Source organism: Cololabis saira, chromosome 11, assembly GCF_033807715.1.
Source record: "Cololabis saira isolate AMF1-May2022 chromosome 11, fColSai1.1, whole genome shotgun sequence".
NCBI lineage: Eukaryota > Metazoa > Chordata > Actinopteri > Beloniformes > Belonidae > Cololabis > Cololabis saira.
The window spans coordinates 9909311-9981399 of NC_084597.1; the positions used below are offsets into that span (position 1 = coordinate 9909311).

Sequence of the window (72089 nt, forward strand, 5' to 3'; positions counted from 1 at the left end):
ACCGAACAGGATGTCGGCCATTTTGAATAAATTGTGTCATTTTGGCGAAATTTATGCCATTCCTTCGGCAGTTAATTCAGCCCGAACCGTAACGTGCACCCAGGTGTGTTATACATCAAAATGTGCGTCTACATCCTGCAACACCACGCATTACTTTTCTCGGTCAAAAGTGTTACCGTGGCGACGCTAGACGCCAAAAGGCGCGCCCCCCCTTCATGTGATTGGTCCATATTTGATAGTTCTCCAAAAGTCACCAAATTTTGCATGCAAGCCAGACTTGGCGATAAATTTGATATTTCATGGGTTGCATTAATGGGCGTGGCCTAACGGCTCAACAGCGCCCCCTAGAATACTTTTATCTGCCATAACTTTTGAATGGTTTGACATAGGAAGTTGTGGGTGGTGTCATGGGACTCTGTAATGAATCCTTAAGCTTCGTTGGCCTTAATTAGCCCCGCCCCTTCTTCTGATTGGTTGTCCCTTTTTTCTGCTATAACTTTTTAATGGTTTGACTCCCGCTTCCTGATTCAAACGTCTGCCGGCCCCGCCCCCCGACCAATCAGGGGCGAGTAGGGTGATGACGGCCCCGCCCCCCGACCAATCAGTGGCGAGTAGGGTGATGACGGCCCCGCCCCCCGACCGATCAGCTGTTGTAATGTGGTGACGTCAGAAATAGTCCCGTGCTCAGCCCGGTTAGAACCTCGATAGAATGGTTACAGAAAGAGTAATAAATGAAATTGTAGTGTTTTACTAATATTTATACCTTACAAATATTTAAAAATTAGGAAAAAAAGTTCCACACATTTTATTGCTATGTTGGTCTCTCCTAAGCCAGTAAGTCAAAACGAAAGGTATGGCTGAGACATAGCTCACCCAGAGCATATCGGTCTTTGGTGCCAGAGGTCGGGAGTTCGAGCCTGGCTAGATGCTGAAAATTTTGTCAGCAATTTTTTTTTTTTTTTACATCAAAATGTGCGTTTCTGTCCTGCGACGACGCACATTACTTTTCTCTTTCAAAAGTGTTACCGTGGCGACGCTAGACGCGAAAAAGCGCGCCTTCCCTTCATCTGATCGGTCCATATTTGATAGTTCTCCAAAAGTCACCAAATTTTGCATGCAGGCCAGGCCTGGTGATAAATTTGATATTTCATGGTTTGCATTAATGGGCGTTGCCTAACGGCTCAACAGCGCCCCCTAGAATACTTTTCTCTGCCATAACTTTTGAAAGGTTTGACATAAAGAGTTGTGGGTGGTGTCATGGGACTCAGTATTGAGTCCTTGACCATAATTGGTGAAAATTAGCCCCGCCCCTTCTTCTGATTGGTCGTCCCGATTTTCTGCTATAACTTTTGAATGGTTTGACATAGAGAGTCGTGGGTGGTGTCATCAGATTCTGTATGGAGTCCTTGACCTTCATTGGCCTGAATTAGCTCCGCCCCTTCTTCTGATTGGTTGTCCCTTTTTTCTGCTATATCTTTTGAATGGTTTGACATAGGAAGTCGTGGATGGTGTCATTTCTGATATGCTTATGGGGGCGGTGGCAGTGAGTGCGAGGGCCCGTTCATCGCTGCTTGCAGCTTTAATTTTGACTTTAAGACTTCCCGCTTACTTTTGGCCCCATTTTCAAAGCTAGCATTTATTCAAGTTTGGAATGACTCAAATAATCCCAAACCTTTGCATGGCAGTGTTTTCAAAGTCAAAGTCGAAGTCAAAGTAGCTTTATTATCGTTTCTTCACATGTCAGACATACAAGGAATCGAGAGGACGTTTCCCACTTCCCTCGGTGAAACATATAAATCATATATCTCTCCTTTTGTGAAAAGTGTTGCTGCAATCAATGAACTTTAGTGCAACATTGTACAACAATATTAACATTAAATTCAATTCAATTGTATTTATATAGCGTCTATGACAATACAAGTTGTCTCCAGGCGCTTTCCTGAGACCCAGAGCATGCCCTGAGTAAATAAGGTCCGAGCGTTATGATTGCTTTTGGTGATGATGTCAGAGAAGTAGGACTTCCTTGCATTCCTCAGGTATAAATTATAAGAGTGGAGTTTCTCTTCATAGATTCAGTTCAATTTTATTGAGGTGTCTCTAGGCGCTTTCCAGAGACCCAGAGCATGCCCCGAGCAAGTGTTACATAAACAATGGCAGGTAAAAACTCACCCTATATGTCACGATTCAGACAGACGACCAGAGGACGACAATTGCGTCACACAAGAAGGTTTATTAATCCTTCAGGGGAAAGGGAAGTTGGGAGTGAATGAGGGCTTCAGGGGGTCCAGGGGGTCCCGGGGTTCAGGGGGTCCACGGTGTTCAGGGGGTCTGTGTGTGTGTGTTCCCCCGGCAGCGATCACGGGAGCTGGAGGATCCGGGCAGTCCTGGGGGAAACACACACACACACAACAGAACAGGTGAAAACGGAGCAGTAGTGCAGTCGAGGGCAAAGCAGAAATCGTAGTCGGGGGCAGAAGGCAGGTCAACATTACCGGGGCAGGAGATCAGAGTTGGGGTGGAATCCAAGTCCGGGTCACAGATGGGAGTCAGAGAGACAAGCAGACAGGCAGGGTTCCGGTGCAGGTTTGCAGACGATCTGACAAGGGAGAGCTGAAAGACAGGGCTTTAAATACTGGGAGAGGTTAAGTGGAGAATGCAATACAGCTGTGCAGGTAAATCAGAGCAGAGTGGGGGCAGGTGGAGCTAATTGGATAGAGGGTCAACGGGTGGAGTGACAGGGCTCATGACAGAACCCCCCCCTCAAGGGACGGCCCCAGAAGTCCCAAGAGCAACACCACACCGGGCGGGAGGAGGGGAGCCGGCGGAGGGCTAGAACTCCTCAGAGCGGTCCGAGAGAAGGTCCTCATCCTCGGAGGGAGCTGGAGGGTTGAGGTCGGGAGACGGGACAGGTTCCGAGGCCGGGTCAGGGTCAGGCACAGGACAGGGGGCAGAGCGGGCAGGACGGCCAGGGACCCCCCTGGAGCGGCCCCTACGGAGCACTGGGTGCAGGACAGGGTCAGGCACAGGCACAGGACGGGAAGCCGGGCGGCTAGGATGGTTAGGGACCCCACTGGGGCGCCCCCTCCGGATTGCAGGTTGGTCCGGATGCTGTTGGTGGAAGGCGGTGATGAGGGTCCGATCCACAATCCGACCAGCCGACACCCAGATCCTCTCCTCAGGGCCGTAGCCCTCCCAGTCGACTAGGTACTGGAGACCCCTACCCCTCCGTCTGGACCGAAGCAGGCGGCGGACGGTGTATACCAGGCCACCATCGACGAGCCGTGGAGGAGGAGGGGGAGGCGCAGCAGGAACCAGTGGACTCTCACGAATGGGCTTAATCTTGGACACATGGAAAGTGGGGTGCACCCTCATGGAAGTAGGCAGCCGGAGCCGGACAGCAGTCGGACTGATCACCCTTTCGATGGGAAACGGGCCGATGAACCGAGGCGCCAGCTTTCGCGATTCCACCCTGAGTGGCAGGTCCTTGGATGACAACCACACCCTTTGGCCCACCTGGTAGGTGGGAGCAGGAGTTCTCCGACGGTTGGCCCCGGTAGTGTAGCTGGCAACGGATTTGAGGAGTGTGGCCCGGGCTTGTGACCAGGTGCGGCGACAGCGACGGGCAAAAGCAAGAGCAGATGGGCAAGTAACCTCCTCCTCCTGGCTGGCAAATAGAGGAGGCTGGTATCCATAGACACATTGGAAGGGGGACATACCGATGGCAGAGCAGGTCAGTGCATTGTGTGCGTACTCCACCCATGTCAATTGTTGCGACCAGGAATGGGGGTTGCGGGATGTCATGCATCGCAGTGCCTTCTCGAGCTCCTGATTAGTCCGCTCTGACTGCCCATTGGATTGGGGATGGAAGCCGGAGGTCAGACTGACTGTGGCTCCCAGCAGGTGGCAGAACCCCTTCCAAAAAGCAGAGGAGAATTGTGGGCCACGGTCAGAAACTACATCCTTGGGTAGTCCGTGGATACGGAAGACGTGTTCCAGGACCACCTGGGCGGTCTCCTTGGCGGTCGGGAGCTTGGGGAGGGGAACGAAGTGTGCCATCTTGCTGAATCTGTCCACTATGGTGAGAATGACAGTCATGCCACCGGAAGGGGGCAGCCCCGTGACAAAGTCAAGGGAGATGTGAGACCAGGGACGTGTGGGCACAGGCAGAGGCTGCAGCAATCCGGCTGGGGGCTGGCAGGACGACTTGTGTTGGTTGCAGATGGGACAGGCTTGGACGAATTCCCGTACATCCTGTCTTAGAGAGGGCCACCAGAACCTCTGGACGAGCAGGTTGTAAGTGCGGGTGGAGCCAGGGTGACAAGCTAGGCGGGAGTCGTGTCCCCACTGAATGACCTGGGACCTCAGGTTTTCGGGGACAAAGAGGCGGCCCGCTGGACAAGTGCTGGGACCTGGCTGGTTACGGAGGGCTTCCAGCACCTGTTCTTCGACATCCCAGGTCAGAGGTGCTACGACGCAGGGACTGGGCAGAATTGACACCGGATCCCTGGAGGGGGTGTCACCTTTCTGGAATTGGCGGGAGAGGGCGTCTGGCTTGGTGTTGCGTGATCCAGGCCGGTATGACGTGAAGTTGAACCTTGTGAAGAACAGGGCCCAGCGGGACTGCCTGGGGTTCAACCGCTTGGCCGTGCGGATGTACTCCAAGTTTTTGTGATCAGTCCAAACTAGGAATGGAACGGTGGACCCCTCCAGCCAGTGACGCCACTCCTCCAGGGCAAGCTTTACAGCTAGCAGCTCTCGGTTCCCTATGTCGTAATTGCACTCCGCGGGGGACAACCGATGTGAGAAAAACGCACAGGGATGGAGCTTCTTATCCTCCGCAGCCCATTGAGAAATCACAGCACCGACTCCCACATCAGAGGCATCCACCTCCACAATGAATTGCCGGTCCCCATCAGGCATCTGGAGGATGGGAGCAGAGGTGAATCTAGACCTGAGGGTACTGAAGGCTTTGTCAGCTGCTGGGGTCCAGGCAGGGGTTAATTTGTGCCGGATCCTGCCGGAACAAGATCCGGCACCTCTCGATTTTGGCCTCCCTGCGTTCCGGGACTTATTTGGGCAGATCCGGCACCTCTCGTATATATATAAAACAATAATGATATAAAAAAGTTTTTTTTTAATGTATAAAAAATAATAATATGCATAAATTCATTTACAGAACAAATCCCAAGCATTTCATTTCAGTTTATAAAGATTTAACGTCATTTGAAAGAGTCGGAGATTTGTTGATGCAATGAAAAGATGGGCCAGCAAACAACGCCCCCGACCAAAAAAACATTGGAAATTTGCTGGATCCGGGGAGCAAGCAGCGAGCAACGCAAACATGTCAAAAAGACAGTTGAATTTACTGTCTTTTTCAAAAAGAAGGAAGAGTTGCGTGATTCTTCAAAACGAATCAGCAAGCGGCGATGAGTGCAGCTGCAGCACAATCAATGTGCTCCTTGCGCCGCGGACACATACACATGAATGGATTTGTGTCGGTTGCTGTGGATTATGTTCTCACTACAAATAAAAAAACGGGCTGAAGCCCCCCCAAATTTGATCTCAGCCCCCCCAAAATTAAGAGGACATTTTTCCCTTTCCAACGATACCAATATTGTGTTTGTACAATTTAAAACGGCGTTATTTTGGGGCTGATGCAGCCACATCTCTCTGCCTGCCGTCACTGCACTGTGTCCAGCAATGTCCCGCCCACAGCACCATCTGATTGGTTACACACAGAGACAGGCACGGGAAACAGCCAATCAGCGGTGGAGGCTGTGCATGCTGTGCTCACACACAAACAGAGGAGCGGAGAATATTAGTTATTAATTATTCAGTTATTAATATTAGTTTAGCCGGGTAGAGAAGCTCCGGAGAGGATATGTTTCCAAGGTAAGTTAAGGCAGCAGACACCCTATTATTGTTATTCTAGCTTTCCAAAGTGCACCAGATTGATGCATTTAAATGCATTATGCTCAAAAAATTTCGCGGAACCCCCCCCCCCCCCCGGTACCCCCTCGATGTTCCGGGACCTCTTCATGGACAAATTAAGCACTGGGTCCAGGTGAAGGGTTGCTTGGTGCTGGTTAAAGCAGTGAGGGGAGCGGCAACAGTACTGTAGTTCCGGATAAACTTTCTATAGAAGTTAGCAAACCCCAGGAACTGTTGCAGCTTCTTTCTGTTCTCCGGAACTGGCCATGAACTGACACCTTGGCTGGATCCATTTGGATACTCCCTTCTGCCACGATGTACCCCAGGAAGGCTATGGTCTTGACGTGAAACTCACATTTCTCCGCCTTGACGTAGAGGGAATTCTCCAGGAGACGACGAAGGACTTGCTGGACGTGGCGGGTGTGGTCAGACAGGTCTCTGGAGAAGATTAAGATGTCGTCCAGGTAAACGAAGACAAAGATGTTTAACATGTCCCGTAGCACGTCGTTCACAAGAGCCTGGAACACAGCAGGAGCATTGGTGAGGCCAAAAGGCATAACCAGATACTCGTAGTGGCCTGTTGGTGTATTGAATGCGGTCTTCCATTCATCCCCCTCCCGGATCCGCACTAGGTGGTAAGCGTTTCTGAGATCCAACTTGGTAAAGACAGTGGCTCCCTGGAGCAACTCGAAGGCAGAAGTGAGCAGAGGCAGAGGGTAACGGTTCTTCACCGTGATGTCGTTGATACCCCTGTAATCGATGCAGGGGCGAAGGGATCCATCTTTCTTCCCCACAAAGAAGAAGCCAGCACCAGCAGGGGATGAAGATGGGCGGATTAATCCTGCAGACAGAGAGGCATTGATGTAGTCTTCCATGGACTGTCTTTCAGGAGCAGACAACGAAAAGAGGCGGCCCCTGGGAGGAGCTGTTCCAGGGAGGAGGTCGATGGCACAGTCGTACGGCCGGTGAGGGGGCAGTGATGTGGCTCGTGCTTTGTTAAACACTTCTTTGAGACTGTGGTAGCATTTCGGGACATTGGAAAGGTCTGGAGCGGAGTTGGTGGGAACTGGCCGGGGGGGTAATGTGGCAGCCAGCAGGCAGGTTCGATGGCAGTCTTCTCCCCACTCCCTGATCACCCCGGTCACCCAGTCGAGCTGAGGGTTGTGCCGGCGAAGCCATGGGTAACCCAGGATGAGGGGCTGGCCAGGAGAGTGGAGCAGGTGAAACTGGATGGTTTCTTGATGGTTTCCGGACAGGTTCATCGAGACAGGGGCCGTGACATGAGTGACTGACCCGAGTAGGTGTCCGTCCAGCGCCCGGGCAGGAATAGGGGGTGTCAAACGGTGGTTCTCCAGTCCCAGTTGGCGTGCCAGCATGATGTCCATTATGTTGGCTTCGGCGCCAGAATCCACCAGAGCAGCCAGGGTGTGAGTTGAGCCAGAGAGACGGAGGTGAACTTGCAGCAGGGGTTTGCGGTCGGAGGACTGGATGGTCGTTGAGCTCAGCCGGACTCCCCCTATGTCCGGTGAGCTTTGGCTTTTACTGGGCAGGTTGCAACCCGATGTCCTTCACCTCCACAATAGAGGCAGAGGTTTGAGGTGAAGCGGCGCTGGCGTTCTGCTGGAGTGAGAGTGGCTCGCCCAATGTCCATGGGCTCAGGCTGGTCAAGCTGGCTTGGTTTTGTAGCAAGGAATCACGGGGGCCCAGTCGAATTTCTCCGAATGCCGGTGGTTGGTGGATCTTGGCGGCCCCTCTCACGACGGCGGGTCTGTATCCTTCTGTCAATCCGGACAGCCAGTGAGATGGCTTCATCCAGGGTGGATGGCAACTCATGAGAGACCAACTCGTCCTTCATATAGTCGGCCAGGCTATGGAAGAATGCGTCCCTCAACGATGGTGTGTTCCAAGAGCTTCGTCTTGCCAGGGTTCGGAAGTCGATGGAATGGTCTGCGACTGAGCGCCTGCCCTGCCGAATACTGAACAGTTCACGGGACGCCTCTGCGGTTGGTGAATCCAGGTCACACCTTCAGCATCTCCGCAGCAAACAGGTCGAAGGTTGCACATGCGGGGGTTTGACGTTCGAACTCGGCTGTTCCCCAGAGTCGAGCTCGGTCCGTCAAGTGAGTGATGGCATACCCAACTCTAGCCCCCTCAGTGGCAAAGGTCCTTGGCTGCAGGGAGAACTGAAGTCGGCAGCTAGTCAGGAATGGCCGGACCTGGGTTGGATCACTGTTGAAACGCTCTGGGTTTCCAATCCTGGGTTCTGGAGCATGAGCAGCGGCTGCAGCGACCGGGGCAGATGACTCGGGAGCCGGGCTGGTGGACAGAGTGGCTGGAGCTGGGCCGGCTAGAGCAGATGGGGGGGTAAGGTTGTTGAGGAGTTGGATGACCATGGCGAGTTGTTGTTGCTGCTGCTCGAGCCGCTGGTGCTGTTGGTGGCCGACCTGAAGCAGGGAGGCAATATCGCCACTCATGCGGCTTACCCCTCTCTCGGCGTGTTCCAGACGTTGCATGGCGTTGCAGGTTTGCAGACGATCTGACAAGGGAGAGCTGAAAGACAGGGCTTTAAATACTGGGAGAGGTTAAGTGGAGAATGCAATACAGCTGTGCAGGTAAATCAGAGCAGAGTGGGGGCAGGTGGAGCTAATTGGATAGAGGGTCAACGGGTGGAGTGACAGGGCTAATGACACTATAAGAGAAAAGCCTTAAGCCAAAAGGTGGCTAGAGCAACTCCCTTTAAGAGGGTAGAAACCTGGACCAGGACCTGGATCATAAAGGGGGACCCTCCTGCTGAACACCAGCCGGGTAGAGCAGGAAAAGAGAAATAGGAAAGAGAGAATACAGAACAGAGAGGAGAGGCCCAGCTATATTGTTAAAGGTACAAAAAAGGAAGATACATTAATATTAATTATCTTTTAGCAGGAGAACTAAGAGGTCTGAGTAAATATAACTGATAAATCGGTTAGTTGGTGGACTACAGAGCATTATATAAACAGTGGTGGAGCGTTGAGAAGACGATCAAACTTGTTTGCTGGTCTGGAGCATTCAGATCTGTGTTAACATAACACCAAGGAGTAAAAAACGTTCATCAATGATGTTTGAGGAATAACTACAGATTGCCATCACTCTGGGAAGAGTTATAATGCTATTCCCACACAATTACAAGATTATTCATGAGTGGGGGGGTTGCTTATGTATACCTAAAGGTCAGACTTTCAAAGCTTAGATAAAATGCAAATAAACTAAGAGATACATCTCAGACTCTGTAAGCTTAGTCAGTTTGCTAGAAGTCAAATCTCAAGCCCTGAACAAGCAGGGGTGGTTTAAAAGGGTTGCCAGGAGAAATCATCTTCTTTTCAAAGATAACATGCTTGTTCAGCTCATGTTTGCAAATTTGCATCAGAGCCAACACAAAAAAAGATTTCTGGAACAATTTACTTTGCAGAGACAAGAACAAAGTTTGGGAACAATGCACAGCTCCACAGCGTTTGAGTAAAAACACATCTTATCAAGTGTCAAAACTGTCTTTGCAGTTATTGAGTCAGTTATAAAGTACATCATATTCTGAATATTGTATTTGAATATTCTCGAGTTGACAGTTAAAGAGGGACTGAAACTGGGTCATTCAAAAGTTTCAATCACTCTCCCAATACAGGAGAAATAACATATCCTAATGTGTTAACAGCCTAAGCACATTGGATTTGTTTATTATTGAAGACTGAGAAGATCTGATCCCATTTTGTGGAAAATTAATGAAGAAAACCAGTTACTTCCAAGGATTTCACATTCTTTTTATTTGCACTATTTTGTTCATTTCATTTTAGAAATTCTCTCAAATAACCTTCAAAGGAGGAGCAGTGGTGGTGGCCTCCAAAAAATAAAGTGTCTGTCTTTTGAAAGTCGGGAATTCCCGGTTTTCAAATGAGTCTAAAGGGAGACTTTACTCGTTCAGGAGAAAAATGTGAAAGGAGCATTTTTAAATTCAAACTCTCACGGAGCCTCGTGCTGCACAGTGAACCTCGACCCAGTGGATTTTAAGAAAAGTCACGCCTGTTCCACAAAATGACTCATTTGAAATATTTAATTAAAAAAACAACTCTTCAAGGATATGTTTGATCAAAAAAAGGAAAACACGAATCCTTTATTTGAGCGTTGGTATTCAACTCACTATCAGCTCAGATGTTTTGACAAAGACACAACCTTAATAATTTGTTTGGGGTTGCTACTGTAGGTTTCAAAAGGGGGGGCTGTCCAGCCCAGCAGCTTCATGTCTATCTACAAGCTATATCTTCCATTAACTTCAAATTATGCTGCACTCGCTGTACCTTAGACCAGTGTCTCCCAACCTGGGGTCCGGGCCCCCCCTGGGGGGGCGCCCGAGATCTCTGGAGGGGCGCGAAACTTTGTCTGCTTTGAGGATATGCAGTTGTAAAAATTACATTTACGCATGTTAAATAAATAAAAAATCATAACACACCTAATGAAATACTGTAATCCAAGTCTGTATAAACCCACGTAGTATTTTAAAATGACCAAAATATATTTCCAAGTTATTTAGCAGGATCAAAACTTAATAACTTAATATCATTATTCAACATTTAATCATACCACTACTCCGACAGGTTGTTAAAGGAAAAATGTTTAAAAAAATTTGCTCTCATATTAAAAGAGACATTTTTCAGAAATTATTTTATGTCCTTGCAATTATTTTCTGTGCGTATTCTATACATTGGTGACACAAAATGAAGGTGAGAAAGACAAAGTCATATGTATACAGGGTAAACCAAAGATAAATGTATCACAAAAACATAATTAATGCTCATTTTTTCAATTAAAGATTTGTAACGAATCACTTTACTCTTTTGGTGCTAGAACGTACGGGTCGGGGGGCCCGGCCGGTCTTAGACACAAGTAGGGGGGGCTCCAAGGAAAAAAGGTTGGGAACAACTGCCTTAGAGGGCAGTCAAACAAAAAAAAGCAACATGGGATTACATTGTTTTAAAAAAATTAAGACTAAGAAAAAAACGAACAAAAGAAATAGATAATAGCTTTCTACCAGCCCTGTGTCTAATGATTTATCTTGACGGGAAATCCGATCTCTTGTGTAGTTCTTCAATTTTCATTTCCTGTTAGAAGAATGTCATGGTAAAATGTTTTTATATGGTGCATTTAAAAACAACCAAGGTTGTCTAAAGTGCTTAAAGGGCAATAAATAAATAAATAAATGAATAAATAAATAAATAAATAAATAAATAAATAAATAAATAAATAAATAAAGCAATATTAATAATGCACATCAAAACAAAAGAAGTAAAAACAAAAATTCTAAAAATGTCAAGATGACTAAATCCTGTACTGAAGGTCAATGAGTAATTCAGTCCATGTAGAACATCTTAAACAGGTTTATATTAATATCTACATTTCTGTTGGAAGAACATTTGTTTGATTCATTTCTGAATACAATAATATTAAATATTCATAAGTTTATGTAATTGTGAAGGAGAGTAATGAGTCGGGAGACAGTTTCAAAAGGATTTACAACTCCAGCCATAGTCCAGCTGGTCACGTCAATAAAATAAGATTTTAACAAATAGACTTTTATCCAAACCAATGCCTGAGATACGGAGAATACAGATGTTTTGCTGAATGCAGACTGTGGCCTCCCTTCAGCCACTAGGGGGCACTAATGCAAGGTTAGCCTTAACAACCAGTATTTGTAGAGAAATACAATGACTTGTCATTTGCAGCTATTGAAACAAGGACATTTAAAAACTTCACTATGAAGCGCTTGAGTTATGCCTCAGATAAACACTGTTTGTGTTCTTTTGTAAAAGGTACAAGTTTAGAATTGCCAGGTTTTTTTTACCCTGCAACTGAGCACTGCACTTTACTTCCACAGAATGTGCATTTAATTGATAGGATTTAATGCTAATTTCAACCAGATCCTGCCTCTCAGCTGGAAAAGACTAAACAAATCACATGAGCATATCTGTTTTGATAACAGGACTCAAGCAGAGCATTTGTTTGTTTTTTAACTTTATTTTTATTGAAGCAGAACATTTGTGTTAGCGTAGGTATTAGCATTGAGCCACCCCACAACTGTATTTCCTTGTGTTTAACGCTACAAGATATGTTAGACGTTTAGTTTAGACTTGAAAAATGGGGGATGATATGTCTCCTCTAAAACTGTCTTGATATAATTCTACACGTACAACTGTAACTGTGCCCTTTTTATTATGTCTGGATCATGAACATACAAATAGCTTTTTGCTCTCGTCACCTTCAAAGCCTTTAAAAGTACTTGAAACAGAAAAGCAACAGGAACACTGCTGTTGTTGTTGACTATACATATTTGAAGCAGAAAGTCTGAGGCTTGTGAAGAAGATCAAAAGGTTTGACTACAAAATGTTTTATCACAATAGCAACGCATTTCACTTATCACATCATGGTAGATAATATGAATCATCACCTTGACTCCTTTATGAGTAAACTAATATTTTCCTGCCAAGATAGGATTTTCATAGCATCGCTTCTCTAGTTTCTCTTTGTGTTTTCTAAGTTTTTTGAGCAGCCACGTTCAGAGGTGTCAAGTAACAAAGTACAAATACTTTGTTACCTTACTTAAGTAGAAATTTTGGTTATCCATACTTCATTGGAGTAATTATTTTTCAGACGACTTTTTACTTTTACTCCTTACATTTTCACGCAATTATCTGTACTTTTTACTCCTTACATTTTAAAAACAGCCTCGTTACTCTATTTCATTTCGGCCTTTAAAAAAAACTATCCAGTTAAATTGCTCCATCCGGATAGAGTGAATTTGGTTGTGGTTGTTTCAGATGTTCTTGTCCAGTTTTGTTCTTACATCCGTTCCCTCAGATTCCTGCAACTAAACTTGGATGTACATTCCAATAAAGTTTAGGATAAATGATAACATTCCTCTGAAGTTTGACTTTTTGCACCATTACAATACTTATAGGCAACTAGTCATCATATCTCCTGCTCTCTGAAACACATGTTAATGCTCAATAGTACACATATATGGTTCTTTAATATATTTGCATTATACTAAGATGCATTCATTTCAATGGCTTTTGTCCTTAATGGTTTTTTTCCCCCCTTACATTACTTTTACTTTTACACATTAAGTAGTTTTGAAACCAGTACTTTTATACTTTTACTTGAGTAAAAAACTTGTTTGATACTTCAACTTCTACAGGAGTATTTTTAAACTCTAGTATCTATACTTCTACCTGAGTAATGAATGTGAATACTTTTGACACCTCTGGCCACGTTTGAGCAGGCTCTGACATCGGAGAGGAGAATCGTCCTCTGGAAAGCAGGATGAACGTGTAACTACAATTTCACTGCTGTGAAACAATAACAGCTTCAGGGAACAGGGAGTCCCAGAAATCCCCTGTATGATACCCGGATAGCTGCTGGCTACAGTCGAAGGCCAGAGAGACCAGCCGATGCCCCCGAAAGGCTGAGTTGGAAGACTGCCAACGGGCTCCCAGACTGATGTCAGATAAAACCTGTTAGTGCTTGTCAACTCTGAAAAGTCGTAGCCTGAGGCCACTCGGGCCGTTTTATTCATGTTTTTTGACGCTCTTGTTGGGGTGCTACAATTCCAGGTGGAAGTGAGCAACCATGGAGCCTATGCTATTCTGCTATTGTCACACATTTAGAAACATTATAATTATTAATTATGTTTTACATTTTTTTTTAAACAAAACCTTAGTATAAGATATTTGTCTTCTTAAGATAACTTTTCAAAATTTTCAAATGCAAAAAGAAAACAAAAGCTGCCATCATGTTATGTCATCGAGAAAATAAAAAACGTCTTTGATGACTCACCATATGTGTCTGATTAATATATCTTTGGCCATTTCTTTTCTATACACTGGATTATTTTCAGCTATAACTTGAAGACAAAAATGCAAATTTTATAATGAGCTTCAACTTGTGCAGAAGAAGACAACTTGCATAGCTCCTCAGTCTTTTTTTTCTTAAACAAAAAACATCGTCACCTTAGCAAGCTCTGAATGTATAAAAAGGTCAAACAACTACGGTAATATAAAAAAAAACCAAATGTGGATCATATTTTTAAATTTAGAGTCTGGTGGGGCAATAATGGACATACTGAAGGAGTAGTAGTCAAACAGACTTCTAGGGTGCACTTAAAGAGCTCATTTGCAAAAAAAAAGTCTCACTCTTGCATGATACCAATCTTTTAAAATCAATCTTTTAAAAAAAAAAGACAAAGGGATATGGAATCTAGCTTCTCCAAAGTTTAGCATATACACAATATATTTCATATAAACACCATATCTTTTAACTACAAGTGAGATGGGAATTATGACCTTATATCGTGTAACCCTTTTCATTTTAAAGCCACTTTATGTGACAATACCACTTCTGACCACAAGAGGGCAGAAAACCCAGCCCCTGACAAAAGAGAGACAAAAAAGTACATCTTGTGGGAGAAAGTGGTACTACAAGACATACCAGACCCTCCCGACCATTAGTGCAGTATTGTCAGTAGCCCCGGCGAATACCCCGTGTTTAATGCACGGCTCTAACGTGTCGTGTACCCCTTTGACATTGACCGATCCGCGGTGGCATGTCGAGCTGCCACACAAATAACTCGCCTCCGAGTTATTATAGTCTAAAAAAAGGTTTTATTTGTTATTATTTTATAAAATAAGGAAGCAGCTGATGAGCATAACAGCAGCAGCATTACGTCACAGGTACAGTAGGATATATATTAGCTCAGCCGAGGAGCCGAGGATGCCATAAATCAGCGTATATCCGGAACCACCAAAAAACACTCATCCCAATGTTCAACCATCCTCGTGTTGAAAATTGTCTGACGTCATATAAATCCTGCTGATGACAATAGGTAATTCTACACACACGTTAAGCACGCGTTCATCATCCAGCGATATTAGTGGGATCCAATCTAAAAACGCGAAACTGGTTCTTTTACCACACTGGAGATTTATACGGCCCCATGTGGTCAGGAGTGGTGCGTTGTTGTTGTGACTTTAAAGACTCCGACATCTGTACACGAGACCTTAAAAAATAGATGTGTTGGCAAATACAGCATAAAGAAGTATTTTATTAAACAGTGAGTCACCAGCATATTTTAACATTTAACTAATGTTTTCACTTTTATGTAGAGGTGCATTTGCAGGATTTCTGTTGCCAAACACAGTACAACTACATTATCCAATGGCCTTTTAGCTAAGAGAAAATACTGTTACATAATAGTGTAGAGATAAAACAGCTTTTCTATCTTTATTAAGATACAAAAATGACAATCATAAGCAAGTAGGTTCCCAGAGGCCATACATTTTCAGAGATTAAAAGAATAGATTCTTATTTATGTCAACAAAAGGTTTTGGCAGAGTGTATAGTGATACTTTTCTTTGTTAATTATTAACGAAACTTTTAAATTCAAGAAATGGATTTCATGTGTGGTGAGTTTGCGCTTTCTTCAGCTGAGGCTCATCTCTAAAGCCAAGGCCTTTCTCCCTCTTCATGACTTGGAGAAAGTAATACATGCTTTAATAACATCCTGTCTGGACTTTTGCAAGGCCCCGTGTGTTGGTATGGACCAAACCTCCCTTCGACCTTTAACCGGTAACAAGAGGCACCACATCTCAACAGTGCTGTGTTCTCTAAGCCGGCTTCCTGTTCAATTTAGGATCAATTTTGAAATGTTAGTATTGGTTTTCAAGGCTATGAACAATCCGGCACCTTCATATTAGACTAAGGGCCTGATTTACTAAAGGTTTGCGTGTGTAAAAACGTGTGCAAACTTGACATCACCCGCAAACCAATGTGCAAGCTGATCTATTAACAGCGTGCAAAGAGGACTGCGCCTCTCAAATGAGCAAAATAGCACACGCTGTTCATTTAGTACTTTTGCCCTGATGAATAATCAATATGGGGCGTACCCGCCAGAAAGCGCTAAATACTGGGAGGGGAAAATGCAAATAGGTTAATTTACCACACGCAATGAGATTTACCAAGCCTGAAAGTTATTGCGGGGATTGTGATTGCGTCTGTATTTAATATGTTCGAAAGGAAGGTGCTAATCTGCCCAGCATTACGCACCGATGGCTGCTGTTATTGTGGCAAGGAGGCGACATCGCCAAAATCAAAGAATACGCAGAGAGAGAGTCTTTATTCTGCTGCATGCTATTTTAAAAATAGTTGCACAAGTTTTATTAAAGGCCACTTTTTCTTTAGTTCTTCGCCTTATATCTTGCCACCTTCTTTTAACCTCATCTGCCGTTCTTTTTGTCTTACCAACTGCATTTATTCTATCGCAGATTTTCTCCCATATTGCGTTTCTTTTGGTAATGTTTAAATTTCTTTGCTGTAGTTCATGAATGTGTTTATTTGCCTCTTCCACTAATATCTCTAACTCCAACTCGTCAAATTTCCTTTTGCGCTTGCGACTATCCTGCTTTCCATCCAGACTCTCCATGGCGCAAACCATAAGACACGCAACACCTCATTTAAATACTGCGGTTTGCACTTGTTATCAATTGCGCAAGCATTCTTAGTTGATCACCCGCAAAACACACAACAACAGCACGTGCAAACTTTTTCAGTGCACACGCAATTTAGTCCTCTTTATTTAGGATCTTAGTAAATCAGGCCCTAAGTTGCTTAATGTGCTTAATGTGCTGTACTCCAGCCAGATCATTAAGGTCATCTGATCAGCTGCTGTTAGAGGTGTCCAGAAAAAGACCAAAGTTCCACTAAAGTCCATTTACTTCCTGTGTAATAGAGAGTTGACCTTGACCTTGACCTTGACCTTGACGGGATGTCTTGTTCATCATTTTTTCCTCACCTTTAACTTCTCCCTTTGAGGCACCTGAAAAATGTACTCAAAATTAGAGATAAGAATAACACGACAATGTGAAATGTTACAAACATTTGTCCATTCAAATTTTGGATATTTGATAGTTGTGTTCATGGTTTTACAAAAACACAAAGGGTGTGAGAAGAAACTCTGCTTATTGTAATTTGATAGTTGTCAGACAAAGCACTTTCTTGGGTGGTTAATGCACACATTTCCGATTGAAACAGGCTAAATTAGAAAAACTGGAGTCACAACACCATGTGACAAAACAACTGTATCAAACTTCTACAACATCTTTTCAAACTTCGATTCACATATTGAATGCTTGATGGTTTAATGAGAAGTCAGCAAACAACTAAATACAACCCTTTGCCTATATTTCTTTAAAGAGGGGTACACACAATCCTACTATTTGAACTCTGCAGTAAACAGGAATAAATGTGAGCAACATGTGGACATCATTTTTCAAAAAGTATATTAAAGTAACTCCACATTTGAACCTTTAGATAAACTTTAATGTTCATCATGGCACCGCAGACTCAACAGCCGGCCCAGTTAGAAAAAAATGGTCGGATGCCTTCTTAAGCAGCACGATTCTCAACCCTGGCCATGAAATGGGGAATAAGTAAGTCCTCCTGGTGTTTCTTCAAGACACTTTCAAAGAAAATCTGTCCTCAGAATTGACACATATATGTTTTTACCCTTTTACAAAGAAAAGCAAACTTAAATTCAAATTTGGATTGACATTCCAACTCCAAAAGTGTGTGTTTCCAAAATGTGGGCATTGTAATTTCTCTCAAAAATTGTAAATTCTCATACAGAAATGAAAACCAACAAGCACCCTGGTGGTTTACACCTTTTGTAGAATTAAAAAATCAACATAAATCTATACAAACTGGTGAGATTCAGTCGAGGAGATGAAGGTAGGGGGTCTTTTCTAAACCAGTTACTGCGACATTTACATGGAAAACAAATAAAGATGATGATGATAATTAGGAGGTTATAAAGAAGCCAAAAGAGTAGAATGTGAAGTGAAAGCTGTATCAAACAAGCAACTACTGTTTCATGGTGACAAGAAGAAATACTTGACCTCAACTAAGCTTAAAATCACATTAATATTCAGAGTCTTTGATTGTTATTGATTATAATTGACTGGCTCTGAGTGTTGCAACACTGAAAAAGGAACCTGCAGTTTCATCATCAGTGCAAGTGTTAGCCTCTCATTGCTGCAGCTATTAAAGTGTAAAAGTTTCACCAGTTCAGCATCGACGTTCGAAAATTAGAGAAGATGCAAGGTCCTGCTTCCTCATAAAAAAACTAACATGACTAACATGAGTAAATGTTCAGATGTGCAGCTTCAAATCAAGGCAACTAACTGAGAGAAATGTCTGCACTCCAAACACAAATGGATACGATTTAATAACTGTGATATAATAATATATGATATGTTATTGTATAATATAATAATTGTGAATAACTGTAAGTTCTGACTATGTTCTTGAGGAGATAAAAAAAGGTACTCATCGATAAAGTCACAAGATAATAAGTCATAGCAATGTTCACGAGGACTGAGCAGCTTTGTGTTCCTCAAATATCTAAATGAAACATCAATTTGAAATGTCACTTCTAATTAGCTAATGTTTTTAACAGCGTAAAGGCTACTCTAGAAATAAACTAGACATAAGTGGGGTTTATGGAGATTAGCTTGCCTTTAAAATACAATAATAACCAATGAAACATTAGCAGTAACACTAATAATGCAATGTTTTTTTTTCCTTTCTGATGTTGTCAGACCAACAGGGGAGACCTGACTTAACATGATGAAATATATTAGACATGTGAAAGATAAATTATAAGAGACGGCAACTTCAAAACACGTAGTGGAATCGAGAGAGCTCAGAAGAGAACTGTAATGTTGCTCATCAAGCTTTCTCTGTGTAGTAGGCTATTAGATGTTGACGTAATATATAAATAAAGAACTGAGTTTTATGCACAGATACTTATATAGCTTGATATGTTTTATCAAGATTCTGAATTATGTGTGTCATGTCAGATTCTTCCTATTTGACCGCAATGATAATTTGAGCGGCAGCTGCCCCCCCTCCCACTGCTCCTGCTCACTCTGGCCTCACTGATGAAACTGAAGTTAACAGAGCACATCTCACTATTTCACACTCAACTGCTGAGTGAGTTGGAGGATATTTTGACACTTACCTCGATGGTTCTACAGGCGTTTCTTCAGTGTAAGTAAATCTGATCTTGTAACAAAGCAGACATGTGTCTTTTCATGTTTCATGTGTCATTTAAAACTGAATTTTTAGGCTCCATCACAGCTGTGAAACATCAAAACTTTATGAATGTCAGATAAGATGTCTCTCTCTCTCTCTCTCTCTGGGTCAGGTGGCTCTTGGTTGAGCTGCTGTGACATCGACGGTAGCATTCCACAGATCCCGATTTTCGGCCATTCTTGTAACTGCCCCTAGGCTCTCTCCCGTCCATTTGGTAAGGTCAACTTCCCAGGTTCTTGCCGGTCTCCCTCTGGGTCTCTTCCCTGCCGTGATGCCCTGCATGATGGTTTTCTCTAGGCTGTCATGTCTGATGGTGTGGCCGAAGTGCTTCATCTTTCTCCTCCTTATCTGCTTCATCAGCATTGGGTTTGTTCTTAGTTGTTCTAGAACCCAGTCGTTGGTCTTGTGCTCCCTCCATGACACACGCAGCAGGCGTCGATATGTCCACATTTCAAAGGCTTCGATTTTCTGTGTTGCTTTCTTTGAGAAAGACCAAAATTCACTGCCATAAGTGGCAACTGCGAAAGCTGTGGCCCTGACTATGCGCAGTTTTAGGCTTTTGCTGACTTCTTGGCTCTTCCATATTGGTGTAAGCTTCTCCACTGTGCTCCAGGCCATGCACAGTCTTCTACTGATTTCTGTCATGCAGTTAGCTTCCGTTGTGATGGTGGATCCTAAATAGACGAAGCTCTTCACCTCTTCCAGTTCTTCTCCATTGAGCGTGAAATTGCTGAAATCTGTTCGGTTCTTGTCCAGCACCATGATCTTGGTCTTCTTCATGTTCAGGAGTAGCCCTTTTTCTTCGTTGCACGTGTTGCACGTGTTGCACGTGTTGCACGTGGGTCAGTAGTTCCATGAGGTCTTTTTGCTTTCGCATAGCAGTGTTGTGTCGTCTGCGTATCTCAGGTTGTTAATCAGTCTTCCTCCAATCTTTATTCCGGTGCTTGTGTTTTCCGTGGCTTCCCTCATGATGTTTTCCGAATAGATGTTAAATAGAGCTGGTGATAAGATGTCATAGAGATAAAATGAAAGTTCTCAATGCCATTTAAATGAAACAATAAAGACACTTTATTTAAACAACACCTTTAAAATCACTTTCAAAGCAGTGCCATTCCACATATTGGATGGGGAGTGGTAGCCTAGTGGTTACAGAAGTGGACTGGAGTCTGGAGGACCAGGTTCAACCCAAAATGCAACCCAGGTCAACCACCCTGGGCCCCTGAGCAAGGCCCTCAACCCCAACCGCTCCCCGGGCGCCGTTCATATGGCAGTCCACTGCTCTCTAGTCTCTAGAGATGGGTTAAATGCAGAGACCTTGCAAATTTCCCCTCTGTGGGACTATTAAAGGATTTTCTTATCTTATCTTATAAAGAGAGCAATGAAGATGCAGCCTATCAGGGCCATGGCCGAGGCTGAGAGAACCACCACAATCACGCTGCCGGCCGCGTTGACCAGAGCGCCGAGACCTGCACCCACGATGATCTGAGCCAGCTGGACCATACAGGTGAGCGCCGCGCAGTCCATGCCGGTGCCCCGAGGGCTTTTATTGCTTCCTTGCAGCTTCAGTTGTTCCTGGAAGCACAGCGGGTAGTAAGATTAGTGATTAGTGAAGAGGCGGACCAGGCAAATGGGAGAGCAATCAGAAAAGAAAATGAACGGCATCATCACTGATTTTTAAATTTTTATTTTATTGACTTTTGCTTTTCTGCATTGGTCATCAATATGATTTTCTTTAATAAATATGTTTTGCTCATTTACTCTGCAGGGTGGAATTGGCAGATTTATCCATCAGATAAGAGTCCTGTGTCATTAAATAGAAATTCTAGTACACACTAGTTTTTATTTATTAATAGCTATAAATATTACACATCTAAAAGCAAGCACCTTGTTTTGTACCGCAACTTTATCAGATTTGCTTTATTTAAACTTTTTTTTTTCACAGAATCCGATGCAAGAACACAACATGAATAGGCTCCATCATGAGTTGACCCCAGTTTTAATCTCTAACAACTATTGTTGATGCAGATAATGGTTATTCAATTTAATTGAATGTTATTTACATATCGTCTATTATAACACAAGCTGTCTCTGGGCGCTTTCCGGAGACCCAGAACATTTATTACATAAACACTGGCAGGTTAAAAACTCCCTTAGTGGGAGAAAAACCTTAAGCCAAACAGTGGCAAGAAAAACTCCCATTTAGGAGGAAAGAAACCTGGACCAGGACCTGGATCATAAGGGGGGGCCTCCAGCTGGAGGACAGCTGGACAGAGCAGGAAAAGACAAAACAGACAGAGAGAATGAAGAACAGAGAAAGCAGACAGCAGACACTGAGGCGGTCAGAGGGTGGGACTGCAGGTCAGCATGCAGCTCCTGAAGCTCTGGCCTGCAAACATACACAAAAGAGACAAGGAGGGGGGGCACCGCTCATTGGATCATGTTGGTGTCCCCCTGCAGCGTAGCTCTATAGCAACATCTCTGGGATGAAGCTCTGTTTGAGACCAGCTGCTCTAGTCTGGTCCTGCAGCTGCAGCTATGACTACTGGCCCTAACACACTAGAGTTTACACTAACTATAGGCTTTACTAAACAGAAAGGTTTGAAGTTTGGTTTCAAAGGTGATGTCAGCCTCCTTAACCCAGATTGGAAGTTGGTTCCATAGTAATTGTGCCTGATAGCAGAAGACTTGCCCTCCAAATCTACATTTGGATAGTCTAGGAACTACAAGTAAACCTGCACTCTGAGAACGGAGAGCTCTGTTAGGAACATAAGGCACTATCAGGTCTTGCAAATATTATGGGGCTAAGCCGTTTTGGGCTTTATTCAAAAACTCAGAGATTTTCGCTAATAGATCATGTAATAGCTAAATCTGAATATATCTGTTGTTTTACAGCCAGAAGCTGATTGGATTGGTGCAGGAAGAACAACGTTTTGCAGAGTAGAGAAACATCCTGAGATAAATGACAAAATCCAAAAGCAAAGAAGAGATTCTCCTTGTACACGTTCTCTAGCTGGCTTACATTTTTTCTAATTAAAAATATCTCGGCTGTGAAAAATCATGGACAGCTTAGTACCTCTTCCTCGCACTGATATTCTGCTACCAAGTTGTACGGGATTGTGTAGAGCGTGCTGGACATGACGCCGAACACGCTGCAAAGGATGAGTGTGGTGATGACATTTGGGAAGAGTCCAATCAGGCTGGTGCCCAGGCCGAACACGAAGTAGCCCATAAAGTATAATCCCTTCAGGCCGATGTATGGCAGGAGGAAGCGTTGTACATCTGAAAACACACAAACACATGCGTCACGGATTGCTACAATTACTCAAGAATCAACAAAGCCACATGAGGTGTGTTGATTCTGGGGAGATGGTGGGATTAAGTGATAATTGCTTTGGTTTTTATGGTCCTCAGTGCCTTAGATTTGACACAGTTGATGGTTGATTCGACAGGCTATCTTTAATTTCTAAGGAGCAATGAAAACAAAAACATACATCAAAAATCTTTTTCTCAGCATCCAGTCTATAAATAGAGTCGATTTCACAGTCAGGCCACAGCAAGCCTTCATTATTTGGCTGAAGTCGACTTTGAATGAAGTACATTACCACCCTCTACCCCCCCTGCAGTTGTTATTTTACACGGATATTTCTATCGCAGAACTACTTTTGGACTCAAGTACAAATAAAAGCTTGGCTCAGCGTGCCTCTGGAAACACATCGTTGGTGCACAGCCTCCTAATGAGCAGCTGCAACCTGCAAACCCAATTCAGATCACGGCGGAAGCAATCTCCAACTGTTATCTGTTGCCCTTCACAACCTTGTCAAACTATTGTGTGTCAGGATGTTTGTGGATAATGACTGCAGTGATAATAATTGTGGTAAACATACTCAGACTTTGCCACGCAGACACCTAAACAGACTCACTTACATGAATAGAGAGCCGAGGACACCGCATTGATACACAGCCCCCAGCAGCCAATTTCTACCCCCCTCTCATATGTGGCATAGGCTGTTGAGTTGTGGTCTGCATAAGGATTTCCTTTGTAGACAATCTGCAAAATAGAGGGATGAGAGTGAAGAGGAGAGTGTTTAACACACACCACCCTACTTGGGAGAGAATAAGTGAGGCGACACAACTTTATTAACATAAACATATGGGTAACTTTCTATGATAAAGGTACTACTTCTTATCAACAAATGTCCCACCAGTCTTATTCTTGATAACAATGCCTACAGTTTGGTTGTCAGACCAGTGGATCCGTGCTTAATGAACCGAGGCATTGAATGAAGTGTCAGGGTTTGATTTGCCTCCTTTGACACTACAGAACATTCATCATTATTGCATGTCAAGAGATGACAGCCCTCCTCCCTCACCCACAGTCTGCACCCACGCAAACACAGATTAATGACTTTGAATGCTTGTGCAGGTATAGGGTGATGTTCTTCACCTCTTCTTAATGATGCTGCGCTCACCTTTTCACCTCGCCTTGTGTGACATTGACTCATATTCACGTCTTGATTGTATTATTGTCTAACTGGTTGATTGCTTCTTTGACGAATCGTTTTAGTCAGAAAATGTGACATCTTAGAGCCCCAAAGTGATGTCAAACTTCATATTTAAAAAAAGAAAAAAAAAAAAAAGAAAAAGATATCTATATTATAGAAGAGTGTAATGTTTGCCGGATCGTCAAACATTCTTTCTTCCTCATATCTGAACTGTTATTTAGAACCATGTTGGTGTCCTTTTGCATTGTGTGTGAATATACTTTCAATATCTTTCTAGCGTTTCATTGTGTGAATGAGACCCCTGCAGCTTATGCAACAATCCTGGTTGGCCTTGTTTAGTAACGTGCAATTTCGTGCTCCACTCTGATCACTCTGGAGAGAACCAAGAGAAGGCCAGGTCAGAGGAAGTTGAAGTGCTTGGAGTTTTAAACTGTTTTGTGGGAACTATTGAGAAAAAATGTGATGTGAGTGTCTGCGTATTGGACTGCAGAAGGATAAATGCTGGACTGGCATTTACCCGCCGAGTAAATATCTAGTTATCAGCAGCCGGCTTGTGTTGCCGCTGTGATTTCTTGTTTTGAAGTGGCAATAAAGTTGTCCACTTTCTTATTTTGCCTTCGTCCTTTCTATTTGATTTTCTCACGTTGTTTTGTTTTTCTTTGTTCTTTTGTGTGTCTGCAGGGATGTCTCTGTACTAAGGGCCAGTCCCAATTCCCCCCCTAGCCCTACTTTTCAGCCCTACCCCTAGATTTTGCGCGTTCCTGTGAGGGTAGTGGTGTCCCAATTCCTCTTTGCATGTAGGGCTAGTGGGCATAATGAGGGGTAGGGGGTATGAATCTAGCCCTTGAGAGCGAGGGATTTCAGATGTTGACTCTCCGACCGAGGGCTAGAGAAAATTTCCCAGAATGCTTTACGTCATCATTTGTAGACGGAATCAAACAAAAAAACATGGTGGACATTTCTCTTTTTTTTCTCAAATATTATGAGTTAGTTTCTGCATAAAGATGCGTTTTGATTACATTTCTAGCGAGAAATATATATTTTACTTTCATAATATTCATTCAGTGAATGTACATAATCACTCGCTTGCCCTTTGTTGCGAAGTTTTTTCAGATCTCGCCAGAATAAAGGCTGATTTATGGTTCCGCGTTACACCAACGCAGAGCCTACGGCGTAGGTTACGCCGTAGGCTCTGCATCGATTTAATGCGGAACCAGCTGCTTCTCCCGACCCGGCGGCTCTTCTCATCCCCCGAAAAACATCGGAGCAAATTTCTTATCAGGCGTTATTTGGATAAACTGAGCCCAGGTTGGAGATCTTAACGGTTACTTTTACGCCTGAAAAAATATTAAAACTTAATAAAGTGGCATATTAACAGCGCTACAGCGGAAATTAAAACACCTTTTAGCTCTCGGCTTCCTGATATGGTGTGATGTATGTGCAAACGTAACTATGCAGTCGCTTGCGTACCCGAACGTAAACCACGCAGTGACGTGGCAAGTGGTGTCCCAATCCCTAGGGAAGATTACAAAGCCCTACCCCTTGTGGCTTAATTTTGAGGGTGAAGTGGTAGTGGGATTTACTGTATTTCATTTAATTAATTGCATTTTAAAAACATCTAGGATGCCTTTTCAAACTGAACATGAGAGGTTTAATTGCCTGAATTATCCAAATGAAGTAAAACTATAAATTTAAATTAATTAAAATACAAAATTAGCCACTAACAGACTTTTCACTTATTAACGTCAGTTGGGATTCAAATGTACGGTTTCTGATTTGCACCCCTGTAGTTTCATTCATTTACTCCTCCAGCCTCCAGCACCTTTGTTTGGTTTCAGCCTCCTTTGATAGCTGTAACACAGCTCTGAACCACTCACTTCCCAGGTACAGAAAGTGCAGCAGAGTGTGAAGTTGGAGATAAAAAATGACAAGGCACAATAATTCCCCTCTGATCGGGCTGTCACATCTCACATCCTGCATATATGAGCGGCTCAAAGATCGACGCATTTTCATGCTTCAAATTAAGGGAGAAGACTAGGTTTTACCCAGTTTTTGATTTGTGTGTCAGTTCAGACACCCAAATACAGATCCCACTAAAATATAAAGCTGCCACCTGTAACGCATAGTTCAGGATGAAAACTAGGAGCAAAGCGGCATCCTCCCTGGATCTCTTCAAAGCAATTTCCTCTTGCATTCATTCTTTATGTAAAGCTAACCTAATTTGCTGTTTCCTGTAACATTCAACATGCAGCCATGCAATCCCCTCATTTAATTATCTGCAAGAAATGTAATTATATCATGCAATGGCAAATTATTTTATAGTAAGCAAACACACATGTTGTTCTGTTACTTGTGGTAATAACAAATTAGTGCAACGTATAAATTATGCTGCATAACAATAATCATATTACACAAAGCATGTAAAGTTAAATTTCTTTAAATTTCTGCATCAATCTGATTATCTTATCAGTTTATGTACTGTTTAACTCGTTCCAACTTTAATAAACATCACTCCCAATCCCTCTGCCACATTTTCTAGTCCAGCCTTCTGCTTAATGGAGAAAAAAAAGACAACAAATTGACATTGCACATGAACAAAGATTAAAGTGACATTTTCAAATATCCTGTTCGATCCAACTATAAGGCTCCGAAAGAAAGAAAAAAATATCAACAAATATTGATCGAGTAAAATCAATGAACGAAGCATTAAGTCATGTGAGCCATTGGTTTCTAAAGAGCAGTTTCAAGCCCATGGTTCTTCTTTAGGGCACAGCCATGTTGCTCGGGAAGCCAACAGTAACAGGCACCACTGTATGTAGGGTTGCCACCTTTCAGAAATAGAAATAAGGGACGCCCTGATTTCAGCAGCGCAGGAGCCAAAAAAAAGCCCCAAAACTTCTAAACTGAATAAAAATGTGTTTATTTTATATGAAAAAACAAAATGCTTTGATTTAAAGTTTAAAGTGCTTTAATAGCATTGAACTTGCATGACTGTACAGACAGACAACCATACTAGTAACTGAAATAGCCTCCTATGCTCTGTATGTCCACATCAGCCCAGATGTAATATAGCCTACAGGTGAAGAATATGGTGTAAAAGTTAATTTATTTCAATAATTCAACTAGAATATGGTGTAAAAGTTAATTTATTTCAATACTTCAACTAGAATATGGTGTAAAAGTTAATTTATTTCAATAATTCAACTAGAATATGGTGTAAAAGTTAACTTATTTCAATAATTCAACTAGAATATGGTGTAAAAGTTAACTTATTTCAATAATTCAACTAGAATATGGTGTAAAAGTTAATTTATTTCAATAATTCAACTAGAATATGGTGTAAAGGTTAATTTATTTCAATAATTCAACTAGAATATGGTGTAAAAGTTAATTTATTTCAATAATTCAACTAGAATATGGTGTAAAAGTTAATTTATTTCAATAATTCAACTAGAATATGGTGTAAAAGTTAATTTATTTCAATAATTCAACTAGAATATGGTGTAAAAGTTAACTTATTTCAATAATTCAACTAGAATATGGTGTAAAAGTTAATGAAAATACGGTACAAATCGTGTCCCGTATTAGTTCAATACGGGACGCAACATTTTTTTCTCAAATAAAGGACAATTCCGTATTTTACGGGACGGGTGGCAACCCTAACTGTATGTCATTTAATATTAGCTTTGCCTACCAGCTCTTTTAGCACATTCGCAACTAAATATCTCCAGAGCTGCTGGCAGACATTTACGGCAGAATATAGGCTACTGTTGAACATCCTTGTCTGTACAAGCACCTGGCGGCTTCGCTAAGCGCAGTAGCATGATGATAACAGCTAGCAATTGGCTGCGCCAACTGTTAGTCCATTTGACTTCCACTCTCGTCTGTTTGTCTGCATTTATTTAGGTTATCTATATGGCTTTCTTCTGTTTTTCTACTAAATGATTTGGAAATAATTTCTTGGATTCCTGTGTGGGTGGTTTTTTTGTTTTGTTTAAATAAAGGACTTTACACAATATCTCTGTATCTCCTGCATTTGAGTTCTCTCAACTCACCTCATGACATTTAGCTTTTAAAGTTTTAACACAATTTGTTTTTTTTTGTTGTTGTTTTGCTTAGTTTTTTTGCAAAGACTCAAACAACCCACGAAAAGACAAAAATCAATACCTGTCCCATGAAATCAGTAAAGAAGAGCATGTTGCAAAGAAATGCTGCCCATCCGAAGAGGTGACTGATGCACAGGATTCTGTAGTGGCTTGGCATGTTAACAATGGCCTTTATCAGTGACTTTAATGTCATCTTCTTCTGGTCCTGCAGGTAAACACATAAATATAAAATCGATACCAATCTTCACAGTTTTGGCAGGAAAAATGTCTTGTCACTGCATTCATTGGTCTCCTGACAGCAGTTCAAAAGATTAGACATTAACCAAAGCAAACATTAATGCACTGTAAATACCTTAATTTGAATTAATGAGTTGTTCGACATAAACAAGGAGATAAATTGATGGACGGAGGACGATAACATAAAATAAAGCTATGCAAAAAATGCTAATGGGGTGACAGGCAGAGTCAATACGATTAATCATCTTGTTTAAATGCAGCGCTCTGCTGGGAAAGCCCTGGTCATGGCTGAGTGTCGTTCCAAACCAGGGCAACCAGCAAGACCGACGTGAAAGGATATTTGGTTTTGCTGTTGGGGCTCATTGCTGCACACTAATCCTCCAAACTCCTTATTTATAAAGAACATGATTCAAAAGTACGAATGCAAATATCAGACAACTTTGAGATGAAGAATATGAGCATGACATGTGAAAGGAAATGGAAAAATTGACAAGACAGCTTGAGTGTATTTGATCTATTCACCTGTTCACATGAATACACTTTTACTTCCTGCGTACCTGCTGTAATTGTGTGCGTGTGTGATGTACAAAGCAGAGCATTGTTCACAAATCAGGTCGTGGGGAAACATACCTTCACAACTGGGACAGAGGTCTGTTTGTTATTCTAAGGAAATACACGTTTTCTTTTGTATTAAAACACAGCTCCACTAAAGGTTTCAGTAAGGGTCGTTTGGTGGGCTCTACAATATTTTCATGGGTTCTGAGCCCATGAACATCTATATTAGTTATAGGCTATTAAAAAAAAGTAGACACACCATCACCATGCCGTGAGAAGTCTGACTAGATAGGAATGAATGTTAACCACTTCTCAGAAGGAGAAACAAGGGGGAACACTTGAATTGCGCCAAAATATACCACACTCTAAGAGTGAATGGCTGGAAAACAGAGTCTAAAGGCTGAAATATGCTTCTGCGTCAAACCAACGCAGAGCACACGCCGCAGCCGTGACGCCGTGCTGAACCCTTCAGACCTCTCCGTCACTCCATTTGGTCGCGGTGCAGTACCCCCCGCGACCGCTAGTTAGCAATCTTTTTCTGAATGGTTTATCCGACTTTTTCCGGTCACAGTAAATCAAAGAAATAAGGACAACTATTGTGCAAAAAACCAAAACAAAAAAAATCACATATAAACGAAGAAAAGAGCCCTGGAAGTTCACTACTGCTTCAAACCGGAAACCGGAAATGCTTCGCTTTCAAACGAACCAATCACAGCCCTCTCGGTCTGCGTGTGGTCTGCGTCTCCTCGACGCGTAGTTACAATTTTCGGGAGGTGACGTCAGTGACGCCGCAGGTGACGGCGTGTCCTCTGCGTCGACCCAAACCACACGCCGTAGGCATGGCGCCATTTTGACGCAGAAGCATAATTCAGCCTTAAGACTTGTTCTTGCCTTTTTTTCCCTCCTCCATCCCGTGTTAACCGGAGTCAAGTTCTCTTGTCTGACTATGTCTGACTTGGCAATAAAGTTTTATTCTGATTCTGATTTTAGTAAAAGAAGGCTGAAAATTAAAGAGGTTTGCAGGATTGAGAATGATATCCACAGTGAAACATAGAGGAATATGAACCTCCAGGTCTGTTTTGCTAGGGTTGATTACCTGCATCTAACTGACTCCACCCTGATGGAGTACACCCCTCCATTCTTCAAAGGTATGCTATGCCCTCCAGTTTGCATCTTTGTGGAAGATGATTCATTCAGCAGGTAATAAACCAAAACACCACTCAGTCAAGTATTCTCAAATCCACTGAACATTTACTCCACGACTGAGAGAGCCGAGCATTCCTGACATTTCAATAAGCTCTTCTGAAAGGTGTTGACTCTAGCTGGACTACCACAGATGATCCGGTTTCACACAAACTTGCCCAAGTAGCTTGAATGCAAGCTGACATTAAAGTACAAGGAAGGACGGAGAAAAAAAATATGAGAATTTATGATTCCAAGAATATATTTACACATACTACAATGCAATCACATCACATACCTCCTTGTTCGGCTGCTTTGCGCTGGACGTCACTGAGTTGGCTTCTCCCAGAGCAGAGAAAGACCTCGGCCTTTCGCTCAGAGTCGAGTAGGATCTGGATCTGAGTTCTGTGGCAGGTGGTGGAGAGACCTGAGAGACTGACTCCTTACTCACTGATCCATAACCATTACTGTGGGAGGGCAGTAGGGGGAGCACGCTGGAAGATGAGGCATCCAACACAGACGGGTCCTTGGTAAGAGGTGTCTCTGGAATACTGAAGAGGTGCACCATGAGAAAGAAGCCCCAGGTGATTGCTGAGAAGAAGTAGATGACCTGGTACTCAGAGCCCAGCAGCCGACCCAGCAAGGAGTGGCCCCAGTCCATAGCGCCCACTAGGTAACCACAAGCTCCACCCAATCCTGAAGCACACATAGGTAGACATGAGAAAACTATGCAGATTATGTTCACTTTGCAACATAAAAAGGAGAGACAGCTGAAAGAAATAAAGCAACTGTTGGATGCCTTGAATATTCTGAGTGTATGTGTGTTGAATTAAAGTGAATAAATGTGAGTTTTAAATCAGCAAAGAATACAAAAACAGTGTAAAACCAGAGACTTTGATATATACACGTGAGGTAGTGTGGTCAAGAATTAATGGGATGAATGTAAAAAGTGTGAAAAATATAATCAGAGTTTACAAAGAACAACTTAATTAAAGTTTTAAGAAGGTGAGACCACAGCTCTGGCAGCCTTTTCCGACATACAGTGTTATCAAAGAGTTATTGCCCGTGTAACTGTGTAACCTTGTGGTGGCAGATATCTCATCAGTCTGTTGGAGAAGACGTTATGCTGCTACTCATTGATGTGCTGGAGGTGGTGTATTCTCCATCCTCCAGAATGGATAATAGTCCTCTGTCCGTCACTATCCAGCGGTCCAGCCAATCACACGGCCAGTGTCCTTGATCAATTTCTTTATTCACTTGCGGCCCCCACCTCCCAGCACACCACAGTGTAGAACAAAACACTGAAGATGACAGGCTGATAGAAAATGTCCAAAACCTTGGGGAAAGATCTGAGGTTATTCAGTAATTGTGTCTGGTCACATGTTTCTTTCACACAGCATCAACTTGAGTCCACTAGTTTAGTCCGTCCTACTGTACATAATGTACTTGCACTTTTCCATCCTGCCAATGTCCTCTCCAAGGATACGGGTGGGCTGTGTTGTGATTCTTTTCTTTCCAAAGTCACTCTCCATCTCCTTGGTTTTGGTCACGTGTTGAATCGTTTTCACATTCAGAATTTTATTAGACTACTCCATAAAGTCCTGCACCACATCCCTTCACTCCTCCTCCTCCTCCTCCTCCTCCTCCTCCTCCTCCTGTCAATCACTCATTCACCCAACCACAGCAGCATCAATGCAAAACCTTTGCAGGTGGACTGATCCTGAGGAATTCAGAGGGGTAGAAGGTGAACTGAAAACTGCAAACTGAAAATTGAAAACATTTGATTCTAACAATCCATCCAGGTACAAGTGAACTGTCTGCAGCAGGTAAATGAGTTCATCGCCCATGCCCAAACTGCATATAAGTGATATTCTCAGCTGTGGTCTGAAGTGGACCAAGACCAGCATCTCCAGCAGCTTGATCACATGAGATGTGGGGGTAACGTGTCCATAATCACTGAAGCCGAATGGATTCAATTTCTTTGGAACAAGAACCAAGCAGGAGGTTTTCCACGGCTCCGGTATCCTCTTCAGGTCCAGGATAACACAGATCTTCAAGACCTTCACAGACATTCAATCTGATCCCGCAGACTTGCCTAGGTGGAGTTTTCTCACCTGTCCAAGAGTCACAGTTATGTAAATGTAAATGTAAATGTACTTTATTTATATAGCACCTTACATCGACCTACAGGTGAGGCTGTGAATCCCTGCACTCTCTAGTATCTAAACTTCACAGCGCACCCCAAGTCCCTCCTCCTCAACTCAGGCGACTTCAACCACGCCTCGCTGTCCTCCACTCTTCCCACCTTCCCCCAGTATGTAAATTGCCACACCAGAGACAATAAAAAACACTGGACTTAATGTATGTGAATACCAAGGACGCATACACCTCTTCACCCCTCCCCCCGTTGGGGCGCTCAGATCACAACCTGGTTTATCTGTCCCCTGAATACATACCTATGGTGAATAAACAACCTCCCACTGTAAAGTATGTGAAGAGCTGGTCTGAGGAGACCAGTATGGCACTGAGGGACTGCTTCGACACCACAGACTGGGATGTTTTGTGTGAGCCCCACAGGGAGGACATTGAGAGCCTAACAACCTGCATCACGGACTATATCAACTTCTGTGTGGAGAACACTGTTCCAACCAAGAAGGTACAGTGTTTCTCCAACAACAAACCCTGGGTGACCCCGAAACTGAAGACCCTGCTTAACGAGAAGAAGAGGATCTTCACGGGTTAAAAGGTGGCAGCTGCATTTTGTACTAGCTTGAGACGGCTAAAAGAAGAATGGGCGATGCCAACATAAAGTGCATTGCAATAGTCCAATCTGGAGCTGACTAGAGCGTGGATAGCTCTCTCCATATTGTGACGGCTCAAAAATGTTTTCACTTTGGCTAAAAGACGCAACTGATAAAAACTTTTCTTCACAACATTCTCCACTTGTTGGTCAAATTTTAAAAAGCTATCGAAAATCACTCCCAGGTTTCTAACTTTGGGACAGAAGATCCGGACAAAGCGCCAAAGTCAGCCGTCACAGTGTCACCAAACAAAATGCACTCCGTTTTGTCCTCATTTAAACGTAAAAAATTGTGTGCCAACCACTGCTAGATGTCAGTAATACATTCCAACAGGGAGCTTTGTACACTAGTGGCTATAGGCTTCAGTGGCAGATAGATCTGTAGATCATCTGCATAACAATGAAATGATAAGTAATGTCTGGCTATAATAGACCCAAGTGGCAACATACTGTATATAACGAAAAAAGAAGTGATTCCTGTGCTCCAAGGGCCCACCCCAACACTATCGACCAGCACCCCCCCAGTTATTCTGGGGGGGTGCTGGTCGATGGTGTTGGGATTGGTCCTTGGAGCCCAGCACCTTCCAGTCTCTCCTCCTAACCCCAGTGACCCAAGTGAACACTCCTCTTGTAGATGTTCTTCTTACCCTCCTCAGCTCACCTGTCTCCAAACCTGGAGTAGAGGCAGGGTGGACAGCTCACAGATCTTGATGTACTCTGTGATGCAGTCCATCATGGCTAAAATGTTACAAATTAAACTCACAAAACCCCATACACTTCACAGGCTCAAACAAAGTTGCTTAATCTTTTCACACAGTTGTCATATTATTATTGGATATATTTTTATAAAATTATTCCCAAAAAAGGTTATTAAGAAGCTACATATAGCTAATATAATAATATATATGTAATAATAATAATAATAATATAATGGGCTGGATGCTGAATCTTTTTTAATTAAAGCTCCTTACTGGTGAAGTATTTTGTCATAATGCCAATATCTTTTGAGGGGGGAAAATAGTTTTTTTTTCCCTCTGAGTCACAAAGAACAATCATAACAATAAAAAAGGCAAAAAAATGTTTGAAATAAATCTTTTGAAAGCACAGAAAGTCATATATAAGTGCCTCAGATCCCAGCATCAATAGGTAGTACTCGCAGCCATTGGTCTCAAAGCACTACGTTAACATTCAGAGAAAGAACCCACAAATTAGAGCCAGTAAAAGTCCTGCTGGTGGTGTCGCTTCACCGCCTCAGAGATCAGACAGCCTCCTCATTGATCCAACTCTAAATTCTATATCTTATCAAAAGAATGCTGGAAGTCGATGTGAGGCTGTGCGTTTGAAGGCTGACCTTTCATCGGGATTACAATCATCAGCACACTTGCACATACACAAAGGAATCAATCAGATAGAAAAAAAATCATAACTAAGTGTCAGGGATGGCCCCATTAAAGTTGTATCCCACTGAAATGCAAGCTAACCTTCAGCTGACCGCTGGACGAGTGGTCAGCTAACTAGGGTTATAGACTGCAAGAAGTTATTGCCGTCAACTGTGGTAGTTATAATAGGAAAAGGTAATTGAATAATATAAATGATATAACAGAGATAAACAAGCAAATCTTAGCAGACATGGAGCTCAAATCAATTAAAAGTGTAGAGTAAAAAAAACCCTCAGAAAGTATTTTAAATCAGATTACAATAATTGTTTTTCTTCAGTGGTGCATCTTGATTGGGCTGCATCGTGAGATAAGTCCCACATTCAATATTCTGGTGATGGATGTGACCAATCAGAAATTTGGATTTAGCTGCTAGGTCACTGAAATAATTTGATTGCAATGATAGCACAGGGAAATAAACCGGTCTAAACCGGACATTCAAAATTTCCAGTACCTCAAATGGCGCTTCATCAAAATCTCTTTTTCATCGATATTCTGTATAAACACATGAGCAAGGGAATATTGTGGGAAAGGTTTTTTTCAAGCACTACAATGAATATTAATATTTGACATAAATGTTGCTTAAAATTCACTTAAAATGAGGCCGAATGTTAGACCTTTCTAGATGAGGCATCTGAGGTGGTGCGTCACAAAAGGAAAACATATTTGGAGAGAAAAATCAACACTATTGCTGATGTTTTTTTGAAAAGACACGAACCCTGTGTGCTCCAAACCAAAGATGAAGAGGACGACCCACACTTTCTAGAAACAAGTCCAAAATCCAGTGTCTGTGATGGTCTGGGGGTGTATCAGTGGGCTCTCTGAGACTTTCTGAGACTGTGGCGTTCATGCAGAACAATATTTAAGACTTTAAAACAGAATATTAAGCAAATAAATCCTTTTACAGTAGATGAAAAATGTTTTCCAAAAGATTTCTTTTTCTTTCTCTCTTTTTTCAACAAAACACACATTTCAAAAGCCTTTTTTTGAAGAAATAGCTTTGTTTCAAATAGAGAATCTGTAGAGATCCTTTATTCTGTCTTCGGGGATCTCTATATTTTCCAGCCAGTAGTCAACCCTTCCTCACAACATACACAATTAAGAAGGGAAAAAAAGACTAAAATGTAATTCAATTATTAATAATTAAATAAAATGCCAGGAAAATGTGAGATTTTTATGTAAGTGTGGACAAAGAGTAAGTGTTTCTCCTTTACAGGATGTCAAAAATAAAGTAACAGTAAGTAGTGCTGTTTTTCTTAAAGGAAATATAAAACTGATGCTTGAGGAGAAACATAAATGTTTTGTCACATGCCTACATGATGGCACACACTGGAAACACGTGTTAGTGGATCGTCTCTAGACGTGCTCTACATTACATAGGAAAAAAAAAAAAAATAAAATATATATATATATATATATATATATATATATATATATATTTATTTATTTATTTTTTTTTTACATACTTTTACATATTTTTTTTACATACATAACAAGTGATCTTTATGCTGAATGTTTTATCTACATCTCTTCAGAAGAAAAAGCATCCTAATAGATGATGCCAGAAGACAAGATCTTTCTAAAATGGTGTTTTCATGCATCACATGATTTTCGGGAAACAAGGCTGACTCTCATTTGATGTAATCGTCATTATGTGCTTTCTTTCCCTCATGTTGCTGGATTAATTTAAAAATAAACACTTGTAAATGACAGGAAGCAAGAAGTTTTATGAGTAAATGTGTAAAAGTTAAAATATCTGAGTCACAAAATGAATTTTCAGCAGTTTAATAAACCTCAAATGTCAGGCAAGAAGTGGAAAAAAATATCAGTATGACTTTGCAAATTTGCAATGACAATGTTTCAAAGTTAAGTTAAGTTTTAAATGCACTTCAGAGGTGTTATAGCCCCATGATTCTTTGTTTCACAGCTCTTCCAAGGGGAGTGTGGATTTATCATTTCCTTTTGCCATCAGTGAACATGAACTGCCTAATAACTTTCCATTAACTGTGACCTGAAGATGCAGTGAGACTGAAATGTCTCCATTTTCCTAAATGTTAATGTAAGCAAACACAAGCAATCTAAAATCATTGCAAGAAAAACCATTAGACACTAATTTATGATGCCCAATCGTTTGGCTGAGATAGTTTAATCTGATATATTGCAATATGATCACTGTGAAGCGTCAACTGCTACTGATGTGATGTTCAGTCGTCTCTTGTGACAGCCGAGTCGCTTCACGGCACTATGTTGCACATCAACGATGACAAGGCTAACTCGCAGAGGACATCATGACACAGTCAACTAAGTCAGTGGTTCCCAACCTTTTTTCCTTGTTTCCCCCCTACTTGTGTCTAAGACCAGCCAGGCCCCCCGACCCGTACGTACTAGCACCAAAATAGTCTTTAATTGAAAAAAATGAACATTAATTATGTTTTTTTGATACATTTCTCTTTGGTTTACTCTGTATACATATTACTTTGTTTTTCTCCAATGTCACCAATGTATAAAATACGCACAAAAGGACATACAAATATTTCGGAAAAATGTCTCTTTTAATATGAGACCAACATTTTTTAACATTTTTTCTTTAACAACCTGTTGGAGTAGATTCAATGTTGAGTAATGATATAATAATAAGGAATTAAATCATTTCCTGTGATTGTCACCAGTGTATAAAAAACACAAAAAATATTCAAGACATTCATATATTATTCCTAACAATGTCTTATAATTTTTACAACTGCATAAATTCAAAGCAGACAAAGTTTTGCGCCCCCTCAGAGATCTCTGGTGCCCCCCCAGGGGGGGCCCGGACCCCAGGTCGGGAGACATTGGACTAAGTGACTCACGAACGTTAAATGAGAGTGGAAGTAAGCCAGAGAGCAAATTGGGGATCTTTGAGGTGCTTTCATGCCATTCCATGACCACTCGGGGGCAATACATCACAAACTAGTTCATGATGAAGTGCCGGACCGTCCCCACTCTTTAGTACAGTATTGTCAGTGGCTCTTTTGCCAAAACAGCAGAGTGATATTTCTTTAAAAAGTGGCTTTAAAAAAAGCCACAAAACCAATCAGAATATAGTGATAACAAATCACTAAGGAAGGTATAAGGATTTCCTGATACACTGTTTACCCTGAATGCACAAGACTCATTTTGATGGTTATCTATTTTGACGCTCTGTGTTGTGGGTTTTACTGGCTCCACCTGTTGCTGTGTACAATCACTTATCTACAGTTTTTCTTTTTAATGTGCCTCGCTGGGAATCTAATTAAGAAGGGTTTCCCAAATGTGTATGGAGACTCATTCAAAAAAAGAAAGAAAAGGAAAAAACATCAGAAAAACCACCAATCCTTGCTCTTTCCTTGTCAAACCTCACATACCAGTAGTGGCAGTCTCAGGAGTCATGTGCCTGGCCCTGTTGCCTTCAGCCCAGACCCATGACTGCAGCACATGACCAGCTCAGGGTTGGATTACTGCCTGACGAGTACGCTCACACGAACCAGCGCAGGCTGGCGGCTGAATGCACTGTTGACACTCACACCGAAGACATCATTTAATCCCCAAGCAGTGCATGAAACACTATTTGCTTGATCCGTTTTATTTTTAGACATTTATTTAAGACCTCATTTGGGACATATTTTTAAGGTTTGGGTGCTTCATATATGCAGTGTGAAGACAAAAACACACAGGAAAAATTTGTTGATCAAGGAAATCAGTCATGAACTACTCATTGTTAGTTGATGCAAAATGAAACAGTATTTTGCTATCGTGTCAAGAGGAAGCTTTAATGACGTCAAGAGAACTTGTCATTGTTAGGAGGGAAATCAAAATCCCTTCCAGCGCTGCCCTGATGTGGCTTAAGAACTACAAAAATATGTTTCTTAAAGTCAAAGCTCACACTAAAGTGCATCATGTGCATCTCCCACACACACTTCCTTTTGACATTTAAAGTATCCCAACTAGTTTTCCTTCATATAAGTATTAAAGGTGACATGACATGATTTTCAGACTCATCTAAAGTGTTGCAACCAGAGCCGTCTGGGAGATTTGCGAGGTCCTGTACGAAATGGCCGGGGGGGGGGCCCTCGCGCGTGAGCGTAGCGAGCGCACGCGAAATTTTTGGGTTTTTCCGGTCGGATCGGGTGTCTACTGTATATGCGCAATTTTAACTCTCCAATTAGCAAAATACTGGATACCTTCCCCTGCCTCATCATCATCTGGGCTTGCCTCGACGCGGGGCCCCACGGCTGCTTGAGACCCGGTCGGATCGGTGATTTTTGTAACAAATTTATCAACCAAGCCTTTCAGAGAGGCATTAAACTCTTCCATTTTCTTTCTTTTTTTTCTTTTTTCATCCCCTGATGGAAATTTCCGGAATCTGTCTCGTTCTCTCGACATTGTGTGACAGTTTGTTCCAACTCCACCCGTCTGGATCAGAGCAGCTTGTGTCTGCGCTTGGTCTGACGCAGTTGTATTGAACAACAGACACGTGCAGCTGCGCAGCGACATCAATCAGCAAGCACATCATTGCATATATATTAATTGATATGCACAGACTAGTACACATTTAGGTCTGTGATGGAACATGACTGTTGATATTTATAAGGGAAAAAATGAAAAAAAATGAAAAAAAAAATGAAAAAAAAAAAAACGGCCCATAGCGTGAGGCCCCTTGGGGTGCGAGGCCCCGTGCAGTCGCACGGTTCGCACACCCCTTGCGGCGGCCCTGGTCGCAACTATAAATGTTTATACGTCAGTGTAAGCTCAAGATGGTTTAGCTGGTTCAGTGTCAAGATATACATGGACTCCATATTTATTGGGTTGTGAGGGCACAGCAAACATCATCCAGCTTCAGCTGGGTTGCTGTAATCGTGTATAATCTTTGTTGTTCCTCTGGTTGTCAACTGTCATGCAACAGATTTGAACATTTCTGGATAACTGTCATTGTTTTTCACGATATGAAAATAATGCGTTTCACTCATGTTATTTCTTTGTTAGTCCACTGAGACAAGGTTAATACTCGACACAACTTTTTCCTCAGTCCTTTCACTTTCCTGCTATGCTCTAACTCACAGTTCCTGTTTTCCTTTTACTTTGCACCTACTCATGGCTAGCAGTAAAGAGCATGTGGCTATGTTTAAAAACAAAAACACATGCTTACCGGTAGGTTTTTTCTATTTATGGGTCCCAATTATCGGCCTTAACACCCAACAGTAGAAAGACTGAGGTTTGGTCCATGGGAACAAATGGCGCTAACACATATTTTATAGTGGGATATAAAATAAATCGTTTTTAAACAGTCTTTTAGTTCATTTATGTGCAGCTGACTGGAATATATATTGGCCCTATTCTTATTTGTTTGGGGAAATTTAATTGTAGCTTGACCTTTGACCCGATTGAATACTTCCTGTATATTGCCATGAAAAAAGAGAAAATAAATCTGTCCAGGCGTTTCTTTTAGAAATAGACAAATGAACTTCAGCAAGGTTGTAATTATAATTTTCCGCCTAAAATGTTGTGCTTTGAAGGCTTGACTGAAGCAAATCACATTAAGACACACATGCTCAAATGAAAACATACTCATCCACTCAATTTGTTCCCAAGTGGTGAGAAACAGAAAACAAGGTGTGAAACACAACTGCACATGTTACGGTACTTCTCCTATACCCAGGAGTGTTTCAGGTCTTCTCAGAAAGCAGTTAATGAAAAAACGTTTCAGGAACCAAGTTATGCATAAGCTGCTCTCACACTACATTTAGGGCCTGATTTACTAAAGGTTTGCGTGCGTAAAAACGTGTGCAAACTTGACATCACCCTCAAACCAATGTGCAAGCTGATCTACTTACAGCGTGCAAAGAGGACTGCGCCTCTCAAATGAGCAAAATAGCACACGCTATTCATTTAGTACTTTTTCCCTGATGAATAATCAATATGGGGCGTACCCGGCAGAAAGAGCTAAATACTGGGAGGGGAAAATGCAAATGATTCATTTACCACACGCAATGAGATTTACCAAGCCCGAAAGTAATTGCAGGGATTGTTATTGCGTCTGTATTTAATACGTTCGAAAGGAAGGTGCTAATCTGCCCAGCATTACGCACCGATGGCTGCTGTTATTGTGGTGTTGTGCCGTATTCAGCACCCCTGCCGTGAAAAGCACCCCCTCATACACATTCACACAAACACATACTTAGGAGTTTATATTATATATATTTACAAATATTATGGAAGACAACACAGTAAGCAGGCTATTAATTAATGACATCAATAACCATTTACCCGATTTTTGTTATCTGTGACTGTGATTGTGGGAAAGTATGACTATTGTGGAATCCATGAGCGCATTTAAACATGAATCATTAACACAAAACTGGATGCTAAACAGAACGTGACACGGAATGAGAATATAATTTTTGTCATTGTGTGTACGTTGTCATTTGGAGTAAATTAAACATGAGCATTTAGTCCTTTTTGACATTTACTCGTGAATACGAGATCTGTGGGTATATGTCGACGAGGGGGTGCTTTTCACGGCAGGGGTGCTGAATACGGCACAACACTTTTGGTAATGTTTACATTTCTTTGCTGTAGTTCATGAATGTGTTTATTTGCCTCTTCCACTAATATTTCTAACTCCACCGCGTCAAATTTCATTTTGCGCTTGCGATCCTGCTTTCCATCCAGACTCTCCATGGCGCAAACAGACACGCAACACCTCATTTAAATACTGCGGTTTGCACCTGTTATCAATTGCGCGAGCATTCTTAGTTAATCACCCGCAACAGCACGTGCAAACTTTTTCAGTGCACACGCAATTTAGTACTCTTTATTTAGGATCTTAGTAAATCGGGCCCTTAGTGTATTTCTGAGAAGTCCGTTTTTCTTGCAGGAGTCCTGCTGTTTCTACTTCAGATGCTGTGTAATTTCCTCTCTCTCTGACAGCACAAACTAAAGGTGCGGGTATGGTTCTGCGTCACACACACGCAGAGCACACGGCGCACCCGTGGTGCCGTCACGAATCGTTCAGAGTTCTCCGTCTCTCCATTTGGTCGCGGTGCAGTACCCCCCGCGGCCACTAGTTAGCGATCTTTTTCTGAATGGTTTATCCGACTTTTTCCGGTCACAGTAAATCAAAGAAATAAGGACAACTATTGTGCAAAAAACAAAAACAAAAAAAATCACATATAAACGAAGAAAAAAGCCCTGGAAGTTCACTACTGATTCAAACCGGAAACCGGAAATGCTTCGCTTTCAAACGAACCAATCACAGCCCTCTCGGTCTGCGTGTGGTCGGCGTCTCCTCGACACGTAGTTACAATTTTCGGGAGGTGCACGTCAGTGACGGCGCATGTGACGGCGTGTCCTCTGCGTGTACAAAAACCACACGCCGTAGGCACGGCGTCGTTTTGACGCAGAACCATAATTCAGCCTTAAGAAAGCACTCATCTAGCCCACCATGTCAGTGATCTAAAGGTGAAGTACAGAGGGAGATCCATGAAGAGGCCCAATAAAGGCGGGTAAGTATATCACCAGTGTTGAGGATTACACAATTTAAAGTTTTGGAAAGGCAAACAAGGAAAAACTCACACAAAACGTTCCCAGTCTACATGTACTCAGTATGTGTCCTCCTCTTCGGCTTTGACTGCAACCCTCTTCTACACGACTTACGTGTTGAGAGTGAATAGGAACTAGGATGCTTAAAACTAAAGTGACTTATCTCAAAAAGCCTTTTTTTTAAACAACAAGGTGGTCATTCAGGCATTCATGACATCGACACATTTAGTTGTAGTCAGCTAAACTAAAGAGAAAGGTTTGGAGTCGTATAAAAGGACAAATACCCTGTTTTAATTCCTAAGTTTTAAATATAACATCTAGAATAGAATAATAATCATAAAATCAAGAAAAGAAAAGTGTCATGGTGCTTAGCAATCCGTAACATTAGGCAAATGCAACAACTGAACAACACATGTCATATTAACACCAGATTCATTATATGGTGAAATAGATCAAATTAAGGCATTTGTTTATGCTCCTACGGTCCCGCCGCAGCATTTCTTTTGGGTTGGGGTAACTGACTTGACAGTAACACCTTGATTCCTTCTTTTTTTTAGTAACTCTGTTATATATGTGCACTTTGGATAACTGTCCTGTTGCATGAGTCAGTTTCATCCAAGCCTTTGATGCTGAACAGATAGCTTCACGTTTGACTCTGAAATACTTCTGTATCTTTGGTGTCATTCTGGCAGTCTGGGTTCAGATGCAGCTTTGCAAGACTAAGTTGTGCTACCACGTTAATTTCAGAGTCACAAGGCTTTTTATTTTCCTCTCTAAAATGTCTTCTTTTCTAATTGTTCCATCATCAAATGAAATGTGCTTTTGGTTTTGGTTGAAAAGGTTTCTTAAAATTTTTATGAAAACAGTGTGTTGGGCTTTTCACACATTTCTGCTGCTTCTTAGCCTAATTTCCTCATGTCCAATGTAATGTGTTGTGTGCTGTTGTTCCTCTTACCAATCATTAAAGTATGAATCAGTTTTTGGCCTTTTCCTTGTTTTTTGAAGACATTTTACCCCTTTGCTCTACATCTGTTGACCAAGCATACACTGGGTCAGGATCTAGCCGTCCACCTACATCTCATATTAAAGCTTCACTTTTGTTATAAGTAATGTACACAGTTGGGACAGAGACATGACAAACATATATCAACTCATTAATTGAAAGAATATTGCAAAAGTTTAATTTACTGTCTTACCAGTCACAGCAGATATTTGCTGTAACTACTGTATGAAACACTCACATTGAAGCTTCAAGCAGCCTGAGAAACCATCAGTGTTATGAGAGTTGATCAGATGTAAAAATCCCCCACAGAGCACCAATAACCACTTTCCTAACAGATATCCCATGGTGATCAAGTCAAATCAAACCCATCAATAGGCCATACATACCTGTGAATAGTGCATGGTAGTGCAGACCTCTTTCCTTGTCCCGGTGTGAGCACACGTCGAACAAGTAAGCCTTGATGGGCCCGTCGATGAAATCTGCAGCAAAATCGAACAAGACGACCCCCAACATCACCACTACAATGGCCCACGTGCTCCTCAATGACCTGTCACTGACCAGAGCTGCAAGATACAAAAAACACTTGATCAGCCAATATACAGAAAATATCAATAATTCATTGCAATATAACAAAGAAGTGGAACTCTTTATTACCTACTTTTTCATATAAAGGCAGAAGTTTCTCATTGATTTGCATAACCAGACGTTTGCTCTTTTAAATTGGTTTGCTGTAACCCGGAAGTATAACGCTGCAAGATGGATTTATAAAGAGGCACGACCTGCAGAAGAGGGGGGCTCCCACTTCTGCCTCTGAAGTGTGAGAAGTTTCCTAGTTCAAACCTAAGCTGAGGCCTCTATAAATGGGATTGGCATGGATTTACTTCAGGTACTCAGCTTCCTTCCAACTGTACAAAATTGCATCTAAATGGCCTATAAGAATGAGGAGTTGTTTTTCAAGTTGTGGCCCCCGTGATGGCCTGGCAACCTGTCCAGGGTATACCCCATGAGAGAGGTGGGATAGCTTCAAGCAGACCCCAGCGAGCCTGAATACGATGAAAGGGTTATAATTAATAGATTGCTGGATGGACATTAAACTCAGGGGGGGAAACATCAGGCTTAAAATGCATATGAACACAATTCAGAGCTGCAAGCACATTGACCACATATAAATATGTTCTGTACTATCTATAATTTATTAATGGTGCTGCTTGAAATGGGCTATTAGCGTGGGAAAAATTGAGTGCTGTTGCATAATGTAGCATATTTTGCATAATTGATGATAATTAAAAGGAATTAAACTAAGCTGGCCTGTGACTTGACGTTCATAATAAACTTTAAAGAAAACTGGCTTGAAAAAGTAGGTACAACCTAAGGGGCTATGGCATTTTTGAGCAGAAATGGCCAAGAACAAAAAAAATGTCAAGGTGTATCAGTGTGGAAGGGGTGAGACTATGGAACCGCCTGGATGAGGAACTAAAAAAAAGTAGCTCAATTTACAAATTAAAAAAAAAATATGAATCTAAAATAATAGATAAATATAGAACACTAATATAAATTATCTTGATATTAAATATCCAACTGTCTAAATTATGCTGTCCTCAATCGTGAGTGACCACATTTATTTTATTCTCTTCTTTGTTCATTTTCTTTGTTTTGTTTGTTCATTTCGTTTTCTTCTTATTAGTATCTTTTTTCCTTTTCTGTAGTCAGCCTTTTGTTGAAAAGGATAGGCAAAATAAGCCATGAGGCTTCAGCCTATACCTTTTTGGTAAAAAAAAGTCAAAAATACAGTGTGTATATGCAAACATCTTAAAATGTAAATGACCAAAAAAAAATAAACTAAACTAAACTCAACTAAAATTTCCATTAATGTACAGACACTGGTGGTTTGAGCATCATATCAGGGTAAATGACACCACTTCTAATCACAAAATTTCCCCACGTCAGCATAAACTAATGAAAACGAACTGGGTTGCTTGTTTTACCTCTCATTAGGGTAAAAGCATCAGAAGATACATTATGGAAAAAAGTAATTCTCCTGTGGCTGAGATATGTTTGGTTGTCCGAAGTCATTACCAGCTTAAAAAAAAGGCATCAGAACCCTTCCTCTTTGTTTGGTCCCAAAAAAGCCCGAAATATTTTAAAATCTGTTGTTGGGCCACAGTTCTATGTGAACATGGGGAGCCTTAATTTCAACTTTAAGGCCCAGCTCTAAGGCCTCACTCTGAGACCAGCCTCAATTTCTTACTGACCGCAGGGCTTGAAATAAAGGAACCTCCAAAATGACTCAAAGCCCAAGCAGGATTTGCATTTACGGCCCTTCGGTGATAAGGAATAGCACCCTCATTGGGCATGGACCCCAAAACGCAGGAGGGGCCACTGCCGATTTATAGTAGCCCATGCCCAGCTATAAAGAGCAGAATTATTGATCTTCCTCCATCTTCCTCTCTTCTTAACCTCATATTATCCCACACTTGGAAGTGGGAATCACGAAGCTGTACAACTAATTTATAAAGAGGCACTACCTGCAGAGGAGGGGGAGCTTGGAGATGATTGTGGTTTGTGGATTGTATTCTTACTTCTGCGCAATTTTGACCAAATCATATCATAAATATTAAAGAAGTACCTCTGAATAATAAGGAACATTTTTATTAAATCTCCTTTTAAAGGTAGGTTAAGGGATTTTCCGTGATTTCTGAGCCAGAACACTTTCTGTCACATTTGGTGAATGTTTCTTAACCATTAGCTTGCTATCTAGTGATTTTTTTTTTTTTTATTATTTTTTTTAAATGTCGTGTCGATTGTTTGTTTCACTGTGATTGTACGTGTTTGACTCTTTGTGGTTCCTCTTGCCCAGGTCGTCATTGTAAATAAGAAACTGTTCTCAATTGACTTACCTGGTTAAATAAAGGGTAAATTAAAAAAAAATTAAAAAGCTGCCATTGGAAATTAGCCATTAACGCGATGTTGGATGAAAATATTTTTTTTTCTTTTTTGATGAAAAGATTTAAAAAAATGTTTTAAGCTTGCTGACTGCATCTGTAGCTATCATTATGTTAATATCCAAACCACTTGTAGTTTTAAGTCTTTGCCACACTGTCAAGTAAGTGGAACATGATGAAACATGAGGCAGCAACTGTTAGCAGTATTATGGCTTGATGGCAGTGCATGCTGTCGAACATCTTGTGGAGATAATTCAACCATTTAGACAAACACCCTCACAGCACTTCTAAGAATATATGCAGCACGTTTTGTCTCTAGTTGTATACCGATGAGCTTATATTGAAGGTAATTTGGGGTTCCAGCATCGTGCCCAATGACACATGGACACGTCGAAGAGCACACCTCCTCCCACGTGCAATGTTCAGTGCAAAGTACAAACAAAGACTTTAATTCTCCCATTACGAAATTCCACGCTGGTGAAAAATGGAAAAGAGTGTGGGAAAGCTGAGCGCAGATGGAGAAAAAACAGATCCCCAGGTTCATTATGATATCTTATGATTTATGCACATAGAAGTCTTAGTTCTCCAGCTCACAGATGATTAATACTAATATATAGATCTATATCTGTGCCCCTTCTCTCTCTGTTCTTCATTCTCCCTTTCCTACTGTATCTCCCTTTTTCCGGCTCTGCCCAGCTGGCCTCCGACAGCAGGGCCCCCCCTTATGATCCAGGTCCTGCTCAAGGTTTCTTCCCTCCTAAAGGGGAGTTTTTCTTGCCATCTTTTGGCTTAAGGTTTTTCTCCCACTAGGGTTTTTACCTGCCATTGTTTATATAACACTTGCTCGGGGCATGCTCTGGGTCTCTGGAAGTCGCCTAGAGACACCTCAATAAAATAGAATTTAATTTAATCTATGAAGAGAAACTCCACTCTTATAATTTACAACTAAGGAATGAAAGGAAGTCCTACTTCTCTGACTTCATCACTAAAAGCAATCATAATTCGTGGGCCTTATTTGCTCCAGTTGACAGGCTAACAAGCCCTCCTGTGTCCGTGGCAATTGATCTTCATCCACTATGACCTTCAATGCCAAATACTTCACAGACAAAATCCAAACTATTAGACCAGCAGTTGGTGCTTCAGCAGCAGATTCAGCGTCTGTACCGTGTCCACCAAAAACTGGTTCAAACACCATGTTAAGTTTCAACCCATTAACAGCAGAGACCTGGAGGACATCTCACGTCAACTGAACTCCTATTGCTGTTTAGACATCCTGTCATCAGTTTTTTTTAAAAGGTGTAAAAGATTTTGGAGTCAGACCTGTTACTGATCGTGAACTTGTCCTTAATGTCGAGTGTGTTTCCAAAGCCACACAAGTAACAACTACAGTCCCATCTTAGATCTCCCATTTTGAGTTAAGATCATTGAAAACGTGTTTTTTCCAATGGTAAATTACTTTTTAACACAAAACGAAAGTTACGACTGTAACTACAGTTCTATGAGTCCCGGATGACCGCCAAACAGTGCTGAAAGCACTGGATATCTCTGCTCACGCATGCGCATGTCAAGTACAAATAACAACAATGTCACGTCACCCGTGACCCATGCAGGACCCCCGGACGGGTATATCTTCCGGCGTCGGCAGGTGATCGGTTCCTAGAATCTTCTCGCGAGAGCAAGAGAATTCTGAGTGAACAGAAAGCCTGGTGGTCATCCGGGACTCATAGAACCGTAGTTACAGTCGTAACTTTCGTTCTATTTCGTCCCTTAATGACCGCCAGGCGGTGCTGTAAGCACTGGATGACAAATACCAACAACGTCACGAAGCAGCCCGGTCACCTACCTCACTGACCAGAGGCAGAAGAACCTGGGAGAACCACGCCCAACGATGTTGATCCGGTAGAATCTGGAGAACGTGTCAGGCGACGTCCAAGAAGCCGCAGCGGAGATGTCCTCCAGAAGCACCCCCTTCTGGGCAGCCCAAGAAGCTGAGATACTCTGGTCGAGTGGCACCTAACTCCCATTGGCAAGGGGCGGCCATTGACCCTGTAGGCATGCTCGATGGTGTCCACCACCCAGTGGAACAGGCGCTGTTTGGAAACAGCACGACCTCGGTTAGGGCCACCATGGCAGATAAAAAGCTGCTCCAACCGTCGCACAGGCGCGGTAGCATCAACATAAGCAGCAAGGGCCCGTAGGGGCACAAAGGGCTCGGCCCACCCTCCGCTGGCTGGGGGTCGAACCGGGCAAGCTGGATAGGCCGATTAACATGAGTGTGTGGCAGGACATTGGGCAGGAACGCCACGTTCTGCCACAACATAACCCCTGAGCCATCTGGGTTCCATCTCATGCAGGACCCGCTGACTGACAGGGCATGTAATTCACGACTCACTTTGCTGATGTTATGACGAGGAGGAAAACTGTCTTCATCGACAGCCACTTAAGGTCCACCTGGGCCAAGGGCTCAAAAGGTGGAGAAGAGAGGGCACCCATCACCATGGGTAGGTCCCACACTGGGGCCCTCGGGGTCCTCTGATGATGGTTATCTTGACCCGGCCGGAGGTAGGGGGCCGGTGTCCGAACTGCAATTTCTACACCTGGGTTAATGTGGAAATCACCCAGGGATCCGATGAGCAGGCAGCCCAGTAACTGAGCTGCTGCTGGGAAAATCAGCCGACGACCGGCCCCGTGGCCCTAGCGGGGGCAACGGTCGGGGTCAGCGCCCCGACGCTTCTGGGACGGTCCACGCACAGGGGGGCGAAAGTCACCAGCAGGCTGTCCAACGGACTGCTGGGAGCCGCGCCGGCCTCCGTGGGCAGGCGGCTGGGGGCGACGCCTAGGGGCAGCCTCTGGGTGTACTGGAAGCGGGCGCTCTCCTGTGAAGGTGCACCAGCCACTGCCAGGGCAGTGCGGTTCAGAGCTTTCAGAGCAGTTGCCCCAAACAGCTCCCTGGGTTCCGCTGGTGCCTGATGAAGAACCCTACGAGCAGTCTCCGTCAAAGGTGACTGCGCCAGCCAGACATAACGGCGCGTGTGCACCAGGGTGGACATCAGACGCCCCAGCTCCCTCGTCTGGGAGCCAAAAGTCTGTAGGGATACGTCACACATGTCACGTGTGGAATCATATACCTGTGCATCCTGCAGGGAAGTGGAGAGAGCCAGCAGAAGATGGGAAAGGTTGTTCCCCAGCCGGACAATGCGCGCTGCTGTGTCATAGGCCTTACAGATATACCCATCAGTAACCCTACACTTGGTAGAGGGGCACTTGGGATCTGGCTTCAGAGCCTCATCAGGAGCTGCAATGGAGGGCTCGATGGGGGGCATGTGGCTGAAACCAGCCATTTCTGCGTCCTCCATCGCCACCAGAGCGCGGCCATCTGATGTCGGCCTGGAGAGGGCTGTGACATCTCTCCAGGATGAATGTACAAATGTGCCGGTGGGAGAGGGGAGCGGACATGCTGCCTTCACCCCAAATGTGCCGGTGGGAGAGGGGAGCGGACACGCTGCCTTCACCACAAATGTACCGGTGGCAGAGGGGAGCAGACACGCTGCCTTCACCACAAATGTGCAGGTGGGAGAGGGGAGCAAACACGCTGCCTTCCCCACAAATGTGCCGGTGGGAGAGGGGAGCAGACACGCTGCCTTCACCAAAAAAAAGAAACGTCCTCAACGAGGAAACACAAATGAGACAGGTGGGAGAGGGGAGCCAAGAATCTGAGACAAGAATCTCATGTGGAGTTCCCCAAGGTTCCATCCCGGGACCTCTTCTGTCTACATGCTTCCACTAGCATAGATTATAGAGAACAACAAAATAAACTACCATAGCTATGCAGATGACACACAGATATATATTACAATGTCGCCAGGAGACCAAGGCCCTGTACAGACTCTTTGTCAAGGCATTGAGGCGATTAATGACAGTGTCACAACTTTCTCGCTAAACAAAACAAAACTGAGGTAATTGTCATTGGAGCCAAAGAGAAATTATTACAGGTCACCACAGATCTATTCACCTCAAGAATATATCAAGACACTATGACCAACCAAGTGTACCACATCAGTCCAGCTCTGAGGTCTTTACACTGGCTGTCTGTCCCTCAGAGGATAGATTTTAAAGTTCTGATGCTGATCTATAAAGCTCTGAATGGTCTTGGACCAAAATACATCAGTGACCTCCTGACCCAGTATGAACCTTCCAAACCCCTCGACTCTTATTTAGACCTTGCGTTGCATCCAGAAGAACTCTGGGAAACTACAGTATGCATATTCAGCATGCATATTCAGCTGTAAATGTGCAAGGACAATTTTGGCACCAGCAGGATTGTATAGCACAAGGTAAACTCTTTCAACTCCTATATAAGGACATTAACTGAGTTTGACTTTGATTTCCAGAGGGCAGAGCCAAAGGACTCAGACAAAAAAATCCTCTGGAAGTCATTGGAAAGGCAAACAACCAATCAAGAAAACAAAGCATGTGATGTCGGCAGAGCGACAGCTGTACTAGAAAATGCATCCAAAAGGGAGAAAGAGTGCCATGGACCCAGAAGGACTGTTGTAGGTTTTGCATTTAAAACATGCTCAGTTTCTCACTTCCAAGTATGTCAAGTTTTGACTTGTATATTTGTAGTTTGTACTTGGTAAGTACAACATGAATTAAATACTCAGAACATCAACATGGCTCATAATGAACCACAGACTCCTCTGGAAAAAGTGTGTATATCCATTACGACATATGATCTGTTTTTAGGGTTTAAGTTTTTGTGTTTCAGTCGTGTTATAGATAAGGTTCAATGGGGGCAAAAAGAAAAAAAAAAGAAAAATATCCAAGTACATTTTAGGCTCTATCTGGATAACTTCACTAATTTGAAGTTAGATTAATGTTATTCTGTCATCATCAAAACATCTCAAAACTAACATTTTGTCAAGCCAAAACAAAGGTCCTAACACTCTTTTACTGCTTCCCCCTCCATCATAATTTGCTGCCTTGAGTTTCCACAAGTCTCCACTGGATACATTCTTGATAAACAATAAAACAAGTACACATATTCAGAAATAGCTTTGTTGTTCCAAGTTTTTAGAAATGCTGCATCCATCTCAGTTGTTTTGAATGGGGAGTCTTGCACGCTCATCTACGAGTCAGCACATGACTCCACACAGCTTTAGTTTTGATACATCTCAAATATCAATTTCTGGTTCCCAAAACAAAAAAAAAAAAAAATCCCCAAATTTTGGTTGCATACAGCATTCCCTGGCCGTTTTCTGCACGACCTGCTAATGTCTCCCTACCGTGGCAACCTTTAGACAAGCTTTGCAAGACATTCCTGTTCTCTTTGTCCTGGTGGAAATGGCTGTGAATGGGGTACCAGACCCATCTCAACAGAGAGAATTAGCTTGAATGGGTCACCGGGTTAGATGAGCACATACAAATTTCTTTTGAGAATTTTAAACAGACAATATTTTACTCTTGACATTGTCCTAAAAATGACCAAATAAGTTTGGTAATTTTTGCATAAATATATTATTTATGTTCAACATGTGTGACCCTTTGCCTTTCATAAACTCTTACCAAAACCTTGATAATCCAGCAAATAATATACAAGACATAAAGATTTACTTAAAAACATGAGAGAAGACAGATCAAAAGAGGGATCGGGTACTAGATGATGATGAATGAATCTGGGTTGCATGAATAATTTAAAAGTTTGCTAGATTTAAAAACTGTTTGTCTAAACCAACAGAGATGTTTTTTTCTTCTTTTCCCCATAAGAGACAAATTATATTTCAATATACGTATTCCTTTGGATAGGAGACAGCATCTTTGTTTTAGGGCAGAGGTTTTCAACTGGTCTTGTCCCAGGGACCACCATTATAACCAAGAAGCAACTCGGGGACCGCTGCTTTTGGGGATGTTTGTTTTAATTTGCACCTTGCTTTTAAATAAGAGTATGGGCCTGTATAGGCTATTTATTTGCATCAGTGTATATTTTTATTTGCACCTTTTGCTATGAAAAAAAAAAACAAAAAACAAAAAAAACAGTCAATGAAAAATGAACAAGGGCTTATAATATTACAAAGTTCACTCTCACTCATTTGACATCATTTGGATGGATAAATTATTCACAAAAATGAATAGTAAATGGAAAATAAATTGAGTCTAAAGAATAAATATATATTTTTTAAATTATTATTGTTTTCCATTTACAATTTCACGGACCACCTGCAATACCGCCACGGACCACCAGAAGGCCGCGGACCACCGGTTGACAATCCTGGTTTTAGGGCATTAGTTGACTAATGGCTCTGTGGGCACTTTAGATTCTGCCACTCAGGAACTGGACTAATTTACATGGGCTTTGGTGTGAAAAATTAGTAAATCTTCAATTACGGATTGGGATACTGCCTGTGCACTGCCTGACATAAAAGTTCCCTAGTTTCTTATAAGGATCCTTGGTAGTCTAATTTCTTTAATCCCATTTCTCTTTGCTGCCATCCTCGGCTGCTCCCCCGTCTCGCACCTCTCTGCATCCGTTGCTATCACACAACAGCAAAAAGCCCAAAACTACATCTTAAAAAAGGTTTTGCAGGTTTATTTTGCCCTCAAAAGCATCACAGGAAGGAATTTCACAGTCAAATTACTCAGGAAGGTATTTAAAGCATCGATGGCATAAAAGTAAGATGCCAAGGATGATTGACAGGTCACAATTATTTGGAAAGCGTGAATCCTGATCTGGGCTCTCTCCACAAAAGGCTTTAAAATAATATTAAAAAATCATGCAATTATGTCTTAAAGTGGTTATATGATGAAAGTAAATTTTAAGAATAAAGAAAGGACAGTTGTCAATTCATAACCATGCTGAACCATTGCCTTTCTAGAACAGATAATAGCACTTATTTATATATTAAGCTATACCTATCTTTCTTGAGCTTGAAAATTTTAAAGAAAGTCTGAGTTCGTTTCAGTCAAATAGGCCTCTTTGTAATGATTTGAGGCTTCGGTTAGTCTAGATACCTGTGCTCTGTTTTCATCACAACTTCCCCCCCTCTCTGATTATATTTGTTACTGCAATTGTCAATGTTTCACCCTTTTGTCTTTTGTCTCGTCAGGCTGCGTTGTAGACATTATCAAGTCTCTCTATATTACTAACTATATCAGACTAACAATTGTTTATGTGTATCCACATTTGAAAAAAAGAGGCTACGACATATGTCCTCTAAAACCTGAGTGCAGTTACAACAATGCAAACATTATGTCACATGATGACTGAAGCATTTACTACAATCCTGAGAAACAGGGAGAGGTAATCAGCTTACCCAAAGAATGTCAGGAAAACTAAATACTTATGAGTTCATATGAGGACTGAAATAAATGAAGGAGCAATTTTTGTTATGGAACCAAACTTAGCAGCACTCAAATGTTTGATGTCTATATTTTGTAGCATTAAAAGTGTGCAAATAACTTATTCCCTCTTATCGCAGCATGATTTCATCATAGGACGCAGTTTTAAACTAAAATGAGTCCCGTTAAAATTTTAATCAGCTTTTATGGGTGTGTTAAAATGCTAAAAGGCATGGCAGGCTATCAAAGTCTACTCATGATGCTGCCCGTGGGCTGATGGATTCTCACTAAACGATGCTGATGCTTAAATGTTTTGTCTGCGGTTTCCCACTTCACACTGAATCCCACTTTCTCTGCCATGCTCCCTCATCTGTCTGTTCCAGTGGGCATCAGTCCAGGACCTCTGTGAGTCATTAAACTTCAGTCACGAGTTTAAAATGTGAATCTCTCAGGGTCATCTGCTCATACATTTCCGAGTTGAATTTTTACTGTTTTTTGAGGAACATGTCCCATTTTCCCAGAATTTGGCATCCGTCTGTTAAAGACTCAGTTTCAGCATTGTAACATTACTTATCAGGGTTTTTTTTTTCCGTCAATACTTCTGTTAGCTCCAGAAGAATAATTACCGTATTTTCTGGACTATAAGCCGCACCTGCATATAAGCCGCATCCGCTTTATTTAAAAAAAAAAAAAAGATATGCAAGCCGCAGATATTTATGTTGTTAGATTAGATATTTACTACATGTACAGAAGGATTTTTAACTGTAAATGATGTACATGTTTGTACCTAAATAGAGCTTTTCCTAACAGTGTCTTTTAACACGGCAGCAACTTTGCTGATTAAAACGGGACAGAACGAAGAGAAAATAACGATATTTATTTATCTATTTATCTGTTTGAAATCTGCTTCTACTTTTATCTGCTAAAGAAGAAGTAGCGTATTCCTCTTTGCATTTATTTTGTCTTAGTTAGAGCGCCCCGAGCGGTGGAAGAAAGATCCACAGAATAGCCGCACCTTTGTATAAGCTGCACGGTTCAAAACCTATGAAAAAAGTAGCGGCTTATAGTCCAGAAAATACGGTAATTTATTGGTAGAAATGACAGCACCGCCCACTCTTTCATCCATCCCTCACCTGAGACGACAGCATCTCCATTAAGGAACATGCTCATTCCCACTAGCATGAGGATGCCAAGAACCAGGATGTAAGGCCTCCGCCTGCCCCATGGTGAGCGGCAGTAGTCACTTGCTGAGCCGATGATGGGCTGGAGCAGAAAGCCCAGGATGGGGCTAATCAGCCACACCAGGCTGTACAGGCTGCGAGGGAGGCCCACACTCAGAAGCACTGGTGTGACGAACGCTGCTTCCACCGCGTAGCAGAATTCCCTGCCAAACATGACCAAGCTGTGGAGGAGAAGACGAGCCAGTGAGCGCCTGGGGTGCTCAGTAGCTCCAAACACAGCAATCTCCCCGCTGTCCATGTAGTCCTCTTTGGAGTCGCTGTAGTCTGTTGTGTACTGGTGCAGAGACGTACTGATGTGTTTGCCAGGCTCCGACAGCAGGCAGGGTTGGGGTCTGGCAGACTGGTCCTCTGATAACAGGGTCATAGTTGAGAGCAGGGAAAACGGGCGCAGAGGCAAAAAAGGGAGAATGAAGAGGGACCTAAGAGAAAACTTAGGTGAAACGAGCCACAGGGGAAGCCAAATGATGGATAAGTGGCCAAATGCCAAATCCTTGCTATGGAGCTCGGCTCAGATAATCCTCCTCTCTACTGCATAGCCGAGCAAAGACTCCAAGATCCACTCAGCATTACTAAACATGTGAAAGTCTGCTCTGTGGACTGAGCACAGCAGTTTAGGACTCAATGAGGAGGGAGGAGTGAAAGGAGGGGGCGTATGTGAGCAGTTACAGCGTCTTCCTCCTCTTTTATTCCAAAGTAGTAAACGGCCCTGGAGCAGGTCATGAGTGTGTTCCAGGAATTGTACGCATGTGAGTGTGTGCATTACAGTGTGAAGCAGCCGAGGGTTTGAGGCATATGGAGCCTTAAAGAGGACCGAAAAGCAACGAAAGCAACAACTTATTAAGTTTACAGTCCAATTACACATTAGTCTCAAGGCTTCAGTCTAAAAAAACAATAACTAAACCAACCAGAATAACATCCCATTGTGCCTCCCTAATTGATAATTTTTTTTACAAATAATATGGAAAGTAAAGTGATAAGTGCAATTTTAATCAATGAATGAATGAATGTGATCACCTGCCTGTCTTTCTTATCTATGAACATAATTATATAAAAAAGAGGGAATTAGAGGAAATTAAATATAAGAGAATAAGCACTGAAGAATCTTTTACTGCTTTAAAAAATGATCTAATCAGTTGCAATTGGATCAATGTATATAATGAAACAGAGGTAGATAAGGCTTATCGAGGGCCGAAGAACATAACCTCCTATCTGCAAAATTGTCTGACTGGTGTTTTTCACTTTAGATGACATCACAAGGTGGGCTGCTAATCAGCATTTCTGTATGTTATTTCCACCCATATAGGTATCCTATAAAATAGCAAAAAATAGCAAAACAATACAGTTTTTTGTGTTTTCCCAAAAAAGTGAAATTTTCAGGCCCTCGTTATGACTTATTTTTAGATACATTCACACATCTATATGATGAGCACTGCCCTCTGAAATATTATAGCATCAAGAACCGATATGCTGAAAACCCATGGATGACCAAGGGGCTTCAAAATGCATGTAAAAAAAGAATAGCTTGTATAGACTGTTTATAAAAAATAAAACGAAAGAGGCAGAGTTCAAATAAAAGAAATATAAGAATAAATTATTAACTATTATGAGAACATGCAAAAATGATTATTATACTAAACTATTAGAAAAGAATAAAAATAACATTAAAGGTATATGGAATATATTAAATAGTATTATTAGAAATAAACAAATAAATCAACAAACATAACTTACTAAATGACCGTCAGTACGGTTTTAGATCATCTAGATCAACTTCCATGGCTCTAATGGAGCTAGTGGAGGAGATAACAGGATGCATTGATAAAAGAAAATATGCAGTGGGTGTTTCAATTGAAAAAAAGCTTTTGACACGATTGTTCATTGAATATTGCGCAAAAAAATGGAGCGGTATGGTGTCAGAGCGGTAGCACTCACCTGGTTACAAAGCTACATCAGTAATAGGAAGCAGTTTGTCCAATTAGGTCATTACAAATCAATGTGCTTGAACATTGCCTGCAGTGTCCCACAGGGATCTATCTTGGGACCCAAATTATTTATCTTATACATTAATGATATATGGAAAGTGTCTAATATTTTAAAAATGGTAATTTTTGCAGATGACACAAATATTTTATGCTCGGGTAGAGATAAGCTCTGCTGGAAACCTCATGTAAAATATTTGTGCTCTAAATTATCCAGAAGTATTGGAATACTGGGCAAAGCTAAACATGTTTTAGATCAGAAATCACTTTAAATATTGTACTATGCACTTATTGATCCATATCTGTCCTATTCTGTTGAGGTATGGGGGAATACATATAAAAGCAATTTACAAAAGATTTGCACTTTACAAAAAAGAGTCATAAGGATGGTTCATCATGCTGGGTACCTTTGTTTTTAAAATCGAGTATTTTAAAATTCAGACAGGATTTTATTTAGTTAGCATGTTTGTAATGTGGGTTTTATTTATATGCATTCATATTAAAATTAAATGTTCTGCATTTTTTAGATTGCATTGATTTATGGAATATGAATATTCTTATGGAATTGAATTTTGTATGAATGTGTGTGCTATGTGTGTGTAAATGGATGTGTATATGTATGTATGTGTTTATGTGTATATATATATATATATATATATATATATATATATATATATATATATATATATATATATATATATATATATATATATATATATATATATATATAAAACATAAACATTAAACCTGTAATACCATATCATGTAGTTGCTGAGTTGCTGAGATGAAATCTTGTTCCAATTTTTCCTTTTATTAAGACTTCAGTCACAATTGTGTTTTGCTAATGCATTTTTTTTAACTATATCTGGTTAAATCTGAAAGTGTCTCAAAGAGATGACGTCAAAATGATTAATCCTCAAGGAAGTTTGGAACATCTTCCTAAAAAACTGACAAATGATTGCATTATTTAAAAAACAAAACTTAATTTAAAATATTTATGTTTTCTTGATACAAAGTATGTTCAAATTGAGTGAGATTTACTTTTTAAACGAGACCTGATCAATCAATCGGTATTTGAACTTGATTTACGGGCAGAGCTCATGTTGCTTCATAAATTGATTGACAGACATATTCCTGTAATACCTTTAAAGACATCATGTCAAAAAGCAAAGAGATGAGCAAGTGACTCAAGAGATAGTCTCAGCTAATCTGGAATGGGAAGGTTGTGAAGATCTTGAACTTTGGATAGAAAATTAATATTATAAATGTGATAAATCAATGAGAATCCTCAGATCTCTCTAAATTGTTGTTGCTGAAGCAGCTTCTTCTGGGCTAGATGTTTCAAAGATGACACTACTGAGTTGCTGTTTGAGGTCGTTGTCCTGAAATAACTCCAGGGCTCATCCCAAAAAAAGTCATCCTTCTATACAAAACTGAAGCAGATACCAATTCACTAAATACAGGCCTATTTCTTCACTCCCACAATTTTCTACAATTTTAGAAAAACTATTTATTAACAGATGGGACAAATTTATTGATAAAGATAAACTGATTTCTGAGAGCCAATATGGATTCAGATCTCAAAGATCCAAATTATTGAAAGTCCTGGAGTTAACAGAAGAAATCACCAGCTCCATAGACAGAAAGAAATTTGCAGTCGAGGTGTTCATTGATCTTGAAAAAGCATTTGACACAATAAATCATGACATATTAATTAAAAAAAGGGAGTGTTATGGCATCACGGGAGTGGTTTTATGCTGGATGGAAAGTTATTTAAGCAACAGGCCACAATTTGTGAATAATAGGGGACTTTCAATCATCATGCTTGGACATTGTTTGTGGTGTACCCAGGGGTCAGTATTCGGACCTAGACTCTTTATTCTATGTATAAATGGCATAATGCAAAGTCTCAAAAATACTACAATTTCTTCTGTTTGCTGATGATACAAATATTTTCTGTGAAGGGGAGAATTTACAACAGCTTATGGAGGAAATCACCTCAGAACTGAACAAATTAAAAAAGTGGTTTGATATAAATAAACTATCAACTATCACACAAAGTTCATGTTGTTTGGAAATCATAAGGGAAACAGTCATTTAAAAGTCGTGATAGAGGGAGAGGGTGTACATGTAGACAGAGTTGAAGAAAATACATTTCTGGGTTTGGTGATCGACCACAAGATATTTGTCCTAAAGGTCGTTGTTCTAAAAGAACTCAACGGCTCACACAGCAGCACAGCAAATCCAGATAGAAATTTACTCATAAAAACTTCAAACACGAAGATGCATTTTAGAAGTCTGTCCATCAGGTCTGATACGACCAAACCGGAGCTTTTTGAGCCCATTGATGCTGCTTTTGTGTCTTTTATATGATGAATGAAGAGGGAGAAAGAGAAAGACTAATAACCCAATGATCACAGTCCCCACAGTGTAATGAGTTAAAAACTCCGAAATAGATATATTTTCTAAAATTAATTTCATCCAAGGACTCATTGATGGCATAGCTACCTGATGGCCTTCAGTTTTATAATGAAAAAAAAGATGAATACTCAGCACTGCATGAAAGCTGCAGCTCAAAACAGCCTTAAAACATGTTCCTGAACATTTTGCCCAACTGTTTTGGAAAATTGTTCAGCCTTTTATACATGTCTTAATACTGTATATTTATGATACATTTATAAGACTACACATTAAATATTCAATAGAGAGGCTCTCAAGGCTTAGAGACTAATAGGCTGGGGAAAAAATACTGAAGCATTGCTACGGACCAACACTTCGTTATTTTTTTACCTTTTCATTGGACTTTCTAACAAACAAAATTTAACAACATTTTATGGTGGGGTCAAAACAGGTACCAGTGACCTCAAAGACTGCAGTCATCATGGAAAATACTGATGCTTCCACACCAGGTACCTCAAAGGAGGAATGAATCCCCTTGCCTCTGTACAGACCTGTACGCTGGTTTATTGCAAACAACAGTGAGACAAATTATGTCAAAATGAACTGGTCATCATCCAAAAAGAAATCCATTTCTCACAGAGCCAGATTGAACTGAACGGAAATCATCCCCGTGTCTGTTAGACCCCATTCCAACTTGACTTCTCAAAAATGTTTTTTTTTTCTCTTATTGGTACGACAATATTGGATCAGATCAACTTATCCCTGACATCAGGATATGTGCCGAAGGTTTTTAAAGTCACAGTAATTAAACCTTTACTAAAAAAAAAACTAACTATTGGACCAGACATTTAAGTGAATTATACACCAATTTCCAACCTTTCATTTATACCTAAAATTCTGGAAAAAGTAGTTTCAAGCCAGTTATGTGACCATTTGTATAGAAATGATCTGTTTTTCAGTCAGGGTTCAGAATGCATCACAGCACAGAGACAGCACTGGTTTGAGTCACGAATGACCTCCTTATGGCCTCAGATAAGGGATTAGTGTCCACACTGGTTCTACTGGACCTCAGTGCTGCTTTTGACACTATAGATCAGCATCTTACTGCACAGGTTAGAACATGTTGTTGGGATTAAAGGGACAGCTCTACGATGGTTTAAATCATATCTATCTGACAGATTCCAGTTTGTTCATGTACATGAGGTTTCTTTTGCACAGATGAGGATCTGCTATGGTGTTCCGCAGGGTTCAGTGCTAGGGCCAATCTTGTTCAGTTTATATATGCAGCCCTTTGGAAGTATCATCCAGAACCACAGAATCAATTTTCATTGCTATGCTGATGATACGCAGCTCTATTTGTCTATGAAGCCAGATGAAACAGAGCCACTAGCCAAATTTCAGGCATGTCTTAGGAACATTTAAGATCTGGATTTCCACTAACTTTTTATTTCTAAATTCTGATAAAACAGAGGTAATTTTTTTGTCCCAAACACCTTAGGAAGGGATTAGATAATAATTGGAATACCAAAGGTGTCAAGGTTGACATTCCCCCCAGCCTTCAGTTTCTGTCTTGCCCCGCCTGTGTCCCATCTGCCCTGATTATGTCTGCATCTGTGTCTCGTCATGTCTCGTTATCCCCTCAGGATATCTTGTCATTCCTTTGTCCCCTGTCGGACCGTACTGTTGTTTCCTCCATGTGCTCCAAGTTTTGATCCCTGTTACGTTGAGTTTTTTGATCCTGCTCTGCAGCATTTAGTTTGGCTTTTTGTGGAATAAATCCTTTTTGTTGCAACTCCTGGCTCCTGCTCTCCTGCACTTGGGTCCTTAGCAAACCGAACCATGACAAAAGGTACTAGTTATCTGAGACATTGGGGATCTGGAGAGATTTAACTGAGAACTAACAGGACTGAAGGTAAAACAGACAACACAAACTCTTCACCATCAGGACGACACTCAGTACTATCAATTATTCATCACCTTCTTTTGACAGAATATCATATTTTATGGCCGTGAACTTTGATAAAATAGAACTGAAAACATTTAATTACACAGAGTACAAACGTCCGGACATGGAGGAAGATGGTGACACGGATACTAACTTCTACTATGACATCGACAACTGCTGCTATTACTCAGAGGATCAGTGCAACATGAACGTTCAAGCTGACAACAATCTCTCTATTATACATTTCAACAGCAGACGCATGTATGCAAACTTTAACAAAACCAAGCACTATCTGAGCCAGTTCAATTTAAGAGTGAAGACAGAGGAGAGAATTAATGCATTTAAAGAACAGCTGATTAAACACAATTAAGAGTTAGTATCTAATTAATATAACATTGACAAACTTATGAAACTTTTTTGTATGCCTTAAAATTATTGTATAACAGTAATTGTCCAATAAATAAAAACACTAAATGAAATACATATTCAGACACCATGGATCACAAAGGGACTTCAAAATGCCTGTAAAAAAAAAGAACACAAGTCATAAAATATAGAACTGAGGAAGTTTAAAATAATTATAAAAAATATTAAAATACAATGACAACTATTTTACAGATATCACAAACAAAAATATTGTAACAAATTATTGGACAGGAATTAATATAACATTAAAGGTACACAGAATATACTGAGCAATATCATTAGGAAAAGTTGTAGGCAGACTAATTATCCACAATATTTCACCAATGATTATGAAATCATTAATGATATGAATGATGATTGAATAATTTCAACAGGTATTTTTTTTTTGTGTGGACCAAAGCTGGCAGAACAAATGTGTGATCCTGGATCAGCTGATGGATGGAACAAGACTTTAATAACATTAATCCAAACTCAATGTTTCTCTCAGCAGTGGAAGAGAAAGAAATCATAGATATTGTAAATACATGCCAAAACAAGGTGTCAACTGACTGTGGTGGTGTAGATATGATAGTCAAAAAGGCTACGCACTTGAACTGAATTAAGCATTCTGCCTGAACTTAAAGTTTTATTTTAGGGCTATATTAAAGCTGGATATGTTGTGTAAAGTAAATACGTAGTGTAAAATTCTACTTTTACAAATGTCCAAAGCTGTCTGAGACTTTTCTTTTTTCTTGCAACACAAAACATTAGCACAACAATCCTGTTCTTTTAAGCAGTTGAAGCTTATATCAACACTGCAGCAAACCAAAGACAGAAAAACGTATAGAGATCCTCATATATATGTAATGCAGTCATCTTTCCATTTTTCCTTCAGACCAGACTCTGTATCCAGCCTCATTAAAAATAGATCTGTCCAAGAATACTCATTTCAACAGCAAAAATGGGCAAAGATCTTGAACTGGATGCTCAGATTTTAGAGTTTAAATTAACACCAAGCCTTTGAATACATTTCTGATTACGTCGTGGATGTTTACGGATCATCAGTCAGTCTGTAAAGCTGACCAGAACAGCAAAGCAATCAAGAGTTCAAGTCATTTTCAAGTTTCACACAAAACCTTTTGGTTGATACACACACAAAGACAGTACTAAGTATACAACTTGCCGTGTAAAATGGCACATATTTCCATTGTACAAAGCAAAATGATTAATCCACATGCTTTTTTTTATACATCATTTTGATTGGTTGAAACCCTTAAGAAAACAATTGAACAAAAGACTCCAGCTTGGAAATACAAACTCAGACTTCTTGTGAAGGACATGATTAAGGAGACAGAACTCCAATAATAAGGAGCTTTGTTGCGAGTAAAGAAAATCCTTGGGCAGTCGCGAATCTGTGCACAGACAGAAGTCATTTTGTAGAGACGATGAATGTTTTGGAAATGAGGTTTGGATCACAACGTTGTTTGTTTGGTGTATCAATCACAATTTTTTCCCCCTTAAATACCAAAAGGAGAGAAGAAGTTATGTAATAAATTCCTGCCACTAAGCAGTGCTATGATGGCAGTGTTGAAGGGTAAAAAAAAAAAAAAGCCCATGTCCAACTGGACTCTCAGCAGTCTGACCAGCACTGATCAGACGTGTCAAGTAACGAAGTACAAATACTTTGTTACCTTACTTAAGTAGAAATTTTGGTTATCTATACTTCACTGGAGTAATTATTTTTCAGACGACTTTTTACTTTTACTCCTTACATTTTCACGCAATTATCTGTACTTTTTACTCCTTACATTTTAAAAACAGCCTCTTTACTCTATTTCATTTCGGCCTTTAAAAAAAACTATCCAGTTAAATTGCTCCATCCGGATGGAGTGAATTTGGTTGTGGTTGTTTCAGATGTTCTTGTCCAGTTTTGTTCTTACATCCGTTCCCTCAGATTCCTGCAACTAAACTTGGATGTACATTCCAATAAAGGTTAGGATAAATGATAACATGCCTCTGAAGTTTGACTTTTTGCACCATTACAATACTTATAGGCAACTAGTCATCATATCTTCTGCTCACTGAAACACATGTTAATGCTCAATAGTACACATTAATGGTTCTTTAATATATTTGCATTATACTAAGATGCATTCATTTTCAATGGCTTTTTTCCTTAATGGCTTTTTTCCCCCTTACATTACTTTTACTTTTATACTTTAAGTAGTTTTGAAACCAGTACTTTTATACTTTTACTTGAGTAAAAAACTTGAGTTGATACTTCAACTTCTACAGGAGTATTTTTAAACTCTAGTATCTATACTTCTACCTGAGTAATGAATGTGAATACTTTTGACACCTCTGGCACTGATCCAGCTGGACCTCCTATGTGATTGTTGCTGTGTTGTTCTCTCAGATGTAAGTCGCTTTGGATAAAAGCATCTGCTAAATGACAGTAGTTGTAGTAAATAAAATCAGTGGTGTAGAGAATGAAAGAAACTGGCTGAGAAAACCCTCCCGTGGAGCCTCTGTGCTGGCCTATAATCTTATCGTGCCTATTTTGATTACCAGCAATTTATTATGAAAACAGGATAAAGGAAACTTCTTGAGGTTAAAATATCAGTTTCTTTTGAAGGAATATTTGATAACTCCTGAAAAGTGTCGTCTCGCTCTCCCGTACCTTGCTAACCGCTAAAACTCCCCAAAGGGACATCCCAGTTCTCTGCTGGGGACTGCATATCAGTTATTAAACTTATATTATATATAATAAATCAGTGATGAAACTAGACAAGATGCAAGAGGCAAAGATAGTGCTGACAGAAGACTGTGACAGAACAAGAGTGAATCTTTGACAGTGTTGTAAAAGCTGCTGAACTTCCACACCTATACTATAAAACTACAAAAACTCCATCGCAAAACTTTAGTTTTCATAAAAAAAAGCTTGCAGAACACTAATAATTTTGACCTATTACAGTTTTTCACAATTGCTTAAACACATTTATTGGAACATCAGACACAATGTGCACAACCTGAAACTCATTTTTCAGGTGTCTGAACCAATCCTGCTGAACTCCAAGCACATTTACTGCTCTAGACTCAAATTCCCATTCCATACCACACATTTCTCACAACACTACACACAATTCCCAATACCCTGCACACTCTTCCTGAATTCCCTCTCTTGCTGTTCACACAGAACACACAGTCAGTCACATTTCTAAACTCCAAAGGCTGTTGTGCAATATGCAATCAGCAATTTGCCATTGAATTCATATTCATTGATGAAGCGGGGTTCAACCTTGTAAAAAGAAGGGGCCGAGGGAGGAATATCATCGGCCAGCGTGCCATCACAGAGGTCCCTGGCCAACGTGGAGGGAACATAACAACGTGTGCTGCCATCAATTACCACGGCGTCCTCCATCACCATGCCACCCTTGGCCCCAACAACACTGCACTTCTTCTAGCATTCCTGGACCAGCTCTACAATATCATCAACAATCAACAATATCAGACCAGACGGAGGACACAGAGGTGGTCAGGTTGGTTGTTATCTGGGACAATGTCAGTTTCCACCGGGCTGCTCTGGTCCTTGAGTGGTTCAGGGTCCATCCAGAAGTTGATGTCCTATATCTCCCTCCATACTCTCCCTTCCTCAACCCAATTGAGGAGTTTTTCTCTGCTGCATCTCTCTTCTGCCTGGAGATGGAATGTATGAGAGAAATCCTCAGACACGGATCCCACTGCTGCAGGCCATGGAGGACGCATGTGGCGATGTCACTGCTGAGGCCTGTCAAGGCTTCATGCAGCATTGTAGGAGATTGTTCTCCCGCTGCTTGGCCAGGGAGAACATCGACGTGGACGAGGTCCTGTGGCCAGCCAGGGATGAAAGGCAGGATGCAGCCTAATACTTTTGTTCTGTTTCTATTTTCTGTCAAGTTTTTATCCACAGCTTGCTGTGATGTCCAGTGGACTGCACATTTTGAGTCCAAATACTGTAAAATATTATTTGTTGTTACAGTAAAGAATTGTGTGTTGTTTTCTATTTGAGTAGCCTATACATAAGAATACTATATGGTGATATATTACATCCAACAGCTGAAGGTGTAACACTGAGGCATTCATATAGTGTTTTCCATTCATACTATAGTGTCTTCCATTCTGCACATCAGTGTTCAGTGGGTGCTTAGAAATGTCTACTCAAATGATGTATGTGTTTGGCATTTGAGAAGGAAATACCATTTAGTGAAGAGTTAACACTGTTTTGAGGGTAGAGTGTGCTTTTGCAAGAGAAGTGTAGGATTTTGCATTTTGTGTGTGAGTTTTGTAATGTTTGTTTAGAGTTTTGAGAAAGTGAGCTGGTCTATCAGGAAATGTGTTTAAACAATTGTGAAAAACTGTTGTTAAGACAAGAAGCTAGAAAGGTTTGTTCTAAAACAACGTGTCGCCAATGTATAAACAAAACTGGACAATCGTCTATGACGTCATCAACTTTTCTGAAGAGCAGACTTGAAGCCTTTCTTCGGGCTCTTGGATGGTGCAGTTAACAGCACAACAAATGACATTAATTTGAAAATAAGATGTATTATGCTCTGTTAGATCTTAATCACAGCTCATAAACTGTGACACCCTCTAGTGGTTAGTCTAGGAACTGCTTTATACCTTTCTTCTGGGATCACATCGGACTATCAAGCTGGATGTAGCCCCTTATTCTGAAGACAAAGACAACCCAAAGGTGTTTTGGTAATTTTAACGTTTGTTTGGCCCATCTCTTACTCTGACAGTCCACTGCTTTCTCGTAAAGTAGCCATTGCAAATCGCCCTGGTTCGTACAAGGCACAACTGTTGGTCTAAAGCCCCCTGCTCCAGGACCAGGGGCCTGTACTACGAAGCGGGATTTGGGGTTAGCGAGGTAACTTCAGGTTTAACCCTGGGTTTTCAGGACTACGACGGTGGTTCACTTCTTAGCGGGGCACATCGCCATGGTAACTTATGCTGAACAGCTAACCTGCTCCGGAGCAGGTTATGTTCGAGATACAGATCGCCGGGTGTAAAAGCACCGCCCACTGACCAATCAGCTCTCTTGGAAAATGACATGCCCTTTCGAAGAGAATCCAGTGGAGCTTGGTGCGCGGATCGTGAGAGGATCCCTCCGAAGAGAACGCGTATTCAGGGACCACCAAAACCCCTTTGCTTTCCCTGATGAGTACCTGTATGAACGATCCAAAAAAAAAGGAAAAAAAGAAAAAAGAGGTGGAGGAGAAAATAAAAAATAAATCAATCAATGAATAAATAAAACAAATCATCACCCAAAATCCGATATACAGTCAATCCAAAACTAATACCAATTAAATAAATAAATCAAGAAGAAATGAAAAAGAAGATGCATTTGTAAGGGGATAGCAAAAAAGGGATTTTCAATTTCGTCCCTCGAACATTCTGAGAAGTCACTTTAAAATACTAAATACCCCCCTCCTGAAAAAATAAAAAATTAAATAAAATAAATAAAAAAACCCAATTCTTTGGTACAGCATCAGCACAAGTTATCGGTCAACAACAATAGTTATAGAACCAATATATACAGACTGTCTCAGAAAATTAGAATATTGTGATTTTCTGTAATGCAAACACAAAAACAAAAAAAATGTCATACATTCTGGATTCATTACAAATCAACTGAAATATTGCAAGCCTTTTATTATTTTAATATTGCTGATCATGGTTTACAGTTTAAGATTAAGATTCCCAGAATATTCAAATATATGTTTATATCCCTATGAATTTACGCATTTATACAGTCAGCGATCTTTTGCCAGCTGTCTTTCCTGCATTTTGCAGCTGCAACTGTGTTGCTTTTTGCCTGTATTATATGCCTATACTCATCATATTTCCGTAAAATTATTGTTTGCTCTTCGCTACTGAAATAAGCGGCTCTGACAGCGGACTTCTCCATGCTTGCGATTGGTCATGCGCTGAAAACACCGCCCCTTTTATGTGCACGCGCTCATATCCAGATTGGAGAAACCTGGGTTGATATACCGAGTTGATAACCGCCGTCGTGTGACCGCTTAGCGTGATTGCAATTGTCCCGCTTAGTGAATCTGGATAAGGAAAAGATATCCTGGATATGTTGAACTTGCTTCGTAGTACAGGCCCCAGGTCTAGCAGTTACCACTAAATCCACCAGCCACTGGGGGGCGACTGAAAATCCCTGTCAGTCCCTACAAGTGTAGATTTCCAAGGATTAGCCTGCGCTAATCAAACCATTTGGGAAATACCCCATCCACCTGCTGGGTTGCAGCAGGAAGGAGGCTCGAACAAGTGTCAAAATAAAGCACAACAAACTCAACACACTGCTAAAATGCACAAGAAGACCCACAATATTCAACACCAAACTGCACAGAAAGGCCAATTTCTTTACACAGCTAATAAGACAGCAACACATTGAGCACTAAATTCTCAGTTCAAAGTCTCAAAAACCTGGTTTAGAAAGCTCCACAGTGTCCTCACTGGACTCTTTAAAAGGAACTCTGGTTATTAAGACTTGTAGTCCCTAATTAGCCACAATTGTTCTCTTATACTAAAATACGTTGTTAGAAACACATAAAATAATCTTTTCGTAGGTGCGCCGTCACCTTAATGTTTTTAGCTGCATTTTCATCTGTGTTTCTGGTGCGCCGTCACCTGTTTAGCTGTGTTTTCATCTGTTTCTGGGTGTCAAAACAGTGTACGGGGGCTAGCAGGTGCCACCGTCTGATGTCACTACCCAGAATGCATTGCGGTGTAAACAACAATGGCGACCTACGAGTTAAATTATATTTTCAAATTTTATAAAAACGAAGACATCAAAAAGGTTTTTTTTATCACATTGTTATAATTGATACCAACATTTGTCTTTTAAGACCTACATGTCTTAATAGCCATGGTTCCCTTTAAACAGTCAAACAGTCAAGGTAACAGTCATTAAATCTACCCAACCCTCCATCCATCATCCCAGTCAGGAAATAGTTTAAATTAAATAAATGAAAAGGTACGTCGGGTCCACATCCCTCAATTCCTACACGGGGTAATGTTGGCAGTAGTCTGCCTAAACGTCCACTCCGTGCTAGTCTGGAAACCGAGACAGTGTCCCTTCATGGTCGCCAAAAATGTTGTGGAAAAACCCATTAAATGCTCTTTAACAGGTTCTTTCTGGACTGGACTGAAAACTGAGTGTCTAATGGCGCTTTTACACTAGTACCTATTCAGCGCGACTCGCCTCGCCCCCGTTTTGCGCTTTTACACTAGGGGCCGAGGTGGGTGGAGGCGTGCCGAGTAGATGCTTTTTCTGTATCTATTCTGCCGAGGTTCTAAGCGGCTGAGTCGGGCTGTATCTGACGTCATCACAATACAGGCCACTGATTGGTCGGGGGGCGGGGCTGTCGGACATTTGAGTCAGGAAGCGGGAATCAGCGAAAGAGCGACTCGCGGCTTCTTCATTTTATTCGACAAGCAATGGCAGCGCAAAAGTCTGTTTGGTGATCCAACTCTGAGGTGCAGATGTTCATAAACCTGGTGGCTGAGGAGAGAATTAAAAAGGGATCTAGACGGGAGATAAGGAACGACTTCACAGTTGCTCGCGGTTACCAGCTGACTTTTCAGCAGCGCCGAGAGAATCTAACAAAAAAAAAAAGCGTTGCCGCTTGAAGCTTCTTTCACGCTCGTTTTTTAACTTGATATCGAACACAAGCCACAGATCCAGCAGCACATATATCATCTCCTCCATGTTCTACATCTTTAGTGTTGTTGTCTTCTCCGTTTAGATCACACAATCAAATACGTCACAGCAGCTTCACTCCAATCCCGCCTACCTCTCATCTGAGTGTCTAAAAACAAACGAGGGCAAGGCAAGTGGAAGCGAGACGAGGTGTGGAGAGTCAAGTCGCACTGAGTAGGTACTAGTATAAAAGCACCATAAATTACCAAGAATTAGACTTGAGAGATGATCCAGATTTCTGTAGATTTACTTAAACAGTTTCATGCAAAAGGCGGTCAAAACATCCATCAGGTGTCTCCATGCAGAATGGTCATTAAACAAAGGAAGCATAATGGTTTTAAGTCACAAAGGATGATTCATTCTTACAATTTGAGTAGACAAAAACCTCTTAGTGTTAATCCTTTTGGAGCAGACTCCCAGTCTGTACACAAGGCTGTTATTTTGCTGCTCTCAGTAGTTTTGGTTTAATCAAGTAGCCAAGGCAAAATTTTCCATCACAAAAAGATCTTGCTTGAATTATTGCTGCCAAAAGAGGTTCAACAAGCTTTCAACTCCAAGGGTTCAATTATTTTTATTAATTTATTTATTTTGCCAGCATGAATAGACAAGGCCCCAGCTGTGGTTTCAAAGATGTCGGCACCGACTGGACCTACCGGCTCTGGTTGACTTTTTGAGGGACGTAACAGCGATATAATGACCATACCTGGGGACGGTCATGAATCATGTGGTCCGTGTTCCCCTTCTGATAAGATTTTTGGCGGTTTGACTCAGTCTTTCCACAGTTAAAAGTATTAAACTCCCAGTTCTTTTAATCCCTCTACAACAAAGTGAAAGTATAAGAGCCCTTCAACCTTGTAACACCTGAGATATTTTTTTAAACTTCCACCTGATGGATCTGGGTTCTTCGATCTGATTTTTTTTACCTCTCAAAGTAAAACATGTAAAATATTCAGTTATAACTGGAGACACTTGTCATAAAACAGGTGAAATGTCTTCAAGAAAAAAGTTGAGATGCCTTCTTTTCAAGCACTTATGATTACATGCTCACTGGTTATTTAGTTATTTAGGAATGCAATACATTTCTAAATCCTTACTTAACCCTTGCAAGTAGGGTTGCCACCTTTCAGAAATAGAAATAAGGGACGTCCTGATTTCAGCAGCGCAGGAGCCAAAAAAAAGCCCCAAAACTTCTAAACTGAATAAAAATGTGTTTATTTTATATGAAAAAACAAAATGCTTTGATTTAAAATTTAAAGTGCTTTAATAGCATTGAACTTGCATGACTGTACAGACAGACAACCACACTAGCAACTGAAATATCCTCCTATGATACGTATGTCCACATCAGCCCAGATGTAATATAGCCTACAGGTGAAGAATATGGTGTAAAAGTTGATTTATTTCAATAATTCAACTAGAATATGGTGTAAAAGTTAACTTATTTCAATAAATCAACTAGAATATGGTGTAAAAGTTAATGAAAATACGGTACAAATCGTGTCCCGTATTAGTTCAATACGGGACGCAACATTTTTTTCTCAAATAAAGGACAATTCCGTATTTTATGGGACGGGTGGCAACCCTACTTGCAAGGCACTGAGACATGAGTCAAAATGACCCAAGCTAGAGTGAAGGCCCTCAGTTCCTCAGAGGGCTTTGCCTATCCATTACCGCCTTGCAAGGGTTAAATATAAGTGTAGAAAAACTTGCACGGCAAGGGACCTTTCGGCAAGGTGAAAAATATAACCTAGAAAGTAAACAAGCTTTACCACATTGGTAAGTAAACACAGTAACCTGTTCTATAAAGTCACAGCTATAATAAGTCAAAGGAGCCTGAAGTTAATATACTTTAAAGATAAGTTTCTGGGCCTCCACAGAAAATATTTGAGAATAATACACGGATCTTCCCACCACCCAAATCACTCACTCCGGTGGACAAATCCCTCGTTCACCAGGAGATCACAATGGCCCTTTTATGGTTGACTCTCTAAGCTAATCAAGTGATGATGCATGTGATCCCTGAGGAAGGGATGCTGATCAGAAAGCAGAGAGGAAGAAGGAAGCAGTGAGGAAAGGTTGTTTCAGTGTAGCACATCACCTGCTGACATATAGATACTCACATCACATGAGGGCTTTCGCAAAGGTTTATAGTTCATGTGCTCCTCCATAGGTCACCATCCGCACTCCTCCTTCAGGCATTGTGTTGTTGTACATATAAAGATAACGACCGTCCAAGTCCTCAGAAAACACTTTTGGTAGCAGAAGATGGCTTTAATTTTGTAGCATTTTAAATAATTGTTGATAATGGACTAATGGACATCAGTTTTGAATGAAGCAGCCAGGGGAGAATGGATGAGACAGAATGGCTTTGGTGGCTCAGTTTTTATGGGTTCCCAGAGCTAATGGATACAATAGTTGAAGAAAAAACACCTTCAAGTTAGTTATCCGTTGCTTTCAAAGACTTTCTGAAATTACCCAAAATAAGCTTTCAATGCAAGGAGGTGAAAAATCAGTAAGCTTGAGTTTGGTGGATGGTCAGCAGATTAAACTGCCAGAGTCAGGATCAACAAGTCTAAGAGCTGTCATGGTTTTCAGTCAATGTCACATTTTTTTCTTCCCAGTTTTGTTATTTAGTTCCTGTTTTATTTTAAAAACCCTGTGTCCTTGTGTTTTAGGCCCCGTTTACACGTTGCAAAAACGGTGGTGTATTCATGCGTTTTGGCCGTTCGTTTACACGAAAATGAAGCTCAAATTCACCAAAAAACGATACGTTCTGAAAACTCCGGCCAAAGTGGAGATTTGCAAAACCTCCGTCTTCACGTTTGCGTCTAAACAGAGGGAAACGGACATTTAGGCTTCAGAACGTCACATTATACAAAAGAAACGTCACCAGCGTCATGAGTGCGAACTGTGTTTACAATTTGTTTGGTCACCGTCAATATTTTCTTGTATTTTACCTGTTTTATATTCTAAAGCCACACTTAAAAGTAACTCCACTTCTCTGTCACTCCAAACGAAAGACTCTCGTTCATCTTGGAAGTAACTGGAAGTTACTCGTGTCATTTGTTGATGTTTTTTTTCCAGGATTCTGATTGGCTAGCATGACTTTATGCTTCTCGTTACACTGCCCCCTGTAGGTTTGGCTGCTCATAGCACCTTAACAGCGTATTTATGCAGGTTCGTGTAAATTATGGTATTTTTCAAAACGTAGAGGGGGAAATATGCGTTTTTGTAAATACCCGGTTTAATATGCACTAGTCCTCCCCAAATAAATATGATTTAAAATTAATTAAAATTTCACTAATCCAGGCTTTTTTTCTCTCCTTTTTTTAACATTTAAGTTCAATTATTTAAACTTACAACTCCTTCAAATTCTTGCTCCATAATCAAAAGGGTTCTTACAACAGTAATAAGAGACACAAGACAAGAAGTCTTGTCAGGTCACAGGCAGTCTGGGCTGCAAAAAGTGCACAGTGGTGCTGTGAAGTAATGAACCAAAAATTGGAAAAAGCAGCTTGTTTGCTTCAGGGCTATGGAAAGCTACTGTACATAAGAATGAGAGTCAGCAAGCAAAAGATGATCGCAGTGGGGATATTTGGCATGCTTCGGGATG

At 41.3% G+C, this 72089-nt stretch overlaps 1 protein-coding gene across 1 annotated transcript; it reads right to left on the minus strand.

The window, feature by feature from the left end:
• Positions 1-20195: 20195 nt before the first annotated feature.
• slc45a2 (solute carrier family 45 member 2) lies at positions 20196-54543 on the minus strand. Its single transcript, XM_061733272.1, has 7 exons — positions 53887-54543; positions 42863-43039; positions 29979-30376; positions 27768-27911; positions 23023-23146; positions 22172-22377; positions 20196-20670 (listed from the first exon to the last, which is right to left on the minus strand). Exons 1-7 carry the CDS (start codon positions 54356-54358, stop codon positions 20458-20460), a joined length of 1734 nt encoding a protein of 577 aa, XP_061589256.1. The 5' UTR covers positions 54359-54543; the 3' UTR covers positions 20196-20457.
• Positions 54544-72089: the final 17546 nt, after the last annotated feature.

Excerpts from the sequence above, each read along its gene's own strand:
- slc45a2 (XM_061733272.1), bottom strand. The coding sequence starts at position 54,358 with ATGACCCTGTTATCAGAGGACCAGTCTGCCAGACCCCAACCCTGCCTG. Across the intron at positions 27,912-29,978 it reads CAAAGCAGCCGAACAAGGAG|GACCAGAAGAAGATGACATT; the intron begins GTATGTGATGTG and ends GTTTACCTGCAG. Across the intron at positions 22,378-23,022 it reads GTCCTCGGCTCTCTATTCAT|ATGTACAACGCTTCCTCCTG; the intron begins GTAAGTGAGTCT and ends GTGTGTTTTCAG.